The sequence below is a fragment of the Chanodichthys erythropterus genome, chromosome 18 (assembly GCF_024489055.1).
Source record: "Chanodichthys erythropterus isolate Z2021 chromosome 18, ASM2448905v1, whole genome shotgun sequence".
Taxonomy (NCBI): domain Eukaryota; kingdom Metazoa; phylum Chordata; class Actinopteri; order Cypriniformes; family Xenocyprididae; genus Chanodichthys; species Chanodichthys erythropterus.
Window position 1 is genome coordinate 20,525,214 of NC_090238.1, and position 72,089 is coordinate 20,597,302.

General features: G+C 36.7%; 3 protein-coding genes across 9 annotated transcripts in view; 2 read left to right on the plus strand and 1 right to left on the minus strand.

Annotated features, from left to right (window-relative positions):
- pcgf5a (polycomb group ring finger 5a) overlaps positions 1 to 7,046 on the minus strand; it is a 9,045-nt gene extending 1,999 nt beyond the window's left edge. Inside the window, exons 1-9 of one of the 7 annotated variants that reach the window (XM_067368076.1) lie at positions 6,869 to 7,046; positions 5,038 to 5,299; positions 3,661 to 3,757; positions 3,505 to 3,560; positions 3,311 to 3,370; positions 3,060 to 3,205; positions 2,852 to 2,950; positions 2,485 to 2,574; positions 1 to 1,254 (exon numbers count right to left, since the gene is read on the minus strand). The exon at positions 1 to 1,254 is cut by the window's left edge and continues 1,999 nt beyond it. In XM_067368076.1, the coding sequence (XP_067224177.1) occupies positions 1,207 to 1,254; positions 2,485 to 2,574; positions 2,852 to 2,950; positions 3,060 to 3,205; positions 3,311 to 3,370; positions 3,505 to 3,560; positions 3,661 to 3,757; positions 5,038 to 5,149 (708 nt within the window). In that variant the 5' untranslated portion in view covers positions 5,150 to 5,299; positions 6,869 to 7,046 and the 3' untranslated portion in view covers positions 1 to 1,206. The other 6 variants (XM_067368074.1, XM_067368071.1, XM_067368070.1 and 3 more) reach the window with 6 other exon arrangements.
- An 11,204-nt stretch (positions 7,047 to 18,250) lies between these two features.
- On the plus strand, positions 18,251 to 25,277 carry ankrd1a (ankyrin repeat domain 1a (cardiac muscle)). The gene is made up of 9 exons (XM_067367761.1): positions 18,251 to 18,426; positions 20,384 to 20,563; positions 20,651 to 20,776; positions 20,855 to 20,962; positions 22,161 to 22,259; positions 22,386 to 22,484; positions 22,708 to 22,806; positions 24,222 to 24,320; positions 24,568 to 25,277. The coding sequence occupies exons 1-9, from the start codon at positions 18,400 to 18,402 to the stop codon at positions 24,679 to 24,681; spliced, it is 951 nt and encodes a 316-aa protein (XP_067223862.1). The 5' UTR covers positions 18,251 to 18,399; the 3' UTR covers positions 24,682 to 25,277.
- Positions 25,278 to 28,428: 3,151 nt separating this feature from the next.
- kif20ba (kinesin family member 20Ba) lies at positions 28,429 to 59,659 on the plus strand. The gene is made up of 34 exons (XM_067367360.1): positions 28,429 to 28,509; positions 28,827 to 28,938; positions 29,047 to 29,136; positions 29,242 to 29,361; positions 29,566 to 29,704; positions 30,939 to 31,123; positions 31,211 to 31,262; positions 31,367 to 31,579; positions 32,336 to 32,447; positions 32,545 to 32,616; positions 32,708 to 32,854; positions 32,957 to 33,113; positions 33,871 to 34,125; positions 34,346 to 34,485; positions 34,599 to 34,728; positions 36,004 to 36,211; positions 36,575 to 36,624; positions 36,775 to 36,894; positions 37,594 to 37,741; positions 38,531 to 39,488; positions 41,577 to 41,715; positions 41,826 to 41,948; positions 42,048 to 42,108; positions 42,234 to 42,359; positions 44,041 to 44,159; positions 44,256 to 44,411; positions 44,496 to 44,672; positions 48,989 to 49,123; positions 49,677 to 49,766; positions 51,059 to 51,271; positions 56,386 to 56,460; positions 57,565 to 57,667; positions 57,782 to 57,918; positions 58,706 to 59,659. The coding sequence occupies exons 2-34, from the start codon at positions 28,831 to 28,833 to the stop codon at positions 58,781 to 58,783; spliced, it is 5,136 nt and encodes a 1,711-aa protein (XP_067223461.1). The 5' UTR covers positions 28,429 to 28,509; positions 28,827 to 28,830; the 3' UTR covers positions 58,784 to 59,659.
- Positions 59,660 to 72,089: the final 12,430 nt, after the last annotated feature.

A 72,089-nucleotide genomic window follows, 5' to 3' on the forward strand; every position in this document is an offset into this window, starting at 1 on the left:
ATTTTGCACTTAATGTTGATCCACCAAACATTGTTGCATCAGTATGGCCTTATTTTGCTGCATTACACTCAAAATACACTGTAAAAAGTGTATTATTGACATTCTGGGTTTTAAAATTCAGACGTCTGTTGAGGTGGATTTGATTGGAATATCTCATTTAAATATATTTCTGATTAAACAGGAAACAACAGCATGTTTACAACTGTGAGCCAAAGCTGCTCTTAGAGAGATGCAGCTGGCACCCTTCATTCATTCCCTATTCAGCTGTTTTTAAAGATGAGAATTTTCAATGAATTAATGCATTAAGCATATCTGGCATCAATTAATATTATATCTTTTTTTTTTTAAGAAAACGATCTGGTTTGGGTAAATGTAAGACTTGGCCTTAGCACAGTGTGAAGGAAAAATGCTTACCCAGAGTGCCTTTCACTGCTGTTATTTTGGGACATCTACAGCGCTCTCATTCAATTCCAACTGAATGAGATCCATCAATACTTCAGACTAGAGCCAAAAACACCATTGGAGAAAAATGAAAGTGTGAGGGAAGATGGAAAGAGGCTGAGAAAGAGAGAATGAGTGTGCGTGAGCGAAAGAAAGAGAGAGAGAGAATGATGACATGAAAAAGAGTCACTGAATTTATGAGGGACAATGTGGGTGGTGAGTGCAGGAAAGAAAACTAACTAAAAGTGAGAGAGAGAGAGAGAGTGTAAAAGGTAAGAAAGAACAGGGACACTACAGCGAGACATTTGGATTTGCCTCTAGTGCAAACTCTTTGATAAAAACACCTAATAAAACAATCTAAAATCTACCTTGTAGCGAGACTTAAGTTTAAAAATGTCTCCATTTCCCCTCTCCTGTCACCTGGCCGAGACGAGTTTTAGCTTACTGTCTGGACTAGATTGCTATCAGATAATCCCATGGGCTGCTCTACGCTAAGGCGTCACCATAGAGACAACATGCAGAGAAAGCTTTGGAGGAATATAATCATCAAACTTGATACAGTGCCAGTGGGCGGAGCCACAACTGTCAAACAGGAACATGAAGGAGTAGAGGCTGAAGCAGTGCACAGGAAGGCGAGCAGTCCTGTCAGTCATGGAGCTTTGTGTTGTTGTCTTTCAACGGAGGCACAATCATTCAGTTATTCTGCTTTTTGTTCATCTCTTGACATCAGTCTGCATGAGATTTCCACAAAGTTGCAAGTGCTGTTTAACCAAAGTCAATCCTTGGACGGTATTCAAGAACCATGGGATAAGCCTGGGGTGAAAACGAAAGTAAAGAATGACTTCACATTTTCTGATGCGAGCACCATATCATATCCATTATATCATCATAGTTTTCTCCTATTTTCTTGTGGTGTAAAAGGCAAGGACAGCCACAAACCTAGGGGCATCAATGTGTCCTCTGATTTCGTACCAACCTCTAGTCTTTGTGTGTGTAACTGGAGAAATATGACTCATAGATCTGTCAGTAGCTGTGAGCAGGTTTTTTTTTTTTTTTTTTGCTCCTGCCCCCCACAATCACCACCAACTCAGAGACAGCTGTTCACACTTCTCATCAGCACACACCAACATTTTCAGGGTCAAACTAACTTTTCAATAATTTACCTGTCAAAGTTTCTAGTTTCTAGTCAAAGGGTTTTCAAATTATGCCAAAGATAATAATATGATGATCCCCCATCCTAAAATATAAAAGCAGCTATACATTTTCCTTTATAAACACCTATTTATACTGTGTGAGAATTTTTTTTTAAGTGTAATACTATAAAGACATGTTCGCAAAATTAAATAATGAGCTTTTTTATTGTGATTATAATAAAGGATATTGTTAAAGTCATAATGAAACAAAAGTAGTGACAGATTTTTTTTTTATTCCATATTGTGACGTATATCCAAGTGAAACAGGTAATCAAAAAAGTAAAAAATATAGGGTGGGTCTTGGTTCTATCCATCCGTTGTTGATTGGATGGAGGCAGATCTAAATGACAGATCTAAATGATGGAGGCAGGACTAAATGAGAAGATTAAAAATTACAAAAAAAATTTAAACATGCATGGATGAAAATTTACAATAAGCTCAATAACACGCATTTAGAGGATAGAATTTCCATTTCAAGTTTTATACTGACTTTAAAATGATCAGACTGTAAATGTAAAAATCTGTATCTTAAGCGCACATTAACTTTGACAGACGTAAAAATAAACAAAAAGGTAATGTTGCAAACACACACAAACACATATACACACATAAATTTGCTTTTCAATAATGGTGGTGACTTTCCAATGACTTCTGTTGTTTTTATACTGAGGTAATGATATTTTTCATCCCTGAACCCTGAAGACAATATTAAGCATGTTTATAAAGCCATTTTTCTCCTGGGGATGGTAGGCTGGTCTATAAAAGTAAGTAATTCATGTTTTACTATCCTTGGGGGACATTCGGTCCAAACAATGTTGGTAAAATTTGACCCACACACATACACACTTACGCTGTCACCCTGAAGTCTCCAGCGCGTGCGGTAGATGAATTCCAGGGTGTGGTCTTTGCCCATGATCTCCCCGTTACACAAAACGTCGAGCTGTAAGAAACATGTTTTACTTAGCTTTATGACATCAAATAATAGGCACATTAAGAGTGTGGCATGTGTTACATCTACACTTAGTGAAACATTGTAAAAGACAGGAGAGGCTAGGAAACAACCTCAGACAATTTTCATTGAATATTAAGTTTCACAACTGATGGGTAAACCCATCAAGAACTTATTTATTAGCATTTGTATTAAACAGTGAAAGAAACCTATTACTTCTAAGTACACACACAAATGTTGACAGCTCAGTGAGACCTCAGTATTTTACCTCATAAGAGCTTGGCAGCTTCAATTTTACACAGAGGAACTTCTTAATGGTTCCCACTGTAACACGGGTGGAGCAACGGATGAATTTCTTCATTAAACCCTGTTTCAGAAATACAAGGGGTTCAAATTATAAACATGCTCACACACATACACAAACATACATCCCAACATATGTACACAATATATTAAACTTTACTGACTCTGTGCACCTTAACTATGCTTTCTCCTGATTGGCCATTGTTACGCAGACAGTCCAGACAAACAGCGATCTGAGGATCACTCCTGTGGTAGTCTCCACCTTTCCCATCACCATCCTCATCATCACTTAGACGAGCTTTCTTAGCCCTAGGGCCATCTAGAGAACAAAGGAAATCTGATCTTTAACCTTAAAGTAATTCACTGTATGTAGTACATGTAACTGTGTGTATGAGGGATTGTGTATGGAATAGCTCACTATTACCTTCTCCATTTGCTTTGATTTTATTTTTTCTCCAAAACTCACTTTCCTGTTGTTCCTCCTCTAGTAAATAAACACAATCGTTTAAAGAAAGTACATTAAGAAGCAATTTACAGATATAGAAACTCTTACCAACCAAAGCACAACTACATAGCCTATAGAGTGCATCTTATAGAGTATATCTCTATATATCTTACTCTCTCTAAGTCCAGGCACCAGCTTGAAGATGATCTCCTCCAGGGTCTTATCTAGCCTGCAAAAAAGTGAAGCCAAGATACCATATAAAACACAGAGGACTTGTGTGTGTGCTTAATCTGTGCATGTGAGAAATGAGTGCGGATGAGTTTGGTTACCTCAGCATCTCTAAAGGGTTGGTTTCATGGACCTGTATCCCACATTCTGGACACTCATTACTCTCCTCAAAGTGCTGAACGATACAACTCTTACAAACTGGAGGAGAGTGGAATAAGAAGAGAAGGAAGAACAGAAGAGGGACACGAGAATGAGAGGATCAGGGAGAAGTACTCTAAAACCATAAAAAAGTTTTTGAAGCTTGAAAAATTTAAGCTCACTTGTGTTAAAATTATTATTGTTAAAAAACAACTTCTTTTACCCTATTTAGAACAAAATGTATCTGATAAAAACAATGAGTGTCTTAATAAAAGTGACAGCATTAAACAGAATTTGAACAGATTAAATGCCACCAATATTTATTGTTATATTGTTATGTATTTCAAAAGAAAAAAAAGATTCAAAATGTCACTGCATTCAAAAGAACTGTTCAACACCGTTGAAAAGTTTAGGGTCAGTATGATTTTTTTCAAGAAATTAACATTTTAATGACAGATGCAAAGATGCATTAAATTGATCAAAAGTGACAGTAAAGACATTTATGATGATAAAAAAGATTTCTATTTCAAATAAAAGCTGTTTTTTAACTTTCTACACTTCGAAAAATGATCACTGTTTCCACAAAAATATTAAACACTGACTAGTCAAAAGTATTTTCAAAATTCATAATAATAAAACATGTTTCTTGAGCACCAAATAAGCATATTAGAATGATTTCTGAAGGATCAAGTGACACTGAAGAATGAAACAATGATGCTGAAAATTCAGCTTTTCCATCTCAAGAATAAATACATTCAAATACAAAACATTCATTTTAAATTGTATCTAATAATATTACTGTTTTTACCATATTTGTATTCAAATAAATACAGCTTTGGTGAGCATAAGAGACTTCCCTCACCCCAAACTTTTGAACGGTATTGTACAATACAGTTTTTTTAAAGAAATTCCTATTCAGACACCCAGACAGCAGCTCTGCCAAAAAATCATTCAGGTGGGTCAGACAAAGATGTAAATTTCAATGTTCGGCAAAGTGTAAAACAAATAGGTTTGACAGGTCAGGGCGAGCAAGTAAGGGCAGGTCATTACATATTAATGAAATGATAGCAGCTATTTTTGGTGCTATAGCTGAACCATACACATTTTTACACAAATCTTGCTAATAAATAAACTCACCACATGAAGAAACAAAACAATTCTAGAAAAAGACCAGTTTGTTCTTACATGTCTTATTTCTGATAATGAATATTACAGCACCAAAGAAAGAAACAACAATTTGGGGAGAAGAACGACCAAAATATTTGCTTTGTTTTTATTTTTAGAAAAGAGAGATGGTCATAGAGAACATAATGTGTATGAGTGAGACATGAATGACTTACAGGTGTGCAGGCATTCCGTGACAGCGGTGGGCTTGATCAGGTATCCATGGCAAATTGAGCAGGTGATGTGCCGGTTGAAATCTCGGACCAGGTGCTTTCGGTGGGTCGCCATCTCAACTCAAAGGTCACAGAGGTAAGGAGATCACAAGCTCACAGTGCTGCCTGTGCTCCTACACAGGGTTGCCACGGCGATTTCATCATTGCCTCCGTTTCGAGGCACTTGTAACTCTGATCTGAAGACATTATTGTTGAGAGAGTGACTCTAGTATAAAAAAACACACATATAAAAGGTTTACTGTTATCAACTTTTTGTCCACATTCAGTCCAACTCAATCCAAACTTGAGCTGAGCCATGTTAGTCAGTGTACAGTTGTACAGTGTACAGACTCTTTTCAGTCTGAAAACTTTTAGGAAAGTCCCTGTCAGGAGAGACGGGAAAAGCAAAGGGTGTGCCATTTCAAGAGTTCTTTAGAGTTTTCATTGGCTTGATGTTAAGGTCGTGTGGCCACAATATAACCACCAGATATAGCAGGATATTGAGGCCCTCTTTCTTTTGCATCAAATGCACACACAACAAAGTCTCGACTATTTAAAACTAATTTCAGCATCGTGCAAAGTCTCCCAGAATGTAGAATATCAAATTATATTTTTAGTGGGTCAGACTTGGTACTAAATGTTGCAGGTTAGCAGCATAGAGATTATTAGAAATGTTGCATCAATGCATAATTGCAACACTTCATTAAAGCAATTTAATAACACACCTATTTATTTTAGTTTGGATAAACATTCTGAACTATCACAGCAAATGTTCTGGTGGGGAAAAAAATATTATATACAGCTTTCCTGAGGCAGACACTTAGCTCTCTGCCTACTAACATTTTTGGAACAAATACTAATTTTTCAAGTAAGCATTTGAACTGCTCTTAATTCTGTTTTTTTTTTATTAAAAAATAGATTGAAAATCAGTCAATCAAAGATAAACTACTCCAAATGATCAGTACAGGCCTCTAAACATGACTTGAAAGTATGTCATTGCTCACATTGACCCCTTTGTGACAACATGCCCCAATAGCATGACACTATATAGTATAGGGAACCTGCCTATGATTGTAAACAGTTGTGAAGGTCCAGCATTTTTGCAGTGTCAAAATTCACCCCAAAACAAAATATGCTTAAAAATGATGATTTTTTTTTAATAACTAGTAGCTTTCTAAAGCACTTTCAACAAAGAAAAGAGAACATACATTTGTAAATACTTGGGTCTCTGAGGGTTAAACTTTTTTGACACATTTACATGCACTGTTCCTGTTTCATAAACACAACGCCGTCGGTCAATCATTTCTCACGATGACGTACTCCTTGCGATGCTCTCTACCTTTTATGTAATACATTTGTATAAGAGGAAAACAGCAACTCACAGGCTGCTATGCGATTAATAACTGACACGAATGTATTGTGATCTTCCATTTGAAACGCATTATAAACCAATAACCTGTTCCTATCAAGCTTTTAGTGTGCATCCTAAACGCGCAGTGTCACAGTCCCGTTATCTCATCAGCTCAAGCCGCGCGCACGGGCGTCAAGGACTGCGTGACGTCATCCCCCTGAAAATTATAACACATGGCAAGTTGAGCTCGTCTCGCGACGTCGTTTTTACATTCTATAATTATGTATCTATCTGCTCCACTAGAGCGGACTGACGGGCACACAGCCTCTGTCGTACCACATGACACAATTTCTCCCCTCCCCAAACTTTACACACATTCGGTGCCCCTAAACCGATAACGTAGCGCAGATTCCCACGTTCCGTGGCCATCCGAAATACACTTACCGTTACGTATCCCCTCGCCTCGCTCTGCGCTGGGCCGTTAATAGAGACTGAAAAAGGGGGATCTGAAAGCCAGAGAGAGTCACATCGTTGCAGCCCGGCGGTGGATTGAGCGCGTGCAGGCAGTGCGTGGCTGGTAAACTCGCGGCCGACACGGAACTGGCAGCAGCACGCGCAGAGAGAGGAGCCCTCGCGCAGAGAAGGGGCGGGGGACTCACGCGCTTGTTTACGCGGTGCTGTAGATTGATACCAGCGGAGGGAGCGAACAGTTTAGAACAGTTTCTCAACATTCAGAACATTATTAAGATAATCTCTGAAAGTCATTGGACCAAAGACAGATTTGATTGAAAAATATATATTTATAAATAAATATTAAATTTAGTTAAATACAAATGTTGTGAAGGCCGACACGCTGACAATAGGCTACTTTTGGCACTGATTATTTACCTCAGGTGAGGTTGAAAATAAATGTAAGTCCGAGGCTAGTTTAGACCGGGTATTATTACATTTTTAAATAAACTAAAGAACATTTCAAAATAGACACATAGGCTACTTTAAAGTGCTACAGTCTACAAAAAAATCTATCAAAATCTGCCCAGAAAAAAAAAATTACACAGCTCTTTGCACACACATTGACCATTATGACAACATGCCCCGATAGAATGACACTAAATGAAACTGTCACAATAACAAACCGCAAAACAATTATGATGAAAATACTAGTTAAAATGTAAAAGGTAACTATTATAATGTACAGTTATGCATTTTAATGTTTTAAGTTATATAAAATAATTTTATTACAATTTGATTTAATATTTGTATATTTATAAATATTTATATATACATTTTAAATATTTAAATGTATTTAAATTTTATTAAAAACATACTTTTGTCCTGCATGAAAACAAAGATCAAACTTTTGGTTGAAATCTACCTAGCCTACATTATCCTACTGTGAATTTATTACGTTCACCTGCTTGCCAGAATAATTACAAAAAAAGTTTAGAATTAAAGAATTGAATCATTTCAGTATTATATTCAGTATGGTATTTTAAACCAACATGCAAAATCACCACTAAAGAGGACATTGATTATGTAATTTGACTTTAGTTTTATAGTAACTTAGTTACTGACAAAGATGAGACAACTTTGTGACAACTAGCCCCAGTCTACTTTTCTGAAGGCTGTCATCTCAGTTTTTTAGCCCATGCTGCATTCTTATACTGTTTAAGGTGCTGGAAACACTGTCCATATTAAACAGGATAGTATATTTATACTAAAAGGACCTCGCTCTGCTAGTTGTGTGGGTGAGTCCTTGTGTGGGTGATACCACTTGATGGGTGAATGGTGATACATATACATTCTTAATGAGATACACATCTGTGTTATAGCTTTGAAAAATGTAAACACTCTCCATTAATGTGTTACCATAGCAACAGAACATCACTGCAGTGCCCTTTGAACTGAATATCCAGCTTCTCAATGAAGGATCTTCTGACATCTCTGCTCCCTCATGCATTTTGATGAATTTATTCAGATAGTTGTCCATCAATGCATTGTTTACGTATATGCGAGCATCCATAGACATACAGAACTATATGTTGTTTTCTCTCTTTCCATTTTCTTTATGTGCGTGCAAACATACACAGTGGAAATATTTACATGCATTTCAGAGTGCATAAAAAAAGTGTTTTAGGAAGATTTTATTTTTATGCCTCTGGCTGTCCTTCAAATCCTCATGATTTCACTTGCCAATAGACAGCACTATTTATAGAAACAAAAACAACAACAAACATGAAAAGAGTGAGATAAAAAATAACCTGTGATCACCTGTCATTTCAAAGGAGATAATGTACAACTCAAAGAGCCGGAGTTGTTAACATGCAAATAACATTTTCAAGACCAGCTAGATCTTCAAAGCATTGCACAGATACATTATAACATCAGAGATGAGTCTCACCAACCAATGCATGAAGCTTGAGGTTGACGTGTCTATTGAGTCACTCTGACAGCTGGATTGTCAAGGACTATTCATTTGCTTGTCAAAGCCTTGTAAGGAGGAATACTGGCAATCGATCAATAAAAATACCTTTGGATCACCCTCACATACTGTAGCTATAAAAATTTTACACTGAGAGAAATTACTTATTAAAGCTCTTCTTGAACATATTTTAGTCTTGACACAATGTATCGACAAACTAATATGCAGACCAAAATAAACAAAGAAAATGAAAAATACAGGGCAAAATATTTAATTATTTTTATTATTTAATATTTATTAAATTAATTTAATTTATCTATTTATTAATTTTATTAAGTTAAAAGGAGTGAAATACCAGGAATGGCATCAACATCTCTACTGACACAAATGAAACATTACATTAAACTTGATGGTTTTCTTACCTTTTTGAAGCTACTGTCTCCATCCAGCTCTTTGTCATGCTATAACAAAGCAACACAATCTGAGATAGAAATGTAAAAGAGAGAGAGAGAGAGAGAGAGAGAGAGAGAGAGAGAGAGAGAGAGTAAAGATGCATATTTCGCACATACCATTTTATATTGAATGATGACATTTACCTTAATAAAGATATTTTGTTCTGTAACTCTTGCTCTTCCCTGCTTCTTGCTCTCTCACATCTTTTTTCTTCTCCTCTCACACTTATTCCCTCACACAATGACTACAGAAGCAGATAAGATTCTGTTGCTTTGACTAAAAAGAAGAGAACAATGAACTCTTTGCCTCCTACTGACTGTGATGACTTGAAATAGATAAATAGAAGTGGAGAAAGTAAGAGAGAGAAATACTGTTTGCATTACACTGACATATGCAAAACACATTCTTAAATCCTAACACACAGACTCATAAGAGACACATTTGAATTACTAGGAATAATTTCTGCTAAAAGCGAAAAGCTGTGGGAAGAACCTGCTTACCAGGTGATCACACTATGACTTTATGTGAAAGAGTGATCAAATTTGGCACAAAGAAGGGAAACAGAATACAGGGGCCATAAAGAAATGTGTGTCTGTCCATGTAATGTATAACACTTAACAGCTGCAAGAAAGGTCATAAAAATAAAATCTTAAATTTCAAAACCAAATGTTCATACCAGTGCATGACTGCATTCTCAAATGTCTGCTGTAGGCGCACACACAATCCCTTTTCCCTATAGTGTTTGTAGCTGGTTAAGAGTTTAGAGACACGTAAAGCATCAGATAATCCATATGGAGACTCAGAAACCTTCCGCAAAAAACCAAACACTTCTGAAATGTCATATCCTCATCAAATGGACTTGGGCTGCATTTCTCAAAGGCATCATGAGCTAAGATGATCGTACAGACCATTGGTGGCAACAGTGATGGTTTTACGTTCCACTTAAGCTTATGCTTTTGGGAAACACAGCCCTGTATGTGTTCTGACTAAATTCACCTCTAGCATTTACTTGATTTTTATTTTTGCCCATTTAGTTTGAGGTGAGCTTAATCTTGGAACCATTACCTTTATTAAAAGTCATTAAATGTAATAATTCATTAACCAACAAAAGTATGTTGGGTAGTTAGGTAGTAGGGGTAATTAGCTCCTGAGAATACAATAGCTGATAATACTGAAGAGCTTATATATGGGTGCTGTAATAGGCGCCGTATTCCTATAGGTAGACGTGAGTCACCTGGGAGTCAGCTGGTGCAAGCTTGACTGACGTGACCTGCTAGAATTGACGCTAACGCTGGATTTTTGTTTGAACTATATTTATTATGACCATTAATGTCTGTTTAATTAGTGTTAAGTACTAGCATACTGGTAACCTGATACTGTAGCTTATTCACCACAACAATCTTTATTGTGATTAGGTATTGTCACGTAATGGTGGTAAGGAATTCACAAGACAAGGTAGAATACACGAAGGTAGACTTTTACTTCCAAATAACAGGAGAAACTCAGGAAAAACCACTCTACATACAAACGAGAACCGACAGAGACTGAGGGAGAACACAGGGAATATATACAGTGGCATGAAAAAGTATGTGAACCCCTTGCAGAATCTGTGAAAATGAGAATTATTTTAATAAAATAAGAGGGATGATAAAAAATGCATGTTATTTTTGGTTTAGTACTATCCCGAAGATATTTTACATAAAAGATCACAATGTTCACAATGCAAAAGTGAAAACTTTTGAACAGGATGAAGATGTCACAATTTTTCTTATTTTTTTAAAAATATCATTGTTTTACTTTTAGTACTGCCCTTCGGAAGTAACAGAAGATACTTGCATGTTTCCCGGCAGAAAAATTAACTACAATTTACCTTGATATTTGAATTCAAAAGTTTTCACCCCCCGGCTCTTAATGCATCGTGTTTCCTTCTGGAGCATCAGTGAATGTTTGAACCTTTTTTAATAGTTGAGTTTGAGTCTCTCAGTTGTCCTCAGTGTGAAAAGATGGATCTCAAAATCATACACTGCTGGAAAGGGTTCAAATATGCAAAAATGCTTGAAAACTGATGAATCTGCAGGACCTGGAGGAATTTTCAGAAGAACAGAGCTCAGTTTAACTGCTCAGGACAAACAAGAGACTCATGAACAACCATCACAAAACAAAAAAACAGCGTGGATCATCAGGTAACCACACACAGTATTGAGAATCAATGGTTCACATACTTATGAATGGGGTTATTTTAATAAATTCAGCTATTGTTTTGTCTTGTGAACTAAATGTAAACATCTTTTATGTAAAATATCTTACTCACGACAGTACTAAACAAAAAATAACATGCATTTTTTTATTATCCCTCTTATTTTATTAAAATAATTCTCATTTTCACAGATTCTGCAAGAGGTTCACATACTTTTTCATGCCACTGTACAAGTCAAAACAAAGGGGCAAACAAGACAAGACACACCTGAACTAAGGACACTAATCAAATGAGTAACTATGACAACTCAAGGTGGGAAAACTAAACAAAGGAGGACAGGTGAGAAATAGAACAAAGTGCCAAAACAGACAGACATTTGACATTACTCCCCCCTCCCGGAAGGCACGTCCTCGCGCCAGATAGAGTCTAACCAGGGAGGGGGGGCACAGGCACCCTGGAGGTAGTGAGCAGGTACAGACAGGTAGGCAGTGGCGCCCCGAAGCTCCCAACCCGCCATGGCAGTGTGCACAGGTATATTAGAGTCAGCAAAAAGCCAAACAATAATCCTATAACAGTAATTATAATTTCTTCATGCTGCAGTGCATTCTGGGAACTCTTAACATTTCAGCAATATGAAGTTCTTTGTTTAGACAACTTTAGGACAACATTTGGGGGAATTCTGTTGGTCTGACATGATTTCTTAGTATTTAAGACTCAAAATGTTTTTTGTATTGCTTGAACAGACTGTGCATATTCATCACTAAGACCTAAATGTGGAAGCATTCTAAAAGATGTAAATCAGCAGAGAAAAATGTTGTCATAGAACCTTCCAGGGTGCTCATGGAATGGTCAGGTGTTGAGGAAATATATTTGTTGTGGACACATTGAGGGATCACGTGATTCGCATGTGAGCTGTCATGCAAACCAAGAAGACAAATGATCTTGAAACAACACATGAGCCATATGGCCACAGCTGAGGACATAGAATCCTTAATCCCCCATTCCCTAAACTTCACAGCACTTCCGAATCCTTGTAGCATTCCAAGCCCCTGCCATTGTGAGAACATGATTCCAACATTCTTGTTTGATTTGCTGGTGCTCTGCTGTCCCTGTTGCAGTATGGCCTGGGCATACTTTCAGTTCTAGCATTAAATAAGAATTCCAAATAACCATTTGTATAGGAAATTTATTGTTTTAGCAGAACAAAAAATTCTTATTGTGTTTATTTAACCCACATGCATGTTTCTTCATGATTATTAAATCACACTCTACTTTTATCTGATTATGTACTGTATGCATGCATGTGGGCAGGGACGAGTGGGCTGTTTGTGTACATCCTGCTAATCTAAACTCTGATAGGCAGTTATTCTGGTGTAGTGCCTGTTTGGATCCACAATATTAAAATAATCACTATATCAATAATAACTAAGGCAGCTGTTGCATATGCAGCACATATGCAATCACTTGCCAGAGAAGCCATTTGTCAAGGTTAGTGGGTTAGAGCTCAGAATCCCTAAGCCTTCAGTGATACTGACACATATACACTTGGTAACACCCCATAAATAACCCCTATTAGAGACACCCACATAGCCAATAGCTATATTTAACTTAACCTCACAACTGTCAATATACAGACACACATGCACAATTGTGTATGAAAACACATGGCGTGAACGGTTACACCTTAAAAACCTAGTTTGATAGATTGAAAGCTATCATTCAATGAGCAGTTCAGCATGGAAAGCATTGTTAGAACTGGAGTCAGTTTGAAAATTAATGCTTTTTTCATGCAGTCTGAATTTCATTCTGAATATATGAGAAAATTATGCTGTTTTTTTGTTTGTTTTTTAACCATTGCAGCATTTGGAGATGGTCAAAAATGCTGCGATGCAGGATATTGTTTACATCTGATGGAACAGAAGGATATACTTATTAGCCAAGAGTTAGACTAAAAAGTTTTTTTTGTTTGTTTTTACATAAACAGCTCTCCCAAAAAAAAAGTTTAACATCACCACTTGTTTTATACAACTATTAATAGACATAGTGTCATATATCGGGGGGTTGCTGTTTCAAGTGATGTTGGAGTGCTCCTCTATATATCCAGGCTGGATTAATGCCCTTCAGCAAGGCTACTGCTCCACCCTGTCCAAAAGTCCCACACCCTACAGAGAGCTAAAACTGATCTTAGGCCCACACATGACTTTCCTCTCTGCTGCTCAGACCAGGCTTCAGGCCATTACCCAACTATGTTACTTAATTGATTGTTGCTAATATACATTAGGCTATATTATAAAATATATTAGCCATTGCCACTACAAAGTAAAAAAAAAAACCTTCACCATTCTATTCCAACTTCACAATTCTATGAGGAGACAGCAAGTGAAACGGCACCTGAGGCTTTCCATTTCTAGGACACACATATTTCACCACTGGACTGTAGTAGTGAGACTTCCATGACACAATCCGCACAATGCCAAATGATTTTGTCTCATCATTAACAGTGGAAACAACTTAAAATACTCCGTCATTGATGGTCATACAGATAAGAGTAAGGCCGCGTGTCCACCTAAGCGTTTTTTCCAGCTGCTAGCGTATTTTTTCAATTGTTTTCAATGGGAACGCCGCGTTTTTAAAACGCAAGGAGCGTAACGAGGCGCTGAGCGTCTTTTTCACGTTCAAGCGCTGAGAGCTGGGCGTTTTTTACTGGTCGCCTCGAGTTGAAGAACGTTCAACTTTAAGTAAAACGCTGCGCTCATCACTGTCACTTTTTAGCCAGCCATCCAATCAGAGTGAAGGAGGGGCGGGACAAATACAACTCCGACCAACTGTCACATTCTTGCTGTACAGCAACATTAACAAACAGAAACAAAATGTATGAGAAATTAATATTTCTGGTCTCCGAACAAGTAATAGCAAGTAATTCCACATTGTGTGAACATTTTTAGCCTGCAACAAATTACCTGCAAAATCAGTTATAAGTAACCTAACAGTGACGCGGATATTCCGTATCATAGCAACAAAGCGTTTCAACGGAAAAAAAAACGCTACGCTGCAGAAGCGCTCTAAAGCGCTCAAAGACGGGCGTTTTAAGCAGAGCGCCTAGCGTTTTCAGCTGGCTAAAAACGCTCTGGTGGACACACGGCCTAAGATCATTGTAAAGGTAAACTATTTTTATTTGTGTACACTCTACACTCACAATTAAAACAAAACATTGTGCTTTTGTAAAATAAAGAACACAAACAGGATGCCGGTTTCAGGATCCGTCCCAGTTTCCTTTTTGTGAAGATAGTGGAGCAAAGTTCATTGAAACTCAGCGTATAGGCAACAAGTAAGCTCCTGCGTGCCATCTGAACTCGTCAATGGCGAATCGACATCCTTGTTTTGGTTTGGTGCTTAGATCGTCTGTTATTCTCCAGTGCCCGGTTGCATAAAGCACCTTAAGTGTAATTTTCCCTTAAGATCACCCTTATGTTTCCCTTAAACTTAAGGGTGTTGCAGAAAATAACCGTTAAGTGTTACTTAAGGGTTTCTTTAGGCAAAACGTCATAAACCCTTAAGAATTTCCCTTAAGTATATATTTTTCACTTAAGTAATGCGTAAGTGTTGCATAAAGCCCCTTAACCTTCATTTCCCTAAGTATATCGTAAGGTTCGTAAAACTTCACCTTAAGTGTTACACAGAGTGAGCAGGATCAATCCAAGTCGTATAACGTGCCACGATCGGCCGCTTTATATGATAGACAAATTGTACTTTAGCGGTTTATTCACATAAACATTGATGAAATATAACATATCTTATTATCTTATATGGTCAACGGAAGCGCAAACGTGCGTGCATCACACGCAAAAACAAACCTCATTGGTTCTTGCGCGCACATTTGAGCTTCCGACACAGCCGTAATCATATGGATGTCTTTCAATAAACGGACATAAATGATGAGAGAATATTAAAAATATCTTTATTTGTTATCCAAAGATGAATGAAAGTCTTATGGGTTTGGAACGACATGAGGGTTGTCAGGGTGAGTGAATGACGGCAGAAATCTCAATTTTGAGTAAACAATCAATTTGAGTTTCTCGTCTCTTTCATATTTGGTTTTCTTTTTTGTTTTCCTTATCCATATTATGTTGTTTTCTGTGAAAACTTACCACGATACGTATTAACAAATAACGTGTCCATGGCAACAGTAGAATTTTTTAACGGCAAAACCTGGGATGCTGTCGTTAAACACTTAACGGTTTCCCTTACCTAAGAGAACAGTTTAAGAGATTATATGCAACACCCTTAAGTCATTCCCTTAGTTAAGGGGAAATCACGCCTTAAGTGTCATACTTAAGGGAAAAACTTAAGGTGCTTTATGCAACCGGGCACTGCTCTTTTTCCTGTTGTGGCGGTTAGCAAACAGCATTGCATTACCGCGTGTGCCCCCTTCTGGACTGGAGTGTGGATCGCATGTGACTGTATTCAGCTGTGTCTCATTTCGAAGGCTGCGTACTCCAGAGGTCGCATTTGAAGGCTGCATACGTCATTGAGGCGGTCTCATTTAAGAAAAGTAACCGTTAGATTGCAAAGTACGACAGAAATTACAGTATTTTACACCTCATGAATAACAGTCAATTTTATTACGGTTACTTTTCTTAAAGGGTTAGTTCACCCAAAAATGAAAATTCTGTTATTAATTACTCACCCTCATGTTGTTCTACACCTGTAAGACCTTCGTTCATCTTCAGAACACAAATTAAGATATTTTTGATGAAATCCTAGAAGCAGCCTATATGTCTCAGACAGCAATTTAACCACCGCTTACAAGGTCCAGAAAGGTATACATTCTTAAAAAAAAGGCGACGTGACAACCTTAATTTTATGAAGCGATGAGAATACTTCTCATTCTCATTCGCTGTTTACATCCAGCGCTTCTCATTATTGGCCGGCTCCTGCGTCAACATCACACGAATGCATCGTGCTGCTCACATGAACAGCCTCGGCCAATATTGAGGGTGAGTAATTAATGACAGAATTTTTATTTTGGAGGGAACTAACCCTTTAAATAAGACATCCTTGATGATGTATGCAGCCTTCAAATGCGACATCCGGAGGACGCAGCTTCCGGAATGAGACGCAGCTATTGTCTGACTGTCAGCACCGAACCGTCACGTCCGTACCATTACACCCCTATTAGTGATAAGGCATACAGATCTATATATAGCATACAGATATATACATATGATAATTGTAATAACTAAATAATATTAACTGTAGAATCTATGGTATTTATTCAGTTTAATCACATCAGAATTGATCTGGAAGTGCCTGAATTTTTAAAGATTGAAATTGATAAGAAGGTTGAAGGTTTGAACCTCACAAATGGCAATCCAGCCTTGCTCTTGAGCAAGACACTTCAAACTGAAAGCTTCTCTCATTAGTCACTCTTTCTTCATATTGAGTCATGACCTTTGGTGTCTCTCAGATAGCCTATAGGTCTAGACAGTGGCCTGGCTTAAGTGTCTCCTTTTAAGGAAAACACCATTGCAAACCATCTTGCGACTGGATTTGATTTATGGCTGATGGACTGTCTGAGCTCCTCACTCTTTACAGTAAACTTCAGATGTATCACAGATCGTATGAGTGATCACACTTGTATGCAATTCTGCACCTGCTCATCTTGTGGCTGAGGGGCATGAGCGCTTTGCAGATACATGCACCTGCAAAAACACGGCTGTTGACAGATGACATCAGCTCAGATTTATCTGTACATATTGGTCTCTGTCTGTAAGAGGTGAAAAGGTGTCTCAAACATGTCACTCTGTCATTACCATGAGGCTATTAAAAGCCTATGTTACTGACTGTCATCAGACAGTATTGTCATGTGAAAGGAAGTTCACTGCCATTCTATACCTGTCATGCTCAGGCCAGACTTGCACAACTTCACCGACTGGCACATTATTTTTGAAAATGTGTTACAATGGAGGCTTGAATTAAAACAGCCATAAATATAGTGTGTTAACTGCTCTTGTGACATGAACACTAAAAATGAGCAATGAAAACAGAGAGTAGTACAAGAATAAATAAATAAATGTCCTTGAATATAAATGTAATCCTCATGAACAAGCATACAAATAAATTGTATAGGCCTACAGTAGACATTTTTTTTTTTTCAGAGGAAATACCAGTGTAAATATTAAGAAGCTTTTTTTAGGCAAGGCTTTAGTAGGCTATATATTTGCCTTTACAGAAGTTGATTTTAAAAAATAGACCTACCCTGAGAAATATTAATATTTATTGGAGCAGCAGACTTTAAAGTGTAACTAGTCTCCCTTACTATAATTATCAAAAAGGCCACGTCACACTTCTTTATTGCTTTTCTCACGCGCTGAATAGACTATGCAGTCATGCCGTCGTGCACCTGTTGCCCACCCGCGTGTCAGTGGTCGCAGGTCAGGCCTGTGAGTCTGGAGCTTTTACAGTCTATGGTCTGGAGCTACTGGTAAGCGCGAGCCGGCGTGCGCGCCGTCCATACCAGAACGGAAGCCGCGCGTTCCTTGCTCGTGCAGTCATCGTTCGCTGCGAGATTCAGCAGAGGTTCGAGAAGGATGAATGAAGGTGTCTCGCGCCATTGGAATTTTGTGGGCGGTGAAAGAGGGGAAGGGAAAGTAAGGAATATGATCTAACATTTTTTTTATGGTCCGCGCCACAGTCTGGAACCATATATATGGGAGGTGATGGAGAGGATATGCACAGACCACCAGGGAGCTGAGCAGGCTACACCGATCGCTTTGGGACTCTTAATTAACCACAAAGAGAACTACATAATTAACCACAAAGAGAACTGCATCGTTCACCACTGACAGCCTTACAGGAAAACTCACAACCGAGAACTGAATACACAAACTCCAGATCACAGACATGGGACTGCTGCGTGTTGAAGAGCTGGTAAGTTCTGTGGTGATGCATGCAGTGCTTTCTTATCTTAAAGGTGCAATATGTAAGTTTTTTTTTTTTTTTTGCAGTAAAATATCCAAAAACCACTAGGCCAGTGTTATATATTTTGTTCACTTGAGTACTTACAATATCCCAAATGTTTGCAACTATTTGTAAATCGTGAGAAAATTTCAATTTTAACCAAAGATGCGGGACGTGTGAGGAGTCGCCTGTCAATTGCGTCATACCCGCGTTACCCTCGGTATTTTATTTTGTAAAAAACCATGGAAACACCAAAGACACTTTAATATTTACATGTTTTAATAGGCAAGGGAACAATTGTTTTGATATATTTATAGTCAAAAAAACTAATGGTTGTTATAGCTCAACACGTTTAGTCTTATTGTTTAAATCTAATTGGCATGCTTTACCATGCCTCAGAGAAAAACACTATTTTGTGAAGTAGCTAACATAGCATAATCAGATGCAGCTTTATTTTTATTAACAGTAATACATAATTTTCTCCATCATACAATACGTTTTAAAATTAATTGCCATTTATCAACACAAGCCATCCAGCAATTAATATGATATTCTAAAATCGAATGCACAGAGTAACGTTATAACATTTTCAACACACTCAAATGTATCTAATATAATAAACAGAGCTGCATTACCTCATACTCATGATGACCGGAAAAGCGGAATCAGCGCCGGCGACTGTGTCTTAGTAAAAGTTCCGCTGCTCGTGAAGCATGTGTTGCGCAATCGCTCCAGGTTAATAATCTCATCCATGAACATGAGTTCTTCCCGACACCAATCCCTATTCTTTTGCACCTTCCATTGAGATGGAGACCACATGTCCCAAGATTCCGCTCTAAAATTTGGCGTCATCAAGCTATGCCTTTTTTTAAATAGGCCTCTAGCGACCTCTAGCGGGCAAAATTATTACATATTGTACCTTTAATGTTGACATACTCTAAAAAAATGTGTTGGCTCAACAAAACAAATTGGATTTTTTTGGATTTGTGAATTAAATTTAGTTCAATCAACAAACTATATTGAGTTAAAATAACTTAATAATTTGTAACATGAACACAAATTGTTATGATTACACAGAAAATTAAATTGCTCCAGCTACTTGACTTACTGACTGATTAATTTCAGTTAAAATCCACAGCTATTATTATAATCCACACACAACATAAAAGTTACAATAGAAAACTTTGTTTATGCTTACATATTCTTGTAGGAAAGACAAAAGAAACTTATGTTCAGTGTTGTAATTGTTAACTAAAACTATACAGCTGAAGATGAAAAATGTTATCTTAAAAACCTAAATAATATATATGAAACACTAAAATTATAATATACAACTGTATTGTTAAACGAAATGAAGAATATAAAAATAAATTACGTTTAAGAAAGAACACAGGAGAATGAATGAAAGAGAATAAAAGAAAAATAAGAGAGATAGAGAAAAGGAAATGTTTGTGCTTACTCTTTAGAGGAAGTGAAGAAATAAAGAATATAAGAAACAAAAAGTACATTAAAGAAAATAAGAGAATGGAAAGGCAGAGAAAAGAAAAAATGAGTGTGATGATATAGAGGGGGAGGTAATGATGCGGTGTTATTAAATATCTGTCAGTGATTAAGATGGATCCAGGATGTCTAGAATACCCCAACTGCACGGGCCTGTCTTCCTATTTTAAACAACAGAAACATGTGTAATTATTTTTTTAGGTTCTCAAAACAGCTGAACACTCCCTCCACCCCACCCACACAATCACTAAATTAAACTACATCTACTTTAAACTACACACTTGTTCTTTCTCTGGAAGCTGTTCAATCCATGAAACTGAGTGTGTAAAAGCTTTGGTCACACTAGACCATGGATGCTTGTGTGTCATTGACTTCCATTCATACACATATGAAATCCAAGACTGATGGGTGTCACATCCAATCACAGGTCACCGGGAAGAGAGGCGAGGGAAAGGTGGCAGAAGGTGCCTGTGCAGAGGTGTTTGCTGCAGGGGAATATGAGACCAGCATCATTCAGGAGAAACAGGATGGTCTTCCGACACAACAGGACCTTAATGACACCACCCAGAATGACATCAAACTGAGTGAAGAGAAACTCAAACTCAATGTAAGAATCAATACAGCTTGATAAAAGTGAACACGGCTTAACATTTTCGCACAGTAGTATAATGAAAAAACTTTTAATTTTCCTTAGGTTAATCGGTCAGGACAGTTAAAACTAGAAACTGTAGAAGACCTCTTTAACATTTTGGAGTTGAGGAAGAGGAGAAAGGAAAGGAAGATTCAAGTGTCAAAGAAACAGCCAGAGCCTGATATCCTGGTAAGGATCTCTATATTATGTTTAAACCCCTAAAATATACAGATTTTAGATTTAATTATTGGCATAACATTTTTTCAGCCTGAGACAGTGGACCAAGCTTTGTTCCTAAAGGCTGTTGAAGAGAATAAACTACCTGTTGTTGAGAAATATTTATCAGATGGTGGAGACCCCAATGCGTGCGATCATGTGAGTGTGTAACACAAAAACACGCACACACACATCTCACGCTTTCCTTCGCCTTGTGCTGCGTGATCCAGTACACATTAAACCCATTACACATTATTATTATTTATATACTATTATAGTCTTATATGTTTATATCGTATGTTTTAATTTACCTATTCTTTTTCAGTTTTCATTTTATTTTACATTTTAGTAATTTTATTGTATGCTCTTGTCATTTTTATATTTTAGGTATATACACCGATCAGGCATAACATTATGACCACTGACAGCTGAAGTGAATAACACTATTCATCACGACTCCTGTTAGTGGGTGGGATATATTAGGCAGCAAGTGAGCATTTTGTCCTCAAAGTTTATGTGTTAGAAGCAGAAAAAATGGGCAAGTGTAAGGATTTGAGTGAGTTTGAGAAGGGCCATATTGTGATGGCTAGACGACTGTGTTGGGGATAAACAGTTTAGGACCTTTGACCAGATATTTCGAATGAAAGACCAGGAGTCAGAGATGCAATGAATTGAAGAAATTTTACTGAAGAATAGTTTGCAGTTTTATCAGCAGAAGCCAGCTTCAGGTCTCACAAGGAGTTTGTAGGCCGTTCTGCGTACATTCACATTTCCACAACAATTGTACTCTAACAGAGTCCAACAACTACGTCATTACTTCAGGTTGAATGATTCTGATTGGCTAAGAAAAATAGACAAATTTGGTAATCTTCCACACATGAACAGATAGTCAGAAGCATATCTCCATTCGTCAGACTGCTGACGAGGGGACTCTGGATTTAGGTACTGGATGTCCTTTTGGGGTCATGACGTGGCATCTGTCTATTCTCCAGCAGAGTGCCAGTTGTCCACCAGTACAAAGGACCTGCACAGAACACTTACGCACATACACAGATACACATGATTCACAGCTTCTTCAAGGTTGAAGTCGATCTGAGCAGGAAACGTTCCCAAAACATTCTGATAATTCTCAGTGAGAGGTACAGACAATATTCAAAATTATTTTTATTAGGAAGGTGGTCATAATGTTATGCCTGATTGATGCATATAGCTTTCACTTATTTTCATTTAGTAATTTTAGTACTTTAACTTATTTTATTTCAGTTAGTTCCCAGAGTTTTATTTTTTTCCTCTTTATTTCAGTTTAGTTTTATTTTTAGTTAACAACATACTGACTCTCACTTGTTCTCTCTCTCAGTTTAAGCGCTCAGCTCTGCATAAAGCCAGTGCACAAGGTCACACAGAGATCATGCAGAAGCTCCTGGAGAGTGGAGCATTCATGGATCAAAAAGACAAGGTAGCACAGATGGCTGATGTGACTGTTACACCAGAGCTACAAGATTATCTCACATTTAATTTATATATATAAAATATATCTCATATTATAATTCTGAGATGCAATTTTTGTATTGTATGTTCATAGCTGGATGCCTCAGCTGTGCACTGGGCCTGTAGAGGTGGAAGCCTGCCTGCCCTGGAGCTGCTTCTCAATAAAGGAGCCAAATTCAACGCTAGAGACAAGGTAGATATAAAGCTCCCATGAGCGTATGACACCAGATGGTCTTTGGACAGTGATAACACTCGCAAATCATTCTAATGCTTTACGAGTTTTTGCAGAAAACAATGATAAAGCATTATTTATCCTTCTTGTGCTTAAAGTTTTCAATGTGCCTCTAAGGATGGCACTGTAGTTTGGACTCTTAGCACCAGGTGCACTAACTAAAACTCTTGTTGTGTATCTTCAGCTATGCAGCACTCCCCTCCATGTTGCAGTTCGGACTGGACATTACGAGTGTGCAGAGCACCTCATTCACTGTGGAGCTGATGTAAATGCTAAAGACAGGGTAAGAAGCTGTCTTTTTCCACATTATTTAAATATTTTTTCCATAACATTCAGAAGTGTCACTATAATGCTTATTTGAATATTAGCCTACCTTTCATGCAGTGTGTAATCTAGCTTTTTGTGAACGTAAAACGTCTGCAAAGTTTTAAAGATCAAAGTGCACAACGAATAAAGTTATTGTCTCCTAAAAGAAAAAATTGCGTGTCTGTGAAGGAGAGCTGTGAGGGCGAACGATGACGCACAACGTCTCCATCAATTCGCGCGTGTAGTAATTTAATGTTTATATATTTTAAAGCACTGAATCACTATAGAATCGCGATTAATCCGATTCTTTGCATTTTACATCGATTATCGACCGAAATAAACGATTCACGATTCAAAAAACATGTTTCAAGATCGATGCATATGCATCGTCAGGATTTGTAATCGATGCATCGAGAAAACGAGTGAATCGTTACACCCTTAATATGTATATATCGACTCTGTTGTTACTGTTTGTATCTCTGTGTATTAAGCACTAAATAAGATCCGGAGCTGAAATTCAGATATGGTAATAGATCTTTAGTTTCCGACATGCACTGTAAGTGGTAACCAATCACAACACACTGTCTGACTAATCAGAGCAGAGTAAGAGAGTTTTAGAGAGACTGAATCTTTGAATGGACAGTTTTTTAGACTCTTTTAGAAATTAGTTGATGTGCAATGTTTATTATGTAGGGGAATTTTACAATTAAAGACCCAAAAGACCAGATATGATGAATGAAGACCCAGAGTCAGATTTGAAAAAAATTAATTGAAGAAAATTAGTTTGCCGTTTCATCAGCAGAAGCTAGCTTCAAGTCTCACAAGGAGTTCGTATGCCGCTCTGTGTACATTCACATTTCCACAACAATTATACTCTAACAGAGTCCACCAACTATGTCATTACTTCAGGTTGAATGATTCTGATTGGCTAAGAAAAATAGACAAAATTAGTAATCTTTCACACATGGACAGATAGTCAGAAGCATATCTCCATTCGTCACGATGCTGACGATCGGACCCTGGATTTAGGCACAGGATGTCCTTCTAGATCATGACAAGGCGTCTGAAGATCTCCAGCAGAGTGCCAGTTGTCCACCAATACCCATAAAGGACCTGCACAGAACACTTAGCGCACATACAAAGATTCACATGATTCATAACTTCTTCAAGGTTGAAGTTGGCCCATTGGGGCACTTTAATATGGACATTTTAATATATAACATTAACATGACACTATGGCCTTGAGGACTTTTTTTATACTATTTTTACTTTTACTATTTTTTGTGTTTGTTTTAATCATTTTAAATATTAATATTATTATTATTAGTAGTAGTAATGCATTGTCCAACATGTTGCTTTCTTCTCTAATACTAATGTATTGTGTTTGTGTAGGACGGAGACACACCAATGCATGACGCAGTGAGGATAAACAGATTTAAAATGATAAAACTGCTGATGATGTATGGAGCCAGTCTAAATGCCAAAAACAATGTAAGTTCAATCAATGCTTACTGTATGAGTTGAAGTTCACATGGTGCCCTCTAGAGACAGATTGAGTCACTACAGCCTAATGCTGACTCCACAAAATCAAATCCAAGAAGCAAGATATGCAAAAAAGATGACAGAACAATGAATGGTCTTATACTGTGTTCCTTTGAAGTATTAGTTGTACAAGTATATCTGTTTGAATAGGTATATTTTTTAATGGATACATCCTAAAATTATCTGTCATTTACAGGATGGAAAGACACCAATGGAGACTCTGCTTTCATGGCAAAAAGGTGTGAAAAACATCCTGAATAACTTTAATGAAGAGGAAGCACCAAAGCCAAATGTACAACTTTTGTTTTGAATGTTCTTTCTTTTTCTTTCTTTCTTTCTTTCTTTCTTTCTTTCTTTCTTTCTTTCTTTCTTTCTTTCTTTCTTTCTTTCTTTCTTTCTTTCTTTCTTTCTTTCTTTCTTTCTTTCTTTCTTTTAATGTTAAACATTAAAAACTGAACAGTACTTTTCAATTTACATAATGATGACGCTAATTGCTGGCGATAGAGCGTCCAAAATATCGACAAGGTTATTTGTAAATATTGTTTTCTCACTTGTCTTGCATGATTTTGAGAGAAAAAGAACCTTGAGAGGTGACAAATTATTTAAATTTCTTTTCTAAACTTTTGAAAAATGTCGATGGCTGTTTGATCTACTGGGAAAATGTCTAGACAGACTAGAGACCGAACTATAAGTTTTCAGAAATGGAACAGAATGTGAATGCTGGCCTGAGAATGTTTATTATGGTGGATATTATTATTGTAGTTTTGTCATTTTGGACTGGATTTGTGAAGGATTTGGTATTGGGTACATGGGCTTCCCTTATGAGTTGTGCATAACTAAATGTGTTTTGTAATTCTTCAACTTAAATGTAATTGTGAATAATTTTAATCATATGTGAATAAAGTGTTTTGGTACGTGTCACCATGTGTTTCCACCTTTTTTAAACATTTAAAAATAACATGACACATTTTTGGTTTTTATGTTAATGACAAAAATGTGGATAATTTAGGCATAAACTTTTTTTACAAACTTTTTTAAACAGTTTTACATTAATAAATTTAAAGAATTGACATTCTTAATGTTTTCATCAGCGTTTGGGTACCCAGTCCTTTTTTCTTGTTCTTTTAGCTTCAGTTCTGTCTTGTAAATTTGATCTCTTATTATCTTTTTAATTCTATTAAATATTAACTATTTATTGCATATATAAAATTGACCCTCGTTTGTGAAGCAGTCCAGCGTAAAATGACGGCATGGCAGATGTTGTTTATGCTCAAACAGCAATATTACATATTAACTAAAGTTAAAAAAGTTAAATCATGATCAAGGACCCCTTTAATCACCAAGATCATCAACACAGACCCTATTTTACAGGGTTGTTCTGATTAAAACAAATCTTACTTTATTGTCCCAAATGGGTCATTCCTGGTATGCGGTAACATTTTGGTTTTTATAAGTGTTCGAAAAAAAGTTTCATGATTTTCATGTTTTTAGCATTCTACCAAAATAGTGACATGTATATTTATTAGGAAGTTCAGGGTATCAAAAAAATAATATTACATTGTTCAGACACTGGCCATGAAAATATTCCACCCTGTTAGGGACATATACATAGTCATCACAACATGTTAAACAATAATGAGCTTTCTTGGATAGTATATGTTCCTTTTGCCATCTTAGTATTTTTTATTCTTGAAACAATAACAAAACAATTATTGATGAATAGAATATGTCTTGATTATTAAGAAAAGGTACTTTTTTGTGCCCATTTTTGCCAATAGGATGGCAAATAATATATATATATATATATATATATATATATGTATATATTTTTTTTTTTTTTGCTCAAAAACTTATGTATGCTGTTAGTGCCCCTCACCTCACAAAATAAGACAAAAGTATGACAAATATTTAACGTTGCTGTCAAATTATTATTTAAAATTACTTGTCTAACAGGGTGGAAAGGAGCATAACAGGGTGGAACACCAGTGTTAACAGGTTCTAACAATGGATGAGCTTTCCGTCATTGTCCTGCATGGTTTGCCATCTTTAATGTGTGGAACTGCACCTATATAATATAAAACAATACAAAAAATCCAGATTTCCTTTGGGAGAGGGATACAAAAATAGCTATGTGGTTTCTTATCACAATCAATCATGGTGGCAAAACAATTCTCTGCTCAGATGACTAGAGAATGCACTTTTTTGAATAACAACAGTATATTTTAAATATTTTTTTAATTGCATTTTTTTTTTTTTTTTTTTTTATAAATGAAGGCCAGTATCACAGATACTAATACTGGTACTGATGTTTCTATGAAAATAATGAAATTTATATTTTTTACATTATATACATTCACATTACAGTATAAATGTGATAATTTCCAACATTTATTAAACTTTAAAAATAACTTTTAAGTTAAGAAAAATTGTTCTAAACAGTACCAAATTAGGGTATTTGGCTTGTAACAATAGTATAATCCTTTTTGGTGCTAAATAGCGCCCCTTTTTCCAATAGTTCCAAAAATAACTGCAGTTTATTTTCATTATTCAGTATCTTTATATTATTATTACAATTTGAATGTTAAAATTTAAAAAAAAAATCATTTATATAATTGAATATATACATATGTATAGAATTTGCTATAGATATTAAATACTATTTATTCTATTAGATTTTCCACCCTGTTAGTTTCACATTCCACCCTGTTATGTTTATAGACCTAACAGGGTGCGTGAATCTAACAGGGTGGAAAATTTTGAGGTAAGTTGGCTCATAGCTCTTTGAGTGATCAACATTAAGCTAGCTAACCTTCTACAGATAAACAGAACATTTATAACTATGTCAGATTTTTTTTTTTTTTTTTTTTTTGACAAGACAAACATTCTCCATAATATAGCCTAACAGGGTGGAACTTTAAGGGTGGGACAAGTAGGATCACATTTCAAAAACTAAAAAAAAAGTTAGGAGTGAGAGTTGAAGCTGACCTCAGCCTGTACAGTTGAATTCCAGCAGGAAAATTAAATGATGTCACTTCTTGAAAATGGTCTCAATGAAACTGCATTCGGTTTTGGAAGGCGAGAAAGTACATACTAAAAGGGTGGAAGATGACTTCAGGGACACGGTAATTGAGGAAAATTCTAAAAAAAAAAACTACTATATTTTAACTAGATTTATATGTATGATTAGAGGCAGTTTAGCCTAGTCTATAACATAATATAAAAATATTTTGAGGTTTTTATCATTTCATGGTTTATATTTCTTGTGAAATTTGATTACTTTGCACTGAGGACATGATAAAATTGAATGCATACATCAAGAAAAAGTTGTGTAAAATACAAAATAGTTTTTAAAAAATCTATTATCTCTGTTTTAGTGATAAAGAAGACCTAAATATACAATTTAAGCCATTTCTTAAAAATATGTGACTTATTTTATAAATAATATGAGTAAATAAATCATTGAGACAGTAAAAGTCACAGCATAACAGGAATGACCCAAATACACATTCCTGGCTTTTTCTGCTAAACATTTACTATCTTTTTAAAAAAAAAAAAAAAAAAAAAAAAAGCACCTCAACAATTAACGAATTACACTTTAAAAGTGAAAATACAACATAGGAAATGGAATAACTACTCGAAAAACCAAACCAAACAACAGTGTACAATGAGCAACAACTGTATTGTGAAATGCACACACTGCCCAGCTGCGCAGCACACAAAACAGCACACAAATTTATTTAAAAACTCATTTCTTTAGGGTTGCTTTTTCTTAATTGTCTTTTTTTTTTTTTTCATATGCATATGCATAATTTGTTTTACTTTGTGTGTGTTGTTTTCTCATTTATTTGTTTTATGTAAAGCGCCTTGAGAAGCTACTTTAAAGGCGCTATATAAAAATAAAGTTATTATTATTATTATTATTATTATTATTATTAAATCCAACATCTGCGCTTTTACAGCGCCACTGTGACGTGCACGAGCACGCGCTCCCAGCAGCCTTTGCTGTTGCTCTCGCTTATCCGATTGGTGGAATTTGAAAATAAGTACGCGCGACAGTTCGGGAGATGAGACAACACAAATAAAACACAGCCACGAAGTCAAAAACAGTATAACACACACTTTATCTTCTGACAGCCCTGTAAGTCAACTAATTTACCTTGTTTTAATGCGCACGCTTTAGTGTCCTGTTTTTATTTGTTGTTTTTACAATGAACGTCCGAGGTTGTAAGTTTGGGAGGGTCTTGGTGTCCATTTTTTCCAGGTGTACGTTACTTATGAAATATCTAAGTTGTGTAAATTAAATGTCTATTAAAATGTACTTAAGATATTTGAGAACATATAAAAATAAGTAGGATCTTTCAAATTATTACCATCAGATGTGAGAGTAGTTGTTCTCTGTGTATAGGAGGCTGTTATTTCATCCTATTTTATGTCTTCTTAAATGTTTCTTTATAGCAGGATGATGGAGTCAGGGCTGAAGGGTGATGCGGCAAGACCAGAGATGATAGTTGTGGAAGATATAAGAAAAAATCTGTCCTCAGAGTTCAACGACTGTTCAATTTTCCAGGTAAGATGACAGATAGCCATGACTTTGTTCATAAATGTATGCTTTTAACATTTATGATTTATGAAACGCTCAACTGAAATTGATTGAGCCTTGGTGTTTCTTTTGAAGGACCCGCCTGACCTGGGGAAGGAACATTTGAAGGTGTATCTTAGAATAAGACCATTTTCAGCTGCTGAGATTGCAAATGGAGAGTCACAGGTGAAAATAAGGAAGACATGGTTCAGGGATATTTCTCACACTTCAGTGCAAACCCTCATGTAGAAATGTTTTGATATGGTGTACCTTCTCTCTGTGTTTTTGAAGGACTGTGTGGCCATTCAGCCTCCAGAGACTGTGCTTCTCAAAGCTCCACGATCATCTCTCTCTGCTAGGCTTAGTGATAAATCAGTGCCAGTTACAGCTCAACGTTTCCAGTTCTCTAAGGCAAGCAGACATATCAACACACGTGGTCTAGATAGTGATTGATTGTGTGAGCCAGTAGTTTTTTGACGACCCTTAATAACTTGAATATTCAAATTTGTCTTTGGAAATAAAATACTCCACTGTTTGGAAATACTGCTCTGCAATGAGTTGGGTTCATAACTTCACATAAATGTGCGTATTAATGTGTATTTTTTTTGTTTTTAGGTTTATGGTCCAGACACTACACAGAAGGATATGTTTGATGGCACAGTGAAGGATCTTGTAAAGGATGTGCTAGAGGGACAAAATTCTCTAGTCTTTACATACGGTGTCACCAATGCTGGGAAGACCTTCACATTTTTAGGTTTGTATATTTTGTTTGTCTTATTTTATTGACAGACTTAATTATTTTCTATTTTTATCAACATAATGGCAAAAGTTGCTACATTTTAATGAAATAAAATCTTTAATCAAAGGTTTTATTATGGTGCACCTAATAAATGTTTAGCAGTAAAGGCCAGGAATGTGTATTTAGGACAATAAAGTAAGATTTGTTTTAATCAGAACAACCCTGTAAAATAGGGTCTGTGTTGATGATCTTGGTGATTTAAAGGGGTCCTTGATTATGATTTAACTTTTTTAACTTTAGTTAGTATGTAATATTGCTGTTTGAGCATAAACAACATCTGCCAAGATGTCATTTTACGCCGGACTGCTTCACAAACGAGGGTCAATTCAACACTGGATTTGCCCAAGAGATTAACACGATGGCAAATGCTAGTTGATGAGTTGAATCAACTCCACAGCAACTACCGGTACATAAATTTATCCACTAATCGTTCAGAAACGTTGAGACGCATTCTAAAAGTTGTAACTTCTTCCTGAGTTTCTCCATCACTGTCCGACTCCGTTTTGAACAATGTAAATCTGAACATCTTTACTGACAATCTTCATTTTGGCTGCTTGAGATTCTCCAGCTGTGTTGTTGTTTTTGCGTGGGCTGTTAAATCTCCGCCCTCTTCTGGACGGGGCCGGGAGTAGCAGCTTACTTGCATTTAAAGGGACAAACACAAAAACGGCCTGTTTTTGCTCGCACCCAAATGGGGGCAAATTTGATAAGCTATAATAAATGATCTGTGATCTGTATTTTGAGGTGAAACTTCATACACATTCTGGGGACATAAGAGACTTATATTTCATCTTGTAAAAGGTGCTTATAAGTGCCCTTTAAAGTCACAAACAAGTAGTGACAAATCATTCCTTCCATATTGAAAATAAAAAAGGATGGCGAGGACTTGATTCTATCTGGTTGTTGATTTGATGGAGGCAGATATTAATGCAAGCTTGTTGTCAACTGTAAAAAAAAAAAAAAAAAAAAAGGAGGCGAGTTTTAAGCAGACTTATTGATTGGAATTAATTAAAACAAGTGTAAGTTTGTGAAAAAATGTACACATGGATCATTTGCAATAAGATCTTTAAGATGCCTTTAGAGAATAGATAGGGTGAATTTCCATTTCATTTCATGCTAAATTTAAAATATTTGGTAAAATATATACTTTTGTAAAATATTTAAATTCAAGCATAATGTCCTGTTTTAGGTCCAGATTCTGATCCAGGGGTCTTGCCCCGTTCCCTCAACATGATCTTCAGTAGTCTGGATGGTCGCATCTTCACTCAGATGTGCCTGAAACCCCAAAGGTGCCGGGATTTCATCAGACTCACCAAAGAACAGCAAAATGAAGAAGCAGCTGGCAAACGAAACCTGCTCAAGCTTTTCAAAGAGGTACTGAGGTCATAATGAATTTAACACCCTCAGTTTTTACAGGGGTGTTTCATTTGACTGAATCTTTAGATTTATTTTTCTCTTTAGACTGATGCGCAGAAGAATATGTCTTGCCACAGCTCGAAGTCTGATCTTGAAGGTAAAGAAATATTGTTCCAGCTAGTATCCACATCTTAAAGGTTGTGCTTGGAAGTCTGTTTATATTGTTTGTCTGGCTGACACAACTTTCTGGTTGCTTGATAGAAGGTTCCTCTCTCTGTGATATAAGCTCTGCAGTGAATGAGAGGAGTTTGGCTATGGATATGGATATGCACACTAAGTTTTCTATTTGGGTCTCATTCTGCGAGATCTACAATGAGAACATCCACGACTTGCTAGAACAGCACACAAGCAATACTTCACGGAGAACCAACCTCCGCCTTTGTCAAGACGTCAAAGGAAACTCATTCATCAAAGGTAAAGAAGCACCTGCTTCTGTAATTTATTTTTTATCCTGTCTGTAAATTAATTCACTTTTTATTCTCTCAATAAGTTAAGATGGAGCTGATTGTGCATCCAAGTAAAAGATGAACTGATATAATATATAGATATATAATAAAGTTTTGCATGTAAGCTGGGATGAGAATGGTATAATGTGCATATTCACTTACATTTTACCTTTTTATGCGTTTTTTTTTTTTAATCCAAAGAATCTTAAATTCACATTTTATCAGTTCATGCATTCCCTACGAATCCATGACATCGGTGTTGCTATTGCCCTGTACTGTTTGAGCTTACTGGAGTGAGGCTGCATTATAAGTTCATTTGTGTGTACTGGGGTCCATTCTTCATGGTTCTTCAAACAAATTTGTGGATCTAGTCCTGTTTCAAATAAGCTGCTCTTGAGCAGGTTTTGAGTTTATGGACCTGTTGCTATAACAATGACTCCAGGATGAGCTTCGAAGAACTTAAAAATCCTGGGTCATGGCAAGTCACCAACAGTAAAATCCTGAATAATCAACGTATGAAGAATGGGCCCCTAGAGTAATTTCAGGGTTTTTATTTGGAAATAATGTGTAATAGCCAAAACTGGCCAGGTGCTGGTGCTAGAGCAACAAGAAAAAATTTAGCAGTAATCGCATTTCCATGGGTGATTCTGTTGGTTAAGAAGAATTTTTGTGTAGCCTATGCAGATTGCGTTGTTGCTCATAACTGTTTTTGTTAATTTTCCAGATCTGAAATGGGTTCAGGTAAGCAGTGCTGATGAAGCCTTAAAAGTGATGAAACTGGGCAAAAGGAATCAGAGCATCTCCAGCACTAAACTCAACTTGCTCTCTAGCAGGAGGTACAAATTCCATCCTGTTGCTTATCTGTTTAAATGCGGTGGATTCTGTATGGATCTGTCATCTTAACTTTATTTCCCTCTTTGTTTGATTTTTCAGCCACAGTATTTTCTCAGTCCGGATCCTGAAGGTGGAGGATGTGGGAATACCCAGAGTGGAGTCAGTCAGCGAGTGAGTCTGTGTGTTCTGATCTAAACTCTATCTGCAATGTGTTTCTGTTGAGTTTCAGAATGGTTCATAAAAGTATGTACTCTGGTTCCAGGCTGGCGCTGTGTGATCTGGCCGGATCAGAGCGATGTGCTAAGACAAAAAATAAAGGTGAGCGGCTGAAAGAGGCGGGAAACATCAACACCTCTCTGCTCAGCCTGGGAAAATGCATCAATGCACTCAGAAATAACCAGCAGGCCAGGTAAACAAGTCTCTCTTTCTCTCTCTCTCTTATATTTTTCCCTTTCCCTTTATTCCTTATTTTCCTTCTTTGTCTTTGAATCGCTCTTATTTTGTCTTTCAGACAGCACGTTCCATTCAGAGAGAGTAAACTCACTCACTATCTGCAGGGCTACTTTACTGGCCGAGGTAAAGCCTGTATGATCGTAAACGTTAACCAGTGCGCCTCCATGTATGATGAAACACTCAATGTCCTCAAGTTCTCTGCTGTAGCTCAAAAGGTATGTAACATCCTAATATGTATGCACCTTACTCATTAAAGGAATAGTTCTCCCAAAAATGAAAATTCTGTCATTAGTTACTCATCTTCATGTCATCCCACCTGTGACTTTTGTTCATCTTTGAATTTTTAATTGAAACCTGAATGATTTCTGTCCCTCAATTGAAAGTCCATTCCAAAACTTTAATGCCTCAAAAAGTTCTGTAAAAGATTGCGTAAGATAAACCCATATGAATTGGAATGGCTTAATCCAAGTCTTCTGAAGAGACACGATATGGTTGTACAGTTGAGCTTCAGTTTACCATATTTGATGTGCTTTATGTACATTTGTTGATCATCGTTTGCATTTGAATAAAAGCCTAAATTAAATCTGTTCATCATATAAAGCGATCATGTCTCTTTGTCAGAAGACTTGAATTAAACCACTTGATTCATAAGGATTATTTTTACGATATGTTCAAATGAGTGTCAATTTCTGTGGAATAGACTTTCAATGGAGACAGACATTTCAAGGTTCATTAAAATGACCTTAAATATATTTGTGTTGTGAAGATGATCAGTTTTATGGGTTTTGGATACATTTTCATTTTTGAGTGAACTGTCTGTTTAAAAGGGCTGTATTCTACACAGTGTACACTTTTGGTTCATTTTATTGTTTTCCCATCATGTTTTTTTTTTTTTTTTTTAATTCATTCTCTGCTAAAGTGCTGAATGGTTACTTGTAGCTGTGTTATGGTCAGCTCTGTCTTATTTTTCAGGTGGTGGTCCTCACGACTAAGAGTGCTCCAGTGGTGGTGAAAAGGAGTGCTAGAGAGGTGTCATTCATTATCAACAACGTTGATCGCCGGGAAATGCGACGCAGCTCACTGGTACGATGGGACACCAGCCTTGAGGATGTTCAGGAAGATTCTGACACTGAGGAGGATGAAGATGGCAGTGAAATGGAGGACACCATACTGGATGCTGAGGAAGAAGGGAAAGAGACTGTGCTGCTCGATAAAGAGGTTTATGAGGTGGGATTTGGCACCCTACACCATAAGTCACATCTGTGGTAATTTTAGGTTTTGTCCTAATCAGCCATAACTTCAACAAGCGTCACATGAGGTTTTTAAGTGATTATGACCTAACTAGTACAGAATTATTGATGCCTGTATTTATTTTTTTGCTGCATGTTTTTATGTTTGAATAACAGTGGGGTTTCTGCTTCAATATGTTTTGTGTTTGTTTGTAAAGGCCCAGCTGCAGTTTATAGAGGAGATTCAGCAGCAGTTGAGGAAGGAGAAAGCAGAACACTTAGCTCTCGAGGCACGTGTTCGAGATGAAGTTACAAAAGAATTCTCTGAGCTGATTTCCCAGATGCAGGAAGATTACAGGTCAGAGATCACAGGCCCCCATGCTCAATTATGTGTAATTATAACAAATTACAGGTCATGCTTTATGATGACCCAGACCGCTTTCCTTGTTTGTTTGTTTTTTTCTATTTTAGTGAGCGCATATCCAGAGAGAGAGAGCTGATTGAAGAACGGTGTGAACGGAGACTGGAGATTTTCAAAAACTTGGTTGGAAAAACAGCTGTGGAGGACGACGGCATGTTTTTAGCTGCATCAAAATCAGAGGTTCAGATGTGCTTATAGAATAGATATTCAAGGTTATACAGGGCTCCAGAATAATATTTGAGAGCAGTAGCACCGGTGCCACTAAGTTTTACTGATGGTGGTACCAGCACTTGATTTGGTAGAGCTTGGGGGTGGGGGGATTTTTAATCATAAAGGTAATTTAATGATAAAATGACTATTGTTTCGCGTTAATAAGTGCAGCAACTAATACACTGTGTTCCAAATTATTATGCAAGTGACGTATCAGTGAAGTTATCTAAAAAGACATGGAGAAATAAAACAAACAAACAAACAATTCCTTTGAAAAACTAAAATCTGAATGTTTATTGGACTGAAATCCTACTAATGTCAGTTGCATAATAATTTGGAACATAGTGTAATGTTATTTCTTGTAAATGCACATTTGACAGTAAAGCACTGACTGAGCTTGAACTGAGATGCAGATAAAATTAACTTTGATTAACAACATAACATGTAAATACCTAGTTTTATAGAGGAAAAAAAAACATTTTGGTCATCACATTAAAAATAACATTTAAATTTGAATATATGTTTAGAGCTTTGAAGTGCTGGAAAAAGTGTTAAGCGCTTGAAAGTCCTTGAAAAGTGCTTGAATTTCACTCTTTAAAGGCTGTATGAAACCTGAAATTAATAATGTAAAAACATTGGACTATTTCTGCCTCAAAACCATGGTTACAGTTACTATATTAAATTCATGGTGAATGTTGATTTGTGGACTGAAAAGCCTTCTATAATTTGTTCGTTCATGGCATTTCTCCTGGTTTCCACGTCAGCACTGTTTGATCTGATATCTGTGGTTTATGACTCACTAGATGTCACATTGATGTTATTAATGTTATTCCATTACTGCGGAATATTCGAACGCTTTCTCAATGGACCTCCTAACTGCTGTGTAGTAACAGTGTCACGTGATAGAGATCGGCCCATAAGTAAACCTTTTCTGAGCTTGTGCTGTGCTGTCTATTATTGATCGGCTCTATTACATTAGACCTCAAACGAGAAGCGTGGTTTCGTTTCGTTTGCCGTTTGATGTTTTTCATATGCAGCAGAAGTGAGAGCTCTAATCAGTTGGTCAACGTGGTGGTCGCACCAGTGCAACCTCTAACAAAATGTACTCGCACTGGCAAGAAAAAAGGTCACAAAATGGTTGACCATTTTGGTTGCAGTCTGGAGCCCTGTTATATAAAGACTTTGTTTGAAAGATGATCTTACTACTTTTGTGAATAGTAATTGCAGTTGTGAATTTGTGTGTAGGAGGAGAACCATGTCTCTCTAGACAGCATGCTTGACTCTATGAGCAATGACCTGGCTGAAATCAGACAGGATGCCCAGGATGCCCAGTCCTGCTTGGTGACCTCTAATCCTAGAGACTCTACAACGCTGCACGACCTTCAGAAAAAGGTCACAGAACTTTCAGAACTGCTCAGTGAGACTCAGAATCAGCTGTCACTCAAATCAAAGGGTGAGAAACCATTACAGATGATTTAACACACACCAAATTTCCACCTGCACACTTCCACAAAAATATGTTGTGTATCCCCTACCCATTGTCTGTTAAATATTTTTGCAATGTAGGGTTCCTAATGTTCTGGAGAACCTGTAAATCTCAGGAAATTTCAAAATGTTTTTTCCCTTCCAGAAGTTTTATTAAGTCTTAAAAGGTCATAGAATTTTTTTAATATTCTTCAGCTAGAAAATGCTTTTTGTGAGACCAAAAAAAAAATTTCCCTGGAAAAGTTATGGAAATTCATTGGCCAGAAAGTACTCCAACTTGCCAGGCTTCCTAATCTCTTGATCTAACACCAAGCCCCATACTCCCTCACAGAGCTGGAAACCCAGAGCCGACTGTCAGATGAACTGGAGGAGGTGAAGAAGGTAAAACCACCATTGTAAAAGGCCTGTGCCATTTTAACATGCAATATGAAGTCCAGACTGTAAGGTTATGCGTCACTGCGAGTTCTGCATATACAAGCGCCACTTATTTTCTTCTATTTTCTAAGTTGTGACTTGTTCTGCTGCTTTTAGGCTCTGGAGAGCCACAGGCAAAGGGAATGGGATCTGAGTGAAATGTGCAGACAGAAGGATGAGATGGTTTTTAAACTCCAGACAGCTCTTGACCAACATGTAGAAAACACGGCTCAGGATGTGAGTATGAACATCTAGACATTGTTTTGAAATGTCCAAAATAATTGGATGTACACTACCATTAAAAATTTGGGGGCGGTAAGATTTTAAAATGTTTTTGAAAGAAGTCTCTTATGCTCACCAAGGCCGCATTTATTTGATCAAAAATACATTAAAAACGGCAATGTTGTGAAATATTGTTTCATTTTAGCAGTTAACTGTTTCTAGTTTAATACATTTTAAAATGTAATGTATTCCTGTGATGGCAAAGCTGAATTTACTACAACCGTTATTCCAAAGTTCAGCGTCACATGATCCTTCAGAAGTCATTCTAATATGCTGATTTGATGCTAAAGAAACATTGCTCATTATCAAGGTTGAAAAGTTTTTTTTTTCTGCTTAATATCAGTTGTGCTGCGTTTTTTTTTTTTTAGGATAAATAGAAAGTTCAAAATAACAGCATTTATGCTAAATGTTTTAAATGCATAAAAGTGAATAAATTAATTAAAAAATATAATCTTACTGATCCCAAACTTTTGAAGAGTAGTTTATCTTTTGTTAATGGTTAAAAGAATATTTTGCCTAAAAATGAAAATTCTATCATTATTAACTTTCATGGTGTTTGTCCTATATGGAGCTTCACAGCCCATTGTCAGTCAAATTTTAGCTTTTTTTTTTTTTTTTTTTTTTTTTTTTCTTTCTTTTGTTGTGGATTTCTAGAGAACCCAAATCGACTCCATCAAAAAGGAGATCATCCAACTTAAACACAATTGTACCTGCTCACAGCAGCGGCCCAGCTTACAGACTGAAACTAGAAAGCGGCGTCAGGAAGGGGAGGGGCTTGATGGACAGCCCCCACTCAAGAAAGGTATAGACTCCGTCCCAGGTGCTGAAAAGTGCCTTCCAGCTTTTGTCACAACCAGAGGGGCCGGCCGAGAGAATCGGGTCAAAGGACGACGATACCTCCACGGTCGAAAAAGGCTGTCAAGCATAAAGAAATAATCATAATAAATGTTATGTTTTTAGAAAAAGTTACCACAGTGCATGATAAGCCCTGTATCTCGAAGTACTTCTGTGAAGTTTATTGTTTTTATGAGCTCAACTGAATAAAGAAGTATATTTATTTATATTTATTACTACATATGGTGAACATTGTACAAAATTAAAAGAACTGTAAGTCATATAAGGGGGGCAAAATATACTCCACTTTCATATAAAAAAGAACCAGAGTAAAAGAAATATTATAGTATCAAAGCATCCCAGTCACACATGAGGTGCTTCCTGCGTATAAACAGGAGGCTTTCAGACTGTGTGATTACACATTTAAATGCCCCTCTTTCATCTTCAGAATGAAATCAAATTGCAGATTAATTGTACACCCCATGTGCAAGTAAAGACTAGTGCATTTTAGATTAAATTAATTACTGGCTTTGTTGCTTGGCCAGTAGCAATAAATGTGAAATGCCTGGTTGTACCAAACTAATTTGAATGTTGAAGCAATATTTAAATGAAAACAATTTATATTAAGCACACACACATATGCACACATAAATATTGTATTACTGCTTATCATACTGACACATTACCAGTATCAAAATATTTATAAATGTCTTTTAATATTTATAAAAGTGTTTCTAAAGTTCTCCATTGTGTGTAGGTCCCCTGGAGGACTTTAAAGTCCAAGATGGTGTTTCAGATAATGGGTGTCAAGACTCCGCCCTTCTTGAGGTCAAAGGTCAGCTGGAGAGTTGCCTTGCTGAATCCAAACAAAAAGACAAGCAGATCACAGATCTGGAGCAGGAATGCCACATATTAGAAGTTTGCATACAGGATCTGAAATCTAAACTGGAAGAAAGAGTTTCACGGGATCATATTCTACCAGAGAAGCTGTGTCAGACATCCTTGGAAACCAAACCTATGGCAACGGCAGTGGATTGCATGAATTTGAAGGTAGAAGTTGTGTCCAGATCTAGCAACACTGTGAGTGTGTATGAAGAACTTTCTGCTGCCAAAGCACAAATGGCTAAGCAAAATCACGAACTGGGAGAAAAGAACAAACACATCTTGACTCTTGAACAGGAAATTACACTCCTGAAACAAGAAGCAGAAAGCTTTGCTTTGCTTCAGTCTAAAAACACATCAGCTGACTATGATGACCTCAAAAAAGTCAACTCTGAATGGCAGGCTAAGGTCGCCACCCTTTATGGTGTCAAAGCTGAACTAGAGGAGAAAGTCAGATGCCTTCAGAAAGAGGAGGAAGATACTTCACTTCTGTCTAAAGAGCAGGGGCTTAAAGATGGGGAGGTGGGGCTGACAAACCCTAACACTCTTGGATCTAAAAGCAGGAAGATCAATAGCAAAATAAATATGCTCTCTGAAAAGGAGGCTGAACTTGCACAGAAGGAGAAAGCTCTAGCGTCAAAGGAAGCTCAGCTTTCAGTGCTGCAGAAGAGTCTGAAGGAAGCGCAGGATCGTCTGGAGGAGGAGGAGACGCAAGCGGTGCAAGAGGCTCGCAGAAGGGAGGTGGAGAGAAGGAGAGAGCTGCTGGCTGTGGCAGAGGAGGCCATCGCTCAGAAAGATGCAGAGCTACAGAAGAGACAAGAAGAGATCAACCGGTCAGTTATTTCTCACCTGAACTATAATACAGTTTCCTAAAAACACAAGTCACATCAAACCACCATACAAAATCCATCCAATTTAATTCTTAATTAGCATTGCCAAACACATAATTCACTATTTTTATATTTTTTCCATAAATTTTTATTTACATCCAATATCATTAAAAAAGAAATTAATACATGCCATTCAGCAGTGATGCATTAAATGTATCAAAAGTGACAGTAAACTTTCTATTCCACAAAAATATCAAGTAGCACAACTATTTTCAACATTAATAATAATAAGAGAATGATTTCTGAAGGATCATGCGACACTGAAGACTGGAATAATGGCTGTTGAAAATTCAGCTTTGCCATAACAGGAATAAATTAAAATTTTCAGATATATTTAAATAGAAAACAGTTGCATTGAATTGAGCATAAGAGACTTGTTAAAAATCTTACCAATTGCAAACTTTAGAATGGTAGTGTAATATAAAAAATATGTAAAATATAAAAATTGAATTATATTATATTACAATTATGTTTGGTGACAGTTCACCTGTAAATGGTCCTTAGAATTGAAATAAATTGCTGTTTAATGTTGATTCTTGGTAAACAAATATGTATGTCTTTGGAACGGACTTTAATGATGTTAGGCATTAGCAGCTTTTGTATAAGCACTGATGATTTGTTTGAACGTCAGCAGAGCATTAAACGGTTTGAGAAATTTTGTTCCTCATTGGCTGAAATTCAGTGTCTTGCTTGATTTGTCAAAGATATTGCACAAGATTGCTGCGTTTGATGGATTAATTACCATCCAACACACAAAAAGACATTGATTTATTTTGGTAGTTTGAAAGCCTTTTTTGTTGTTTGTTTGTTCTTTCTGAATAAGCTCGAAAAGAAAAGTATATTCGTAATCAGGATTATGTGTAGTCTATTCTGTCAGATTAATGGTCTATTTTTAAAGCTTTTAGCTATTGATTCACTCACATAGATTTTACATTAGCTGATGCCAATAATTAGAGAGCAGGGTGGGTGATATAATACCAATATTAGGGCTGGACGATATACAATTAATCGAGATTTTGATTTTAGGTCATATTTACCTTGATTACGATTAATGATTACAATGTCCGATCTGCCCCAAACTTCACATTTTATTAGAGTGCTGTCCTGAAGACATCTACATGTCAATTTTTAGTTGCAGTCATAGTGCCACCTGCGGGAAATGTTTTTTTTTTTTTTTTTTTTTTCCCTCATAGTTCACTGACATGGTTTGTACTGTAAATATGCTTGACTATTAGAGCTGTGATATTTTTTCCTAATGAGAGAGTGCTCTGACATGACATAGCTCACTTTCAGCAGTTATTTTATCTATGGTTCTTACAGATTTCTGCTTGTAAATCTGTTGTAAATCAGATACAGATAAATTGGCACAGTACCAGTATATTTATTTGAATGCCTTAATGAAAGTGATTGCGTGTGTGAATTACTCTTATAGTCTCTCTATTAATTGTGAAGCTGTGGGTTGTAAGTAGTTACTTCAAAAGTAGGAAAATATATGCTACAACTTTTGAGTTTGTAAGCTACTTTAGTTATAAATCACAGGACAAAGTTTCTGCGCTCCCCTATGCATGCGATCTTCATGTGATGTGCAGCTACTGTCTGTATGAGTGTTTGTGTGCCACAATGCATCATTGCAGTAGCTCAATATAATAATACACATTTGATGGTCTAAAATTACTTGAATGTCCAAACAGGCAAGCCTTGAAACAAATACAATTGACAAAGTTTAGTGAAAGTGTGTGCCGACTTTTGAGTTTGAGTTGCTTCCATGCCGCAGTAGTATGTTTTTAAGGAGAAGGTATTAACAGGATTAAAAAAATAAAATAACCGTCATGAGAAAATTGTCAGTTAGAGGTTCTGAATTTCAATTTTGAATACTTTTCGATTATTCGTCCAGCCTTAATCAAAAAAGTAAAATCTGGGAAAGAAAAAAAAACTTCTCTTAATCGGCCAAGAAGACATTGTTTAATGATGTAGAAATTTAATCAGACAACGGTTAATCAGACAACAAAAATGTGGTTTTTCATCTCTCAGGTTAAAGGAGGAGATGAAAACTAGCGAGTGTAAGATGAGCAGTCTAGCTGTTGATCTGCGCAGAAGGGAAGATGATTCATCAGATCTTCGGGAAAAACTCTGTGACTCAAAGAAACAGATTCAGCAGGTCCAGAAAGAGGTAAGAACTCACCATTCACTTATTTAAAGTCTTTACCATCTGGTCTGAAACATGTCAGAGCTTGAATTTTTGCTGACCTGTGCTAAAAATCCTCATGTTGTTTGATATAGATCTCCTCCATGCGAGATTCTGAGAAATCTCTACGACTGAAGCTCGGTGACTTAGAAAAGACAAAAGCGCAGCTCCAGAAGGAGATCGCCAACAGGGACCGCATCATCAACCAGCTGAAAGCTGTAAGCACCATCCAGTGATGAACACCTAAAACCACAGAGTGACAAACATTTACTGAAATTGTCATGTGACTTTAATATTTTCTCTTTCTTCTAATATAGGAACGATCCTCCGAATCTAAGTCAGATGAGAATCTGCTGCTCTATCAGAAAACATGCAAAGGTTTCTTTTGTTTACTTGCATCTGCATGAGTGTGTGCAATAATGGATTCCACTTATTTTTAAATGCTTAATTAAATACATGTCAACACAGTGATAAATCTTAATTTTTGTTGATGGTTTCTGTAGATTTGCAAGAGCGTGAGCGTGTTATTGAAGACATGCGTTTGGCACTGACAGAACAGGAGGAAACACAGACACAGCTGGACCTGGAGCTGGACAACAGAGAGACTCAGATAAATGAGCTCACTCAGGGTGAGATTACATGGACAATATTGCATTCATGATACATTAATAATATATCATATTATCACATTATATCAGAAAAAATGTATATATGACAAATGTATTTCAGAGTGTTGCTTATTAGGGCCCGAGCACCGATGGTGTGAGGACCCTATTGTAATTGCTCGGTCATTTATTCTCCTCTGAAATGAATCACATTTTTGAGAGCCTAAACATGCTTGAAAACTCATGAAACTTTGCACACAAATCAGAAGTGGTGAAAATTTACATCAGATATGGGGTTCTGAATTAGGTGTGGCAAAATGGCTCAATAGCACCACCTACAAAATTTTAATTAAGCACCCTTCGCACTACATTTCACGTGCACGTATGACATTCGGTAGACAGATGTAACAGCGAAATACCTACATAAAAGTCCCTGGGTGCAAAATCTGAAAACCAACAGGAAGTGGGATATTTTGAATTTTCTCTGCAAAATCTTTGCAGTTTTTGCTATTTCCAGATGTTGTATTTTAACGAACTCTTCCTAGAGCTTTAATCAGATCCATGTCATATTTGGTCAGTCTAATCTAAAGACCTTTGCAATGTTAAATTGAGAAGATCTTGACTTTTCATTGAAGGGTGTGTCCGTGGCTGCCTGACAAAATTTGATGTTTCGCCATGAAATATGAAGTTGTTGTAACTCGGACATACAATGTCCAGTCTGCCCCAAACTTCATGTGTTATATTAGAGTCTTGTCCTGAAGACATCTTCATAACAATATTCGGTTACAGTCATAGCGATACCTGCGGACATGTTTTGCACTGTGATTAACTCCTCATAGAGATTTAAACAGATCAACATCATATGTTGTCAGTCTAATCTGAAGACCATAGTGATGTTAAATTGCAAAAATCGTGTCTATGGCAGGCTGACAAAGTTTTATGTTTCGCCATTAAACAGCAAGTTGTTGTAAATCGGGCATATAATGTCTGATCTGCCCCAAACTTCAGATGTTTGATAAGACATCTACATGACAATATTCAGTTAGTCGTAGCGCCACCTGCTGGCAACAGGAAACGGCATGCTTTACACTGTAATTTAATTCCGAGAAACGCATTTAAATATGCTATGAAGTACCAAACATACTAGAAACACATTAAATCATGCAACACTTGGCTAAGTACTAATGTATGTCATTAACACCACGAAACAGGAAGTTGTTGTAACTCAGGCATACAGTGTCTGACCTGCTCCAAACTATAATAATAATCCTGAAGACATCAACATGGCAAAATTCAGTTATAGTCAAAGCACCACCTGCTGGCTGCAGGAAGTGTGGTGCATCAAAATGACTTTGCCATATTTCAGTATTACCCACTGTTCACTGTTTTCCTAGGGCCGTGAGTGCAAGTAAGCCTGGGTGCTGGCAGTGAGCCCATGTGTGAGGGCCTTTTCATCGCTGCTTTCAGCTTTAATTTGTAATGTGTAACAATGGTGTAACAATTTAATTTTGGTTATTTGATAGTGAATAGAATAAGTTCAGATTCTTAAATATTTCTAATACTTGTTCATCATAAAATTTTTTTTGTTTTAAAACCTTTAAAAATCAAAAACCTTTATATGTATTGGATCAATAGAATGGATTGATTGAATCCCAGTTTTTCAGTATGGTCTAAGACTTATGGACCTCACTGTATTTATTTCCAGAATTGGTGAGGTTGAGAGAAATTCTCCCTGAACAGAGGAACAGGAGAGATTCTAGACCGATCTCTGATGACATTTTACAGGCCAGACAACAGACCACTCAGGCCCAGGAGAGCTTACAGGTCTAGTGTCCAGATATTTTCTCTTTCTCTTCAACTCTAAGAGAAAATGTGTGCTCATGGTCTTATAGTTTGGTTCTTCTGCTTTCATGTTTGTAGCTGGCCAACGAGAAGCACCAGACAGAGCGTAGGAAGTGGATGGAGGAGAAGTTGGTTCTGATTGGTCAGGCCAAAGAGGCTGAGGAGAGGAGGAACCAGGACATGAGACGATTCGCTGATGATCGAGAACGGCATGCCCGCCAACAGGCTGAAATGGTAAAGACCCTTGTGTGTTTCCAGAGACAACATGACATGTATTTTTAGTTCAAGAGAATGACTGTCTTGATAAATGTCAATTAGGATTCTCTGGCCACACGTCTTGCTGCTCGTGAGGAAGAGATGGAAAGCTGGAGAAAAGAGAGAGACACGCTTGTCTCAGCTCTGGAGGTTCAGCTGAAGAAACTCCTCACATCCAATGCAGAGAAAGACCAACAGATCAAGATTCTTCAGTTCAGTAACACCCCCCAAACACCAGAGGTCAGTGAAGTTTTGCTTACAGATCTCACCATCTACATAAAATCTTTAAAACATTTGGGAGCAGTAAGATGCATTAAATTGTTCAAAAGTAAAAGTTAAGACATTAAGGATGTTCAAATAAATGCTGTTCTTTTGAACTTTCTATTCATAAACAAATTCTGAAAAAAAAGTATCATTGTTTCCACAAAATATTAAACAGGACAACCATTTTCAACATTGATCATAATTTGAATTTTTTCTTGGCCACCAAATCAGAATGATTTCGGAAAGTGAACATGTGACTCTACAAACTGGAATAATGGCTGCAGAAAATTCAGCTTTACCATCACAAATCTTAAAATATATTAAAATGGAAAACCGTTATTTTAATTTGTAATATTATTTCAGTGTTTTACTGTGTTTCAGCTTACATAAATCCAGCCTTGGTGAGCATAAAAGACTTCTTTCAAAAATATTTAAAAATCTTACGGACACCAAACTTTTGAATGGTAGTGTAATTGTCTGATATATAAAAGCACATTTTAAACTGAATTGAAACCAGTAGGTGCATCATCCAAATCAAGACTTTGGATAAACCAATAACATACCAGGAATGATCAAGAATTGTTTTTTACTAGTGTTTCTTTTAAAGTCAGTTGCAACTTCTGGTTCACGCACACTTTAAAGGGGTCATATAATGCCACTTTTACATGATGTAAAATAAGTCTCTGATATCCCCAGAGTATGTATGTGAAGTTTTAGCTCAAAATACTGCATAGATAATTTTTTATAGCATGCTAAATTTGTCACTTTTTGAGGGTAAGTAAAAACGCTCTGTTTTGGGGTGTGTCCCTTTAAATGCAAATGAGCTGCTGTTGCCAAGAAGAAGGGGGAGTTTCAAGAGCTCGTGTTAGCACATAGTGTTAGCAGTGCCAATTGTCTCATGCAGATTCACTGAAAATGTCAAACTGTTTATCCTTTTATTTATTATCGAACCTAAGTCGGACAATGATGGAGAGACTCAAGAAATGACATGTAGAATGCAACAGGATTTTTCTGAATGGTTAGTTGTTTAATTTATGTACCTGATGTGGGATATCTTAAAGTCATTGATTAGCATATTCTGTCCTGATAATCTATAAATCGCTCAACTGTTGTAAGATGCCTAGAGAGCCAGAGAATATATGCTGCATGAAGATAAAACAGGTAGAGTTTAGTTTAATTATGGTTATAACTTATGATGTCATCTTGCTTTAACCCTCATGTGGTGTTCGGGTCAATTTTGACCGGAGAAGATTTTTTTTTTCCCGAAAATACTAGTTAATGTTATCGCTTTGGACTGAAACTACCAACTACCAACCAAATACAAAAACGCACTGCAAAAGTTCACAACGCAACCAAACACAGAAACGCGCTGCATAAGTTCACAACGCAACCAAACACAGAAACGCGCTGCAAAAGTTCACAACGCAACCAAATACAAAAACGCGCTGCAAAAGTTCACAACGCAACCAAACACAGAAACGCGCTGCAAAAGTTCACAACGCAACCAAATACAAAAACGCGCTGCAAAAATTCACAACGCAACCAAATACAAAAACATGCTGCAAAAGTTCACAACGCAACCAAATACAGAAATGCGCTGCAAAAATTCACAACGCAACCAAATACAGAAATGCGCTGCAAAAGTTCACAACGCAACCAAATACAGAAATGCGCTGCAAAAATTCACAACGCAACCAAATACAAAAACGCACTGCAAAAGTTCACAACGCAACCAAACACAGAAACGCGCTGCAAAAATTCACAACGCAACCAAATACAGAAATGCGCTGCAAAAATTCACAACGCAACCAAATACAGAAATGCGCTGCAAAAGTTCACAACGCAACCAAATACAAAAACATGCTGCAAAAGTTCACAACGCAACCAAATACAAAAACATGCTGCAAAAGTTCACAACGCAACCAAACACAGAAACGCGCTGCAAAAATTCACAACGCAACCAAACACAGAAACGCGCTGCAAAAGTTCACAACGCAACCAAATACAAAAACGCACTGCAAAAGTTCACAACGCAACCAAACACAGAAATGCGCTGCAAAAATTCACAACGCAACCAAATACAGAAATGCGCTGCAAAAATTCACAACGCAACCAAATACAGAAATGCGCTGCAAAAATTCACAACGCAACCAAATACAAAAATGCGCTGCAAAAGTTCACAACGCAACCAAATACAAAAACATGCTGCAAAAATTCACAACGCAACCAAATACAGAAATGCGCTGCAAAAATTCACAACGCAACCAAATACAAAAATGCACTGCAAAAGTTCACAACGCAACCAAATACAAAAACGCGCTGCAAAAGTTCACAACGCAACCAAACACAGAAACGCGCTGCAAAAATTCACAACGCAACCAAATACAGAAATGCGCTGCAAAAATTCACAACGCAACCAAATACAAAAACATGCTGCATAAGTTCACAACGCAACCAAACACAGAAACGCGCTGCAAAAGTTCACAACGCAACCAAACACAGAAACGCGCTGCAAAAGTTCACAACGCAACCAAATACAAAAACATGCTGCAAAAGTTCACAACGCAACCAAACACAGAAATGCGCTGCAAAAGTTTACATGCACAGGTCCAAGGGCTCGATGTTTGCAAGCACATATGCTCATATGTGTACATGAAAATAATGAACATGCTCCTGAAAACCAAATTGTTCTGTTATTTTCAATCTCTCCCATTCACTTTCAATGGTCGGCCATTGTGACCATTTTTGACCATGCCTACTCTCAGATAAATGAGGCCCACGATTAATCAGATGCAAACAGAAATATAAAACCAGTCCTAATTGAAAGAGAACAAGTTGACAAAAAGATTGATTCCAAGATTGGGTGAAAATATGGTTTAATGAGTGATTTATAAGCTATTTTTTATAGGCCGGTCATTTTTGACCGGGAACACAAGTGTGACTATGTGCCATATTTTTTACAAAACAAAAGTTTCAAAACAAAATTCCTGGTGAAACATTAGAGTAGACTAGTGTGATCAACAATACCAATTTTCTTCAGATTTTATTTAATATTTCCAAAATTATTCAAAAATTTAAAAAAAATTACTCAAAAAATGAGATGCCTACTCTCAGATAAATGAGGCCCATGATTAATCAGATGCAAACAGAAATATAAAACCAGTCCTAATTGAAAGAGAACATGTTGACAAAAAGATTGAATCCAAGATTGGGTGAAAATATGATATAATGAGTGATTTATAAGCTTTTTTTTATGGGCCGGTCATTTTTGACCGGAAACACCACAAGTGTTATAGGGTTTTGAACACCACATGAGGGTTAATGACATGCTATTGCATTTTTGTTATGTACTGTATTGCAATAACATGTCCTCACCCCTTTGATGCGTGTTCTTGGCAGCGTAACTTTGCAAATGTTGTTTGTGCTCTACCCGCAACATCACACACTGACTAACTAAAGTTAAAAAAGTGAAATCATAATCACCCACCCCTTTAAAGTTCACACATAACAATGAGCAAAAAATTGTCAGTGTTCTAAAAAATTGATATTTATCATAATTAGAAAAATTTTAATTACAAATATTTTTTTTTTAATGTCATGTACACTGCAGTGAAGCAAGTTACATTTTCATGTATACTGTCTTCACATGTTTCAGGTATTTTGTCCGCATTTATCTGTTTTTGTTCAAAATTAAATTACTTGATATGAAAGCATGGTTAATTGAGATATTATTTCATAATTCCTGGGGTAATTCACTCAGTGGCAGTACAGGTACATGTAGGAAAGTATGATAGCAGTGTCATCGTGTTCAACAATGCTGAATAGTTGATTCTGATTGGTTGACAGACATTCTAAGAGTTAATTTTCTATAACTGTTACACGACTATGAAGCAGTCCATATTTGTTTACTGCGTTACAGTTTCAAATCACTCGCTCCAGCAGAACTTCAAAAAGCCATGCTGCTCTTTTGAAGCCAAGCTAATCTACACATACAATTCAGAGTTCAAAGTTACTTTTAGCTGGACTAAAGCTGAATGGGATCACTGTCTAGTTAAAAATATATAATAATAATTTGGGTACTTGTATTGAATGATGTAGCCTATGTGACCAAAAGTCATCTGGATGTGATGTATACACACAGAACCTTTATTGTCAACAATAGTTTTACTGAAAAAGTAGTTTCTGAAAAAGTTAAACAGCAAAAGTTAAACTAATAGCCGTGTTACCACTTGATTGTTTGCTATATTGTTCTATAATTCATTCAACACTTTGATATTCTGTCTCTGTCTCAGGAGGTCACTGAGGACAGCAGGACTGAGGCACTGCAGGGAGAGCTGGCTGCAAAGGACGCAGAGATCCAGAAACTGAAGGAACAGCTCAGTGTCAGTGTCATAGACGGCAGACTTCACAGAAACTCATCTACCCAGGTCATACACACGTGTCTTATTACCACCAATTCACCTGTAACCTATGATTCATTAGAGTCTGTGTATGACAAATATAATCACTGTCAAATGATCAAAAATGTCATTTGAAGTGGCTTTACTCTGGATGTTGTCAAAAAGACAGCATTTTTACATTTCTACAAAACACACTGCTAAGTAAAGTGTGGCCTTGTCCTCCAAACGGCCATTTTTATTTTATATAATTCACCTCAGATGAGCTGAGTTCTCTGAATGCTAGGAGGAACTGAGAGTTATATGAATAGAGCTTTCATATGGATTCTATTGTATAATAGTAAAACTGAAACTGGCCTTGATTACTTTTTACTTCTTGGTAGATCAATGTCTTCCAAAGAATCGTCTCCCCAAACTGATTTGTACACATGTATTCATTCAGGGAGTTCTCAATATAAATTTGTACCAACCTGAGGTGACATGTGTTGTTTATTAGACATACATAGCTGTGTAATTAAATTGAGTCTGTAATTAGATGTAGAGTGAGGAATGTTTATTGACTGTCTCTTAATTGCTGTGCTAGACGATGGAAGAAGAACTCTCTGATGTTAAGCCTCTGAGCACCAGTACGCTCAAACAAACGAGCGTAACCAGAGGATCTGTCACCAGTCAGGTAAAACAGAAGTACAACCTACCTGTTTATCATGTTGTTGTAGTAAACATGTTGAATCACTATTACAATCTGGTTTTTTTTTTTTCCCTTCATTTAGTTTCTACCTATTTTATGCAATATTAGTTTTTTTTTTTTTTTTTTTTTTTTTTTTTTGGACAATTCTTACACAAAAGTGCATATTCATCTCTCTTAGTTTTGAACAATCCATCTGTCAGTATAGATAAACACCACAGAAGGTTGTATCATGAACTAATAATTATTATTTTTTTAGATTAATATTAATTTATTTATGTATTTTTCACTGTTAATTGATGCTTGTTCATAATAATAATAATAATTAATTTTGAATTCAGTAATTTAAACCTAAAATTGTATTTTTAAAGCTGTATTAGTATATGTAAACACTACCATTCAAAAAATTTGGGGTCATTAACATTTTTCTCTCTTTTTTCCTTACTATTATGCATTAAAATCCTTGCTGAATAAAAGCGAAAATAACGCAGTTTATAATGCTACAATATATTTCTAAATAAATGCTGTTCTTTTGATATTTTCTGTTCATCAAAGAATCCTGAAAAAAATGTATCAGTTTCCACAGAAGTATTAAAAAGCACAATTGTTTTAGAAATTGATATTAATAAGAAATGTTACTTGAACATCAAATCAGCATATTAGAATGATTTCTGTTGAATCATGTCACACTAAAGACTGGATGATTTTTTTTTTTTTATCAAATACATGCAGCCTTGGTGGACAGAAGAGTCTTCTTGCAAAAATTTTTACTGACTGCAAACTTTTGAACCATAACATAGTTAAAAAGTGCTGTTAAAATATTGTTCACTGTTATTTCATGATACCTAATGCATTAACTAATGTTAACAAATGTTGCCCAAAATCTCTACTAGTGATAGACCATTATTTCATCCATCCAGGCTAATATTTGGCCTGACATGTTTTGGGTTATCAGCATTTGGCCAGTGATTGTGCCTGATTGGCCAGTTAGGTAACCATTTAGGTTAGTTAGGTGTCAGTTCCACAGCCTTTCCATTACATCGTTTTATTTACACATTTTAGTGAAATATCAGTAAATTAAAAATTAAAACTCTAATTTTAACTCTAATTCTCATTAAATAAACAAGTTTACCTGTTCCGGCACCTCTCATGTTACATTTCGTTAGATGAATTTGTTGCTCATTTTTGATAAAAAGTGTCTACTAAATATATAAATGCACATATTTTTCAGTCCAGTGATTATGATAATCAGGTTGATGATAATAATCTTTATATCGCAGAGTTCATCCACTAGCTTTCCACTGGTGCTAGATTCATCAGAGATCTCCACGGATACAGGCAGACGTTCCAGATTTCCACGGCCTGAGCTAGAAATTTCCTTCAGCCCCCTGCAGCCAGATCGTTTTGCTCTCAAGCGGCAGGGAGAAGATTCTGCCATTACTGTTAAAATCTCCCGACCCACACGTAAGAGGAAGAGCGGGGAGATGGAGAAGGTGAGAAATGATTCGGATGGAGGAGGTGTAGAAAACGGTTCTTAGTTCACACAAATTAGAGTAAAGTGCTGTGACTGGAATGACCTTCAATCATCTTGTGTTTGAGCAAAATGTCTAATCTTTTCGATTTGTAAGCCTTACAATCATGGGAAATTTAGCAGAATGTTAGTGCAGATTTATCACACTAAGTTCTCTAGTTGTTGTTTTTTTTACTTTAATTTAATTTACATTAAAACCTTATTTTTTTATATTTTATATATATATATATATATATATATATATATATATATATATATATATATATATATATATATATATATATATATATATATATATATATATATATATATATTATTATTAAAATTCTTCATAAATAATGTAGACCGTCTGCTGCTGACCTAATCTGCACAGCCAGCAGCCCTGTAATTGTCCTAATTAGTCATTAACAAGGCTCTAATTTTGCTCACACTTAAGTGTTCATTTTGCATGGGCAGCAAAATGGCAGTCCTATTAAGCATATAGTTCTGAGTGTGAGAATAAATTTATGTGTGTGGTTGAATGTGACTTGGCCTAACCTCACACACTCTCTCCAGGCAACTTAAGCACTCTGGGAGCAATAACAATAATTATAGAATACACAGTAGGTTTATAGATTTTTAAAAACCTGTTTATAGAAATTTAATTGAATTGTTCAGACAAAGGGATTACCAATACACAAATACAAATCTACCATAAATGCTGACTAAACAGGTTGTTAACATTTTATTATATCACATATAATATGGGTAGCCATGCACTTAAGAGTCTCTAGTCTGGGTAGGTCATGCTGTTCTCTCAAAACACTGCAGTGAAGATGTTATGTTGCACAATGAAAGAGTGCTCTTCACTCAAAGTGAGTGACCTCTTATTGTCAAAGAATCTTGTGCTCTCAAACCAGTTGTCCCTGGCAACAGAGTCACGCTTCCACATGCTCTGTAGCTGCTAATTGTTGGAGAGTTTTGTAAATGAATGGTACAAACTATTTTTATGGTGCTTTTGTTGGCTTGAAGCAGAAAGGAGGCAGGAGCTGCATGGTGAAAAAGAAAGCTTTCTCTGAACCCAATCCTCAGGTACCCTCTTCCTGTTTAATCCTACTACAACAGCTCTTCTACCTTCAGGACTCCTAATGGTCTGGAACCAAACATTCACAGCTAAAACAGACACTTGGGGTCATGTTAATTTCCTCAGGTTAATCCACAGAGATTAGAAGTATAAATCCATTAATTATGTTATTACTTATTGCCCTCTGGATTTTTTCCTTCACACCAAATCAATTTGAGCAAGTCTGTGTGATGTAAGTGTTCCATTAAATACTGGCAGAGCTTGTCCTTAAAATCAACATGAAACCCAAATTGACTCTACTTTTTTAAAAGAAACGAAAATGAAAATTCTGTTTTTGCTTGTCCTCATGTCGTTCCAAACCCATATGCTGTTATCTTTTCAGTGGAACACAACGGATGCAGCTGTATTTAATACAAAGAAAAAAAGGAAAAACCTGCATTCCAAGTCTTTGTGGCACAGGTTGGATGTCATTAACAAATGACATCCAACCTCAGATATTTTTTTCAGTTCCACAGAAAAATAACATATCTAATGACAGAATTTTCATTGAGTCATCTATTCCTTTAATACACATGCTTGGTCTAATTGCATAGGACTTTTCTATCACCTAGGCCAGACATGATGTTAGCCAGTAGCCAAATACTGTAGTTGCACTACTGTTCAAAATTTCGAGGTCAGTAAGATTTGTTTTAATTGTTTTTGAAAGAAGTCTCTACTGTTAAAGGTTGTGCAACCATTTTAATTAGTTAATTTAATAGTTAAGCAGTTAATAATTTTACAATCCAGACTGTTCCTGATCAGTAAAATCTATCTTATTCTCATTGAATATTGTGTTTTACTCTGAAATGTCACATTACAAAAGTAAAGTTTGTAAATGCTGTTTCATGTTGACTTTGACTTTAAAGGCAACCAATTCCCTTGTTAAAAGCAGAACATGGCCTAGTCCAGACCTCTTTGAACAGAGAGTACCTATAAAGTATAAACTTTTGCAACTACCAGTAGTCTTCTTAAAGGTGCAATATGTAAGATTTTTGCAGTAAAATATCCAAAAACCAAGTTCAGTGTTATATATTTTGTTCACTTGAGTACTTACAATATCCCAAATGTTTCCAACTATTTGTAAATCATGAGAAAATTGCAATTTTAACCAAGGCTCCGGGACGTATGAGGAGTCGCCTGTCAATTGCGTCATACCCGTGTTACCCTCAGTCTGCCTCGGTTTCCAATTTTACTTTGTAGAAGCCATGGAAACACCAATGACGCTTTAATATATTACATGCTTTAATAGACAAGGGAACAACTGTTTTGATTTATTTATAGACAGAAAAGTGTTGTTATATAGCTCAACACATTTAGTCTTATCGTTTAAATCTAATTTTCTTGATTTTTTTTTTTTTTTTTTTTTTTTTTTTGCGAGTACCATGCCTCAGAGAAAAACACTATTTTGTGAAGTAGCTAACATAGCATAATCAGATGCAGCTTTATTTTTAGTAACAGTAATACAGAATTTTCTCCATCATACAATATGTTTTTAAATGAATTGCATGTCATTTATCAACACAAGCCATCCAGCATCTTCCTGCGTCCTATCCCTATTCTTTTGCACCATCCTTTGATGTGAAGACCACATGCCCCAAGATTCTGCGCTCAAATTTGGCGTCATCAAGCTACGCCTTTGTTTTGAATAGGCCTCTAGCGGACAGAAATCCCACATACTGCACCTTTTAACACTTTATAGTTACTAATAAAGTTATTGTGACCATTTTATCCGGGCCATTTGGGTAGAGTTCCTGATGGTGGAAATGCAGCTTCTGAGTCATTATCCCTGAAGCTTTTGATGCATCAAAGAAATTTTAACCTTTCTATCAAGGTGGGTGTGTAAATGGAGGGGTTTTGCTACAGTATGTGGTTTTACAGATCCATTATGGTGATATTACCTTTTAAGAGCTGTCCATGCCCTCAGTGGCTGGGCATTTTTTTCTACATGATGCATAAACAACAAAGGCTTTGGGAGATAATGCTCTGTAGAACTTAAAATAGACCCATAATTCATCATTCACCCACAAAATCCTCAAGGTCATAACTTTTCACATAATTGGGGAAATCATTGTAATCGTGTGATACGTTCACCCTTGACACCTGAATTATTGTAATTACACTTTCCCATTTCATGGCAGCACCTGACTGCAGAACAAGCCATCAGTCTTGATTTTTGAATGGTGAATGGCTTGGCAAGTTCCTGGGAGTCAGGGCATTAGTTACGTTTAATGCGAGCTTGCAAGTCGGAGAGCAGGTGACAGGTGTGACAGACAGAGATCCGCCCCTGTCCGCCCCGTTTAGGTTAGCGGGTGTTACGAGCGTGGCATTGGCTGTCACATGCAATGTCACAGATGCAATCTTGTTGTCTACAGAGACGGATAGTGACAGGAAGGGAGTGATGGAGGGAAAATGCAGACAGGTTGGAGAGAGAGAAAGAAAGAGACTGAAAACTGATGAGTCACTGGAGAGAGACTAAGTCTTTCAGACTGAATTATTTATTTATTCTGCAGATTTAAATATTTTTTTCATGTAGTATTTGTTCATGCATGTGTGTAAGAGAGGGATCAGACAGATGCTCTGCTGTCTTATTAAAGATGCTTTAATGCACTCCACACTCTTGGCACTAGATCTGTCAACTAATCCTCAGGGTTTTGTGCTGTGTTTCAGTGTCAAGAATTTCACCGCCACTCTTTCCAGCTGACCTGAAACCAATTTGTGTTTTGTCAGTAAAGATTAAAGATTCAGATCAGTCAGATACTAAGTGCTGTGTGTTTCTCCATATGCATTTAGCATTTTACATTATATAATTACCCGCAGCCCTGAACATCAACAGAGGGTTAATTAACCACTGCGACTGGGTAATTGTTTTTTCCTTAACTAGTTCATCAGTGTTCATAACATCCATCACATCTAATACGACCGATCACAGCCAAGCATTGAGATTCAAATAAGGCCTGTTTCACTGTCTGTGGTGTGAGAACTGCACATATTAATTTTGCCATCCATATTCAGAGGTTACAGCATTCATACTAACTCAGGTTAACAGCACATTTTCTGCAGTTAATAAAGAAAATCATTTTCACATGCATATTTTAGATTATTTATAGCTACACTTTGTGGTTTGAGTCCAGTGTAGATTTATGACCATTTGCATGTAAACTACTGTTTAAAAGTTTGGGGTTGGTAATTTTTTTTTTTTTTTTTTTTTTTTTTTTTTTTTGAAAGAAGCCTTTATGCTCACCAAGGCTGCATTTATTTGATTAAAAATACAGTAAAAATGTGAAATAGTATTACAATTTCAAATAACTGTTTTCTATTTTAATATATTTTAAAATGTATTTTAGTTCTGTAATGGCAAAGCTCAATTTTCTGCAGCCTTTACTCCGTCACATGATCCTTTAGAAATCAAATATATTGCTACTCAAGAAACATTTCTTATTATTATCCATGTTGAAAACCATTGTGCTGCTTAATTTTGTGGAAACGGGATTCCTTAAATAGAAAGTTCAAAAGAACAGCATATGAAATATAATGCCTGACTGTCACTTTTGATCAATTAAAGCATATTAATTTCTTTAAAAAAAAAAAAAAACTTTCTGACCCTAAACTTTTAAATGGTATCGTATAAATCAGTAGTGCTAAATCTGATGTCCATCCTGGTTTAAGATTTCATGCTGGTCAAGTTTGTAATGTTCCCATTTCCAATAACCATTTTATAAAATAGTAGGCTTTATTACAATAAATATTTAATCTTGTAAACCATAAATCTCTTTGATTTCCATAGAGCCATAGATTTGTTACACAGCAGAAACTGTTAGTGTGAAAGCACAAAACGAGCCTGCTGTTGAAGTTGTTGCTTTGCTCACACTTTGCAGACACAATGTGTGAAACAGGCCTTAAAGAAACCAAAGCATTTACGTTAACCTTCCTAACTCTAAAATATTTGTTTACTCTTGCACTTTGCTATTCCTCAGGATGGGGTGGAAAGTGAGAACATTAGGAATACAAGGAGTAGAATGACTCCTCGCCTAACACCTCATCAGGAAGAGGTGAGTTACGAAACATTATTATATTGAAGTAAATGTATTAAGAAATGTATTCTGTAATAATGACCAGTGGAATCGATCTCACAGTATGATATTTTTCAAAGTCAAAGACAGTGGGCTTCCCTTCTAACACAGCATACATGAGAATTACGCATAGCCTATATGAATTACACTGTATGGATTACATCTAGGCTACACAGATTCATAATTAAGCTATGTAAAGGTCCATATACTCACCGCAAAATTCTTCGCAATATCCACTTTTTTTCTTTTTTTTCTTTTTAACAGGTAACAGTGGGTGCGGCCATTTGTAATTTAAAGTGTCTGGCTTCCGGTGTCATTCGTTTAGTTATTTTTAGCTGTACAAAACAGCTTGTTATGCTGCTTGATATTGCAAACTGGTATTTCTTAGCATATTATTTTAATGCATTGTCTTAATTATAAACATGCTTGTTTGTAGTGCAAACAGTTTTACAGTTTACTGCACTTTAATATTCTTCCTGTTATTTCCCTATAGCGGGCGCGGCTAATAAACCTGAATCTCACACATTCACAGAAAACACCTTACTTCCACATTAAAAAATAAGATGGATACTGTTAGCGAACATTCAACACCGCCCACACTGCTGAGAGCGCCAGTTAGATTAATGTGTACGTGCTGTGCACCTTCCTCTCAATGACAAAATAAACTGACAACAAAAATGAGAAAACGGCAAGTATTTTTTTAAAGAAAGCATTCACACACAACACGTTTTTTTTTATTATTATTATTCCAATGTGCTTTTCCCTTATATTCAGTCAAGAGCAGTGAATGCTTTCTTTTTCTTTTGTTTGATTAACATTAAGGACTGTCACTTTAAGCCCAGCCCTACTCTGCGCGTTCCCTGACACCTCCATGCTTTGAAAACCCCTGGTCTAGAACAAAGTGAATAATTAGGTTGTAATAAGGTAGAAATCAGGTAGAAGGAAGTATGGACAGAGGAGTTAGGTGGCACAGAGTCACTGCATCACACACTCAAAAACTTTGATTGGAAGAATTGTGAATCATGATCCTAGCGGTATTTTGTGATTACAGTGACTGATGAACTCTGTTCTTCTTCCTCGTAGCCCTCAAACTCCCAGGAGTCAAACCAAAGAGGGAAAAAAGACAAAACGATCCAGAAGATTGGAGATTTTCTTCAAGGCTCTCCCACCTTTCTTGGGAGTAAAGGTCAGGATTAGACATATTCCATAGACTGTCTAGACATATTCTAGACTTCATTTCTGAGTCATACTCAGGTGTCGTATTTGTTTATCTGACAATCACATTCTTTCTCTGTCTCAGCAAAGAGGATCATGGGATTGATGAGCGGGAAGTCCCCTGATGGTGGGGCGAAGTCTCTAAAACTTAAATCCAAACGTGACAAACGAAAACACGACAGACCGGATATCTCCTCCCCAATGGACATACCAGCCCATCAGGTAATGTAATGGTAAACAAAGTTTGGGTTCTCTTGTGCTCACCGTTTAATTTTATTTTTCTTTCAGGATTTAAAAGAACAGGATTTATTTGAAATAGGGGTTGCACAGACTAATCGACTACTCGACTTTAATGCTCTGCCGTGACGCTTTAAGCTTGAAGTCGACTAGCCGCTGATTATGGCCTATAGAGGGCGCAACAGGATAAGAAATCTTGAAGTCCATGCTCAATATTGATCGGGTGAATGCACGTTTTAAAAAGCTTATTGTACACATAAGTTAATCGATGTTCTAAACTAATCTGCTGCTACATTGTAACACACACAGACAGTAGCGCGCACATCACGTGCAGATTGTGCGCACAGAAATATTCAGTCAACGCTGTTCTCTGATTTATCAGTAAAATAGTTTAGGAACTGAAAAGTTCTAGCATATATTTGAAAAGTTAATTTGCTAAAACATATAACTCACAAATCTTGTTTTTTAATTGTCTACTTACTTAATTGTTAAACTGTCTACTTTTTTGTCCCCCCTCTTTTTTTTTAAGTCATTCAAACCCTAATTTGAAATAGCAATGTTCTGTAGAAATATCACATTTAATCAGTTTAATGTCCTTGCTGATTAAAAATATTAATTTATTTTTTTAAAAATGACTGACCCCAAATCTTAATGACACGATAGTGTACTTGACCTAAATATAAATGTTTTCAGTTAATTTTAATGTAAAGTTACATTGTTTTTATTCTAAAATTACATTCTCAGTAACAGCTGACATTTGACTTTCTTGTAGATCATTGGCCGAAATCCAGGGGAGAAAGAAAGTGAAAACCTTATCAAGAAACGTCTTCGTACTAGGACTGCTAAATGAAATGGAAGGAAATGTTTTTTATTCTGTGTTTTTTTTTTTTGTTTTGTTTTTTAAATCAATCTTTATCGTCTCTTGTTTTTGTTTTTTCTTAATCTGATGCACTTTTCATACACAATATCTGTTGATTATTAGTTAAATTCTCTTTTTATCAAATATGGCACATAATATATTATCCTTGAAATGTAACACAAGTGCCGCTTTTAATGGCAAGTTGAAATGGACAGATTTCATCATTTATGGAGGAATTAACTCATTTTTGCTGCTAGAGTTAGAATGAAAGTTCAGAAATCACTACTGCACATTTCTGACACAAGGTTTCACTGTACATTTAAACTACGGTTATTTGTTTACATGGTGCTTATACTCCCTGCAAATGAACGCAAAGCTGTTGTTTCCCTCAAACTCTTTGTTTTTCAAGATATAAAAATGCACACATGCAAAATATAGCACAAAGTAAAGGTTTATTGGTTTTGTGGGGGTTGTCAACATTTTTTGTTTCTGTATTTATCACCCTGTCACAAACCATTAATACGTGCCACTCACAATACTCTACATTACCACGTCAGTAAAACTGTGTGCCAGATGCCTAATGAAACCGAAGGACTATTCGTTTGAATTACTGAACAAATGTTTACGTAACAGATGGGTAATTGAATTTCCCGATCGCAGCATGTGGCTCGGTGCCCTTATCTAAGATGGCATAAAAGGAGAGAGGGGAAGGGTGAGGAACTGGGAACAGGTCTATCTCTTCGTTGGCACTGAATGACAGGATGTGGATGGGGTGGCTGCTTGTTATGATGAATCACAGTTGTGAGAGTGTCAAAAGTGTGGGAGCATGTGGTGAAGACAAAATGGAGGAGTGAAAACCTACTGTGTAGTAAAAGAATAAAGACCAATGAAAAGGGTGGAAAAAACAGAATGAGCCATGTGCAGCCCAGCTGTGCTTATGCAGGTCTATGTTGCGCATTTTACCTCTGACATAATTGTGACCATTAGGAATGAGATCTAAGAAAAACTTCATTTACAGCCTGTTTTGCTTACATGCCCTTATATATATTTCCTTCCTGTCCACTTCAGCACCCCACAAATGCATATGGATGTTTATGTGCTTCCCAGTGAATGTAGGGTCATGAGACAGACTGTAATCGTGAGTTTTGATTGTACGTGTAAAATGTCACTGGGTTTGTCTGTTTTTTTGGAACAAGGTGAGTCATTGTCCCTGTCATTTGATTGCATCAATTAATTGACGCATTGACACAAAGTCTAGTCTTTTTCTATTTTGTTCCATTTTCTTTTTGTCTCATTCCTCTGCATCAGGGAGGCATGTAAGCATCAGCCTGATCTGAGGCATCCAGTCCTGGTAAACAATGCAGTAATAATCATCTTCTGCACCTATAATTTAGGGCAGAAAATTACCACATAATTTGAAATGATAAACAGGCAGAGTGCAGCTCTATCTTTCCCAGTCATGTGCTGAAGAGAGACAGAAGAATTGAGAGCCAGTGGAGTTGGGTCTAATTGCTAAGCCTCATCAGGAGATGCACTTTAAATAGGTTTTAGACAAAGTAGTTGTGAGACTGTTAAGAGGAATGCTTAGTGAAGATTTCCACTTTGTGTGTTTGATTGAGGGGTTGGGGGTTCACACTCAGGAATTACATTAATCATGTAAATGCATATTTTCAATTCAAAGCGGCCATATTTGAGAGTAGTCGAGTAGTGTGCATCACTGGATGTTACTGTTGGTTGTTTAACATTTCTATTGCAAAACAATTGACATTAAATGTTTCGCTCTTTACATCTTCTATCACTCTCTTTCAACGTTAAAGGTGCAAAAGGTGATTCTCTACAGAAACATCTTTTATGCTGGTTAAAAGTTTCCTCATATCCTGATAGCAATCACCGAGTTAAGCAGTCTAAACATATATTTATAAATATATATTGCAAGCGGCAACCTCCCCCAGTTTCTCGTAAAGCCAATACGGAAGTGACTTAAACTGCGATTCATCGACTGGCCGCTAGAGGCAGGCTGCAGAAGAGAGCAGAATCTCATTGAGTCCCATGTTAAAATGGCTAAGTTTACAGCAGAAAAAAAAACATGTTTATAGTCTGGTTCAAATTGTGATTTTGGTCTGTATAGCTAATTTTGCCCTTCATGACAACTCTGAGGGGGGTGAATTTTTTTTATAACTCAACCGTTTTAATTATACTAAGCCTTAAAGTTCTGCATAATTAAGGGCGTGGTCACTTGACTGACAGGTAGGTTGCTGCTGCTGTCTGTGAGCCGTCACTAATTAACAGCTAATTCCAGCCGCTGAATTTGTCATCTCTGCCGTGTTTGTGCTTTTTTTCTCTCTTTTTTTTTTTTTTATACAGTTATAAAATATGGCTTGCTGCATTAATAGTCGAGACAGATGTGCGTAGATGTGCTCGCATGCGGAAGATCTTGGCATTGGCTAAAAGTTCCTGAGATTTACTATAATGACAATAGCAGGAGGATATAAAACTCTGCTTGGATATAAAACAGCACTGCTTGGATATTATAACTAAAACTCCTGCGCTATTTTGAAAAATTATACTTTGGACGCGAGCTCATTTTGTGAGATATATACGATCACAGACAGTTTTACAACATAAACGCTCAGAGTGCATTATTTCTTGAAGAACGATGACGGAGAGCAGATCATCCAGTAGAAATGTGATGCAAACAATGGATAATATATCAATATTTCATGGATTTATCGCTTTCGTGGACAAAAAAGTACTGTGTTTTGTTTTGCAATGGACATTTTACCCAAGTGCCACAGCCTGGATTCATTTCGCGATCTCTATTTCATTATAAAGGTATGAAGTTCTGTCTGATTTTTTTTGTTGTTGTTATTTGCACACCCGACACACATTAATTACTGGTGTTGGAGCATCTATATCTTATAAAAGAAAAAATAAAATAAATAACAACATTTAGAACTTTCTAATGATATAGCATGTTATCTTTATTAATATTTTAGATTGTAAGATAGATAGCTCCTGCTAACATGGTCACGTCGAGCTAGGCAGACGTGGTTTGAGCAACCAGTTACATGGGCTACTTTGCCCATTTCCACTTATCCGGGAGTGACATGCGGTCACGTGCTGCTAAAATGGCAGCGGCCTCATTTTCGCTTCAAAACTGTTGTTCAGAACTCTATGGGTGACGTCACGGACACTACGTCCATATTTTTTTTACAGTCTATGATATATTGTCTGTGGAAGGTGTAGGACCATATCATTGCACTCGGTCTGAACTAAATTATAGCATGTGTTCCCTGTCAGTCAGTGTGTGTTTGCATACCACCGTGCAGCCTGTTCATGCAGACATCATACGTCATCAGCGCATTTCTTGTACACTGCAGACAGCGAGAATGGCAGGCGAACAGCAACAATCTAACTTTCCATCTGAACTGACAACAAGTGGCACTGGCAAAGGATCTACGAAAAGAAAGACAGTCTTAGAAAAAGGCTACGACAAAAAAATGGCTGGATCAGAAAAGATCTAAAATCATTAACTCTGACATAAAGAATTAACATTGCTTTTCCACACTGCAGACAAATGTGGGAAAAGGTGCTGGGTAGTTTTTCTAGCTTTGACGATTGATACTTAAATGCCTGCTGGTTTTTAAAAAAATTTGATGTAACTTTTCAAAAACTAATATATAAGATTGTCATTGAATGAACTGGAACAGCCTACTGATACCAGTTTTCTTTCCACAGATTCCCATTGGCACTGGGTTGCCAAATAACCCAAATTGGGTTGCTTTTAAGCCAGCATTTTTTAGAGTGTAGGTACATGTTATTATTCGATTTTGATGTGTTTTGATAGTAACACATAATGTAGCTTATGTAGTTTGTGTACCTTTACGAATTAGTTCAACGACAGTGTCAGTGAAAGAGTAATTTCTCCCACATAGCTTTTTCAAAATAGCTCAGTTGTGCGGGAAAACCCTGGCAACATTGCGAAGGCGTAGCTTTGAATGGCGATTTTCAGGGAGGGTGGGATGCGTCCAATGCTAGCAGGCTAATGTTAGCATTTCCCAGATCACCTACTGCACCTTTAAACTGACACTTATACTGGAATTGAGGCTCTGCTTCTGAGAGTAGTAAACCCTGCTAACTTTTATTTGATTGGCCATTTCAATCATTTTGGCATTGTTAGACTGCTGAGATAGACCAAACAATCTCACTGGTTTGATTGGGTTCTCATTGTCTACTTTTAGGACTTCTGTGAACATATGATGATGTTTTGGGTCATATTTTTAAAGAAATATAGAAAATTCTAAAGGGTTCACAAACATTCAAGCCACACTGTATGTACCAAGAGAAAAAAAAATTAATTGAGTGTTTGCGCACACTTGGTGAATAAAGCTCATTCTGATTCTGAACATTTATCCATACAACCAGCCTGTAATAACTTGGAGCGCTAACCCCACATTGCTGCATCCATCCTCATTCATAAATAAAGTTAAATATCTGGTTTATGGCTCATAGATATTATTAACTATCTTAGTACCAGTATAAGTGCATATAACTGAATTCATTTAAATAAAAAAAAACTACAAATCACTTACCCTGTGTGTACAACATTTGTTTTGCATACTTCATTTAACACTTCTGTTGAAGTGTTGATTACAAGAAGACAATAAAGAACACCACAGTTTGAAAAATGTAATTGTACATGCTTTATTCAACACAAAATGTATTCTTAAACTGCACATGTGCACAGTGGAAGTAAACAAAGTTTATATATAGAAAATAAACCTATAGTATTCTAGGTGCGATACATCAGCACATTTCTACACTACAGTAAAAGATTCAAGCATGTGCTTTCAGATTGGATGGTTTCTCAGAAAATCTCAAAAAAGTCAATAATCACTGCTACTCTGTTCAAACAAAGGACATAATTCTGTGCAAATCATCATTTCTGCCTGTACAGTTGAAAGTTTCAGGTTTTGCATATAAAAATGACAGTTTCATTGATTGTTCTGAATACTGCCTTTGGGAAAACATGAGAGATATGTGTTGTGCAGACAGATCAAATCTGAGGTGCATAAAGGTTAACAGAAGCATTTAAAATGGATTGTGAATGTTCTTTTCATCTGGAATCGGAGGCACCAAAAATGTAATAATGCCATTAAGGTTCCCAGGTTTGGGAGAGCCGTATAGTACATTAACATCATCATCTTCATCATCTCCAAAACAAACATCAGACACCCTGTACTTATCAAGTCTATGCTGCAGCTGTCGGTTTACTTCTGCACATGCAGATCTCCTCCAGCCTCCTGCGTCTTCTCAAAGTGAAGCCAATCACATTCTCAAGCCTGATGGATCATAGTCTCAACTGGCTTCATTGTGTTTTTCCTTACTTGGTGTATTTGTGTGTGTCTCAATCAGCTCCTGAGCTCTTGAATCGGTATATTGTGTACACAAATTCAGGCACTGGAAAGAACCCTGGCTCATTACACATTAGGACACTGATAACTATATTTCTGGCAACATGACAACATCCTCTTTGTACAATGTCATCACTGGTATTAATGAAGAGCAGAACTTATATTTTTTATTTGCGACTGAGACAGTCCTTAAAATAGCTGACACCCTGATCAGTGCCCTAACCACTGAACTAGGGAGCTGACTGAGACGCACCCTGTGTTTAATGCTGGTTTGGCCCTGATGTAGGGATGGTGTTCAGTCGGGGTCAGTCTCCATAATCTTTAAGCAGGTTGACCTGTAATGACATGAAAAGGTTTTTAGCTATATAACATAGGACAACAGCTGTGAAAAGTAGTCAGAAAATTATAATCCAGTATATACTGAGCAAAAATATGTCATACCTAAGCAGGCACTGATTAACGCACAGGCTTGCCTAGGCTGCAGCCTAGGGGCCCCGTATTGGCCAGACTATTTTTTTTATTATTTTAAAATTACTTCAGCGCAAACAAAAAAAGACCCTCATATCAAATGTGGAAAGTGAGACATTTTGAAATGTCATGCCAAATATTGGCTCATTTTGGATTTCATGAGAGCTACACATTTCAAAAAGATGTGACAAGTAGCATTAAGAGGCCGGAAAAGTTAAATGTACATATAAGGAACAGCTGGAGGACCAATTTGCAATTTATTAGGTCAATTGGCAACATGATTGGGTATAAAAAGAGCCTCTCAGAGTGGCAGTGTCTCTCAGAAGGCAAGATGGGCAGAGGATCATCGATTTCCCCAATGCAGCGGCGAAAAATAGTGGAGCAATATCAGAAAGGAGTTTCTCAGAGAAAAATTGCAAAGAGTTTGAAGTTATCATCATCTGCAGTGCATAATATCATCCAAAGATTCAGAGAATCTGGAACAATCTCTGTGCTTAAGGGTCAAGGCCGGAAAACCATACTGGATGCCCGTGATCTTCAGGCCCTTAGACGGCACTGCATCACATACAGGAATGCTACTGTAATGGAAATCACAACATGGGCTCAGGAATACTTCCAGAAAACATTGTCGGTGAACACACTGTGCCACTGCGCCATTCGCAGTTGCCGGCTAAAACTAAAAAGAAGCCATATCTAAACATGATCAAGAAGCACAGGTGTTTTCTCTTGGCCAAGGCTCATTTAAAATGGACTGTGGCAAAGTGAAAAACTGTTCTCTGGTCAGACGAATCAAAATTTGAAGTTCCTTTTGGAAAACTGGGACGCCATGTCATCTGGACTAAAGAGTACAAGGACAACCCAAGTTGTTATCAGCGCTCAGTTCAGAAGCCTGCATCTCTGATGGTATGGGGTTGCATGAGTGCGTGTGGCATGGGCAGCTTACACATCTGGAAAGGCACCATCAATGCTGAAAGGTATATCCAAGTTCTAGAACAACATATGCTCCCATCCAGACGTCGTCTCTTTCAGGGAAGACTTTGCATTTTCCAACATGATAATGCCAGACCACATACTGCATCAATTACAACATCATGGCTGCATAGAAGAAGGATCCGGGTACTGAAATGGCCAGCCTGCAGTCCAGATCTTTCACCCATAGAAAACATTTGGCGCATCATAAAGAGGAAGATGTGACAAAGAAGACCCAAGACAGTTGAGCAACTAGAAGCCTGTATTAGACAAGAATGGGACAACATTCTTATTCCTAAACTTGAGCAGCTTGTCTCCTCAGTCCCCAGACATTTGCAGACTGTTATGAAAAGAAGAGGGGATGCCACACAGTGGTAAACATGGCCTTGTCCCAACTTTTTTGAGATGTGTTGATGCCATGAAATTTAAAATCAACTTCTTTTTTCCCTTAAAATGATACATTTTCTCAGTTTAAACATTTGATATGTCATCTATGTTGTATTCTGAATAAACTATTGAAACTTCCACATCATTGCATTCTGATTTTATTCACAATTTGTACAGTGTCCCAACTTTTTTGGAATCTGGTTTGTAATATATATATATATTTCATTTTTATTCATTATTTTTTTAAAAGTTGCATTTCTTATAACCACTATTAAAACAGAGACATGGCATGTCAAAGACTACTGTCTAGCGCATGTTTACATTGAAAACAAACAAACAAAATATTTAAATGCTCTCAAAATGCATTTTTAAAACTTTTCTTAACTTGACACGTAGCCATGTTATGGAAGCTTGTTTCTGCCGCTTAATAAAAAAGGTAATTAATTCAGACTTTTTATCTCACAATTCTGTTCTTTTTTCTTCTTCTTTTTTTTTGCAATTCTTAGTTTGTCTCACAATTCTGAGCTTCCATATCTTGTAAACTCCGCTCCCATGCACAGTCAAGGATGGCCGTCTTGCACGTTTACACGATAGAAAAATAATTAATACTGTTTGAACCGGATCGTACACTGTTGTGTGCTACATTTGCTGTGCGTGTAAGTCTATTATTTTATAGGCCTGTATAAAAGCATATGTGAGAATTTTTTCAGCATAGTCACAGCTGGTCACAGCTTCTGAAGTGCTTAGGTTGCTTTTAATTTTTTCATGCATCAGAAACAGCACTGACACATTTTGTGTGATGTTTTTTTTTTTCAAAATCATTTAGCACCTGCTGTTACACCCTTTTCACACCTCCAGCACCCTACAGTTGCGAGTGATTCTGGACACCGTGTTTATCATCTACAAACATAATGGAGTTATCATGTAGGATGTTGTGAGTTTCTGTCTAATGACCCCTGATTAACGTAGGTTACATGCTGTTTTTCAATTGCGTTACACCAACAGCCCAACATATGAATCTATTTTAGAATTGCATAATGTTTCTAATTGCAATAGTGATGATGTTGTTTTGGTTTAAAGAACTTTTTCTAATACAAACTTCAAAACTCTGAATAAACCAGCCAGGGTCGTCACTGCAAACTAAGATGACCCAGAAAGGCAACAAACTCTGTGTCACCCCCTTACTTCCTTCAGTTGTTGTTCGATAACTCTCCCTCTTCCACCTTTTTCTGCTTTCTTTTCTCCTGTCTTCCCTGCTGTGACTTGTATGGTTCAGTACTTAAAATGAATTTGCTACCACTATTTTAAAAGAGTCTGATCAGATCAGAGCAAAATGCCGTCCTCATTGAATATGTTGCTCATATGATAGGTTGTTTGTGTCAATTAAATTAAAGGTACTTTTTACTGTTAAAATTTAGTTTGTATCCTGAGATTTTTTAAATGTTTTTGAAAGAAGTCTCTCATTGTCACCAGAGCTGCATATATTTGATTAAAAATACAAGTAAAAACTGTAATATTTTGAAATGTCAATAAAATTTAAAATAACTATTTTGTATTTTAATATATTTTAAAATGTAATTTAATCCTGTGATGGCAAGGCTTAATTTTCAGCAGTCTTCAGTGCCACATGATCCTTCAGAAATAATAAAATGCTGATTTGTTGCTTAAGTAAAATTTCTTATTGTCAGTGCTGAAAACTGCTTCTGTCATGATCACCGTCTGTTCCTGTCACTGTTCCTGGACTACATCTCCCATCATCCTCTCTGTCACTCACCTGCACACACTTCACACTAATCACTGATCACCACACCCAGCTGCAGCTCATTACCTGGACTATAAAGGACTTCCACACACACACCACCTCACCGCGAAGTATTGATTCACCCTGTGACAATTCTAAGCGTTATCCTGTTTTCCTGTCTGTTCCTGTCTGTTCCTGTCTGTTCCTGTCTGTTCCTGTCTGTTCCTGTCTGTTCCTGTCTGTTCCTGTCTGTTCCTGTCTGTTCCTGTCTGTTCCTGTCTGTTCCTGTCTGTTCCTGTCTGTTCCTGTCTGTTCCTGTCTGTTCCTGTCTGTTCCTGTCTGTTCCTGTCTTTGACACTTGCCTTGTTATCCTGTTCCGTGATTGATATCTGCCTGCCTTTGACCATTGCCTGTATTTTGACCACGATTCTGCCTGTTCCTTGTGATTCCTGTTTGCTCCTGTCTGACCCTGCCTGTATGACCACTCTAACTTCAATAAAGCTGCAAATGGATCTTACCATGAGCCCCCCTACGTTACAGCTTCGCTGCTTAATATTTTTGTGGAAAGTGGATACTGTAATACATTTTATTCAGGATTCCTTGATGAATAGAAAGTTCAAAGGCATTTATATGAATTGGAATTAGAAATATGTCTTTTCCATCCTTCACTCGTTCTTTATTGACATTGATGGTTTAGTGAACCTTTAACATCTACAGAACCTTTCCACTGAACAAAAGCTTCTTTAATGTGGAAAAGGTTCTTTAGATTTTTAAAGTGTTCTTCATACTAAGAAAAAAAAAGTAGTTCTAAGAACTGAAAGGTTCTTTGGGGAACCAAAAATGGTTCTATGGGATCGCTGTGAAAACCCCCTTTTGGAACCTTTATTTTTAAGTGTTGCTAAAAAAAAAAATCTTACTGAAACTTTTGAACATTTTTTTTAATGTTGTAATTGAACCTGTAAAATAAGAAACCTCAAATCAAAGAAACTGTATAAGGCCAGACGAGAACAAAACAACACCTTCAATCCTATTTTACCACCTCTGCTACAAAAAACAAATCCTCTTGAACTGGAATCAGCTGTTGGACCGAAATAAAGTCTAACTTTGTTCTTTCTGGGAAAAAAAAGGAAGTACAAAAGAATTCAGCCTTTTTTCAGGGTGGTACTTGGCCAAGCGGCCAAGGTTTTGCTTTTGTTCTCTGACCACAATGACATAATTAATGTTTAAAACAATTTAAAAGGCAGTTCAACTAAAATGGCAGCCAGACAACAAAAACACAGATTTCCGTCTGGTCAATTAAAACGAGACTCTAATGGTGTGATCTAATTGCATTTGTTTGACTGTAAAAATTCAGTGTTACTCATTATTGCGGAGAATAAAGCCTTCTAAATTGGAATTACTGTTGCACAAATCCAGACGTGTTAAACCCAGATAAAACTGTCCCAAATTGAATTTATAATTTAAAAGAAAATTTAGCAAAAAGGGAAAAACCAACCTGTCAGGTATGATGTATCACTTTAAGGAGTGCTATAATAATTTTTCATAGAAATGTATAAAATATCTGTTTAACCTTAATTGTGGGATTGTCAGCTTGCTTTCTTCTGAAAATGTGGCCAAAGGAATGGCGTGTGACATTTCATAAAAAAAAAAAAAAAAAACGCCTGGAGCAGGAGTGTTGCAGGAGATCAGTAATGGCTGTCTGCTCAGATCTGACCGTCTGCATTAAAGGTCGCCACCCTTATTACCACTGATGCTTTGACCTTTAAGTTAACATAACGCCACTAAATTTTTTTTCTTTAATTTTTACAACTAAATAAATAGCATGAGTGAGACCAATGTTTTTTCTCCTTTTTTCTGTCTTTTTTATTATTCAGATGTTTTGTTGTCATTTTTCAGTTAATGTTGAACATTTTGTCTGACTGCTGTGTTCACATGCTTGTTTGCCATGCTCTGCAGAGCGTGAATAGGACACACAGCAGGCACAAAAGCACTATTTCTGTCTTATATTGCCCCTTTTAAGGTCACTCAATAAAAGCTATGAAATTACATTCTTTTTTAAGTGTCTTACCAGATTTGAGTGTCAAAAATTGGGCTTGTTGATCTTGTATGGCTTAATGATTTCTAGGTCAAAAGGGTCTCAAACTATCATCCCCTCAGGGAATCCCTTTAAAAGTTAATCCTGGCCACAAATCGATGTTCACTTTCTGGTATCCCTTAGTTTTCTTAAGGACTGTAATACAGTAGTGTGCATGTATGTTTGTGTGTGTAGTCCTGGTAAACCTTACGTTAGGGGGACGGTATTTTGGGTACTTTTTTTTTTTTTTTTTTGATCCCCATGAGGAACACAACTTAAAAATCATATTAAATGATGTTTTTTGAAAATGAAAAATTTCAGAAAGTTTTCTGTGATGGGTAGGTTTAGGAGTAGGTTCAGGGTTAGGGGATAAAATCATTATGTCTATGGAATGCCCCCATAAAACATGGAAACGTGGGTGTGGTCTTGTATACATGGTTTATGAGGACACAAATATGTATAATGACATGGGTATTACAATGTATACATGGTTTATGAGAACACTTCCTGTGTCCTCGTAAACTGAATGGCTTAAAAAAACATACTAAACTGTGTTTAGACAGTGTCTAGTGATGGGTAGGGGTGGTGTAGTGGGATAGAATATACAGTTTGTACAGTATAAAACGATTACATTTATGGAGAGTCCCCGTAAACCACATATACAAGTGTATGTGTGTGTGTGTGTGTGCGTGCGTGCGTGCGTGTGCGCGCGCGCGTGTTCTCCTTTATGTTTCTTACACAGTTTAATAAATGAGTCATATTGATTCAGTAGCCACTCTAATTCACTGGGTTAACCCTTAAATACATACCTTGGTTTTTAGTGACCTAGGACGTCATTCACTACCCTCCTCCTCCTCGTTCATTTTTTAAAGTTAGACTTCAACCTTCTTGGTATTCCTCAATCAATTCATCATAAAGAATATAACAAGAAAAAAAAATCATAAAATTTTAAAAGAATGCCTATTTTTGTATTAATTTTTTGTAAAAATTTTATAGGGTCGCTAACGACCCAAGGTGTGTATGAGTGTACGTATATTTTTTCTGCACAGCAATAATTGAATCTTAGATGACAGAATAAGTACAATTCACCTTTATTCCACAAGGTGGCAATTTCTGAAACACAATGCTGAAGTGATGACTCATTCAGACAGAAAATGAAATAATAAAACAAACATGAAATAGCTCAGCAATTAACTGCAGAACAAGTACTGAACGCAATCAAATATGACTGTAATTGTTACTGGATGGATCTGGTGAAGCTGTTAGTGATGAAAATATTGATTTTGAAGATGTTGAAAATTATATAGTTTTGAGAATTTGTTTGAGATCGTGAATGGGCTCATATCCGTGACCTCAAACATAAAACTAGCCTATTATTTGCTGAATTTAATGGGAAATGAGCTCTCACGAGGACAGTGATCATGGCATAAAATATCTGCTCAAATGGAGCCCTTCCAAGCTCCAAAAGGTAACAAAATACGATTTATTTTATTCTTCTGTAATTGTTACTCTAATATCAGAGGAGTTTTAGATTATCGCGACAGGTAGAGATCCTTCCGTGTTAGATATAGGTCCGGGTCGATAAAGACCCGAACATGTAAGAATGATTGGCGAAACAGTCATGCATTTAAGGGTTAATTCAGGAAAAGATACTCTGGATGTTTTTGATCACACAGGCTATGATTCAATAGCTTGTAAGAGCCACTTTTAGCAGCTTTTTGGCACTGCTCTTCTTTACAACATTGCTTCAGTTCATTAAGGTTTGCAGGGATTTTTTTTTAATGCACAGCTTTCTTAAGGTCCCACTGCAACATTTCAATCAGGTTGAGGTCTGGATATTCACTGAGCCATTGCAACATCCTTGATTCTTTTCTTTTTCAGGCATTCTGGTGTAGATTTGCTGGTGTGCTTTGGATCATTGTCCTGTTGCTTGACCCATTGTTAGCCAAGCTTTAGCTGTCAGACAGACGGCCTCACATTTGACTCTAGAATACTTTGGTATGCAGAGGAGTTCGTCAACTCAATGATTGCAAAGTGCTCAGGTCCTGTGGCTGCAAAACAAGCCAAAAATCATCACCCCTCCACCAGCGTGATGGACAGTTTGTATGAGGTGTTTGTGCTGATATGCTATTCGCCAAACTTGTGCTAATATGGTTTTCGCCAAACATGGCGTTATGCATTATGGAAAAACATCTCCACTTTGGTCTCGTCTGTCCAAAGGACAGTGTTTCAGAAAGCTTGGTA

Excerpts from the sequence above, each read along its gene's own strand:
- ankrd1a (XM_067367761.1), top strand. The coding sequence starts at position 18,400 with ATGGGACTGCTGCGTGTTGAAGAGCTG. Across the intron at positions 20,564-20,650 it reads AAGAGAAACTCAAACTCAAT|GTTAATCGGTCAGGACAGTT; the intron begins GTAAGAATCAAT and ends AATTTTCCTTAG. Across the intron at positions 22,260-22,385 it reads TCATGGATCAAAAAGACAAG|CTGGATGCCTCAGCTGTGCA; the intron begins GTAGCACAGATG and ends GTATGTTCATAG.
- kif20ba (XM_067367360.1), top strand. The coding sequence starts at position 28,831 with ATGATGGAGTCAGGGCTGAAGGGTGATGCGGCAAGACCAGAGATGATA. Across the intron at positions 41,716-41,825 it reads TTCAGCAGGTCCAGAAAGAG|ATCTCCTCCATGCGAGATTC; the intron begins GTAAGAACTCAC and ends TGTTTGATATAG. Across the intron at positions 56,461-57,564 it reads TAACACCTCATCAGGAAGAG|CCCTCAAACTCCCAGGAGTC; the intron begins GTGAGTTACGAA and ends TCTTCCTCGTAG.